Below are 72,089 nucleotides of genomic sequence, written 5' to 3' on the forward strand. Positions count from 1 at the left end.
GTAATGTATTGCTCATGAGGCCACGGTTGGTGTTGTTTCCATGTTATGTTGCATTTTTTGATTTTATATATGCTGTTAGGTTTGGTTTTTGGGGTTCTCTCACAGATGGATAGGCCCAGTTACAGGGGAAACTCTGGTAAAATTTGTGGAAATTTAGGGAGTTAATCTAAAATTTGGAATTACTGGTGTGTGAAATAGCAGTTGAGTCACATTGGATGCTAATGGTAAATTTTGACCCTCATTCGAGGACGAATGATCTTAAGCGGTGGAGGATGTTAGGCCCCATAAAATTTCACCTAAAACCCGGGTTTTCGTGGTGCCAAGGTAGACTTATATGACGATGATTGTAGAGATTCTTTGCGGCGAGCTTGCTCGCCGTGGTACAGACTTTTTGGGTTGAAGAGTGCATTGGGGAGTTGAAGAAAAATTTTGGCAAAGCATGGCATTTCTGCGGTCCATTATGCGGTCGCAGAATCACTCTGCGGGCCGCAGATCCGCCGCAGACTGAAGAAGAGAAATGGCCCATTTTTGGAGGTTGTTTAGCGGTCCATTATGCGGTCGCATAACCATTTTGTGGGCCGCACAATCCATCGCAGATCCAGCATGAAGATTTCTGGAGAAGAGTTCTGCGGCACATTATGCGACCGCAGAATTGATCGGCGGACCGCAGGCCTGCCGCAAACCTGACCCGAATAGCCCAGTTCTTGACATTACTTCTGCGGCCCATTTTGCGGACCGCATATCCATTCTGCGGTCCATTGTGAGACCGCAGAGCTGTGTTCGGAGGATCCATTTTTTGATTTTTATAACCCGACCCTATTTCAATATATAGACGTTAAGGGCCATTTGTAAAGTAAAAATCTGATATTTTGAGAGTGAGAAAGTGCTCTAGAGTGAGAGGGGATTCCTAAACTAATTGTTCATCAATTCTTGCTTAAGGCTTGGAGAATTAACAAGAAAAACTCACTAGGTCTCTATCCTAGAGGTAAGATTCTACCCCCTAGCCCTCAATTTCGAGATGTAACTGAAAATAGGTAATGAGAAAAGCAATTCTTGGGTGTGGGAGTTGTTCATTATGCATGCATGTACTATAAAGGGTTGTGGGAAGATTGTTGAGCTCAATTGGGTAGACTTTGGGTAGTGGGATGAAGGAATCCACCATAGGAGGACCTTGAAATCATAATGCTTATCTAGTGCTTGATAAAATTCTCAAATGAGCTGGAACCATGAACTTCATCCTAATTTATGTTCAATTTTATTATATTTCTAAATAGATCGAAGTGACAAAAATTCCCAAAACATTGTAGTAATTTAAGAAGCTCAAGGCGAGGTAAGTTGGTTAAACATTTATCTTAGAATTGAACCCAACGATGTCCTTGTAAGTCCCAATATTGTTCATTATAAATTGACTATTCTAAATAAGCCCTATGTCAAAAGATATATGTTCAATTTGTATTCCAAATTCTCTTGCTATGCTATGTTACCATTTGAGAATGTGTTCAAGTATGGGTCGTGTATCCAAATGTTATAACTTCAAGTCGTGTTTCAAATTAAAGCTATTATTCTAAATTGTGTAAGAAATCTCAATGTGCTTAAGACTCCTATTTGCTCACACGTGTACTTAAAGTCTTGAATAGAAATATTTTGTTGTCGATGATTTGTGATGATGTTTGGAAGTGAAAGAGGTGAGCATGAAATATGAAATACGGCCAACGTACCAAGAATGATATTACATTTGGGGAAACTAATGCCAACGAAATTAAGAGACGTGTAAAAGATATTGAAATGAGATGCAAATCCTTTAAATAATAAACACATTGGGAGTATCGTTAGTCACCGAGGAAGGGTAGGTTGAAATAACCTAACCTCAAAATTACACGTGTCAGTGTAGGAGTGAATTGTGATTATTCTCCTTATTTGGGATGAGATTGATGTGATGAGAATATTCCCCTTTATTAGGATGATATGATTGCTAGAAAAGGCAGATGTCGATCCGTACGGCATTGTGGTGAGACGGCCTAGCCAGTCGGGTCGTGATCGGATGCCATGTCGCACACAGGGTGGTGATTGTGATTGAGATAATGATTGAGGTTGTGATGGTGATTGTGATTGTGGTTGATGTCTTTGGGTAAGACGGCCTAGCCGATCGGGCCGTGATTGGACTCTGTGCTAAAATCACGGTGGTATATTTGTGCTAAAGGTCTCCCAACCTAAAATATGGAAATATACTTGAAAACTTGTCTCGTTCCTAACTTGATGTTTTGATATTATTTGAGGCTCCCATTGGTTTTATGATTGTTCTTCCTTGTGTTATTACTCGTTCTATTGAGAGGGTGTTTAGTCAAACATACTAGTACTATTCCATATGTACTAACATCCCTTTTGTCGGGGGCGCTGCATCTTTATTAGATGCAGGTGATTCCACAGTAGGCGGCTTTCATCATTAATAGCGGTACACCCTCTTCCCAGCTGACTTGGTAAGCTCACTTCATTTCAAGTCATGTATCTTTTGTTCCTTGTATATTAAGTTTTGAGGTATAGTCGGGGCCCTTTTGCCGGCACTATCATCATACTCTTTTGTATCTATTAGAGGCTCCGTAGACATAGTGTGGGTTGTATGTTGGTGTTGGGCAAGTCAAACTAGTAATGTTGTATTTGTGCCACACGTTCCACATCAAACTATGAAAGTGTATGTATTTTGAAACTTATAAGTGATGTAACTAATGATAATGAATTGGTGTTGTTCACATGATCCTCCTCATTGTCTAATTAATGAAATAGATCTTCTCTTTATTTATGAGTGAGTTCGGGTACAGGCTTGCTCAACTGAGTTACCCCGGTTGAGTGCCGGTCGCACTCCCCGAGGTTTAGCATGATACATGTATATTTCAAATTAGAGTATAGTTTTCTAGAAAGGTCTAGATTGGTACTCTCAAGTGGATAACTCGAGAGGGAAAGGCACGGAACCATTGACTGCACCGTTGATCGACTAGTCTACCGCAAATAAGCCTTTCCGGTTTACAAGGGTGATTTCAAAAAGCGCGGATACTCATCAAGCGCCGCTATGTTGATAATAAGCACGAGTGGAATATGTATGGAGCATACTTTATGTAGAAATAGTAACAAGTTCCCAAGTATTTGCATGATAAAAGTGCATGAAAACAGTAAATAATATGGTAAAGATGAACAGGAGGAGAAAAATAAGGGAAAAGAAAAGAAAGACAAAAAAGAGAGGTCAGTTTAACTCATGAAATGTGCGAGAACATAATGAAGCAAATAAGGAAATTGGACGGGAGATTCATGATATAGCAATCATAGACAAGATGAAAAAAACGGGGAGAGGACGTTCATGTCACAGCAATTTAAACATATAAAGGAAAATAAGGGAGGGGATGTGCATGTCATAGAAAATAAAGGAAAATAAGGGAAGGGGTGTGCATGTCATAGCAATTTAAAAAAATAAAGGAAAATAAGGGAAGGGGTGTACATATCATCAATAACCCACATAAATCAACTTCTTTATGTTAAGAGCCTAAATGTAATTCTCCAGCATAGTCGCCATGTTGTCGCGCACCGTTTTCTCGCGAAAGCGGGTTTCGACATGTGACAACTCTTTTAAAATGAGTATTAAAAGAGAAGAGTCGACATCTAATGATTTTAAGGTGCGTTAGAACACCTATTTGCAAATAACTCTATTTTAACTAGTCTGTGTCACCAAAGATCGGGTAAGGGCTCAAGTTACCTCAAAGAGAAGGTGTTAGGCACTCTTCGAGGTCCATAATTATGAGTCCCGACCGAAGTTTACAGCGGATTATATATTATAACTTTCCTATGTGATCATATAAGCGAGGGAAGACAAAGAATTTAAATGTTCTATTGTGAACAAGTGTGAGGAAAATCGGACAACAGTTAAACTATATAGATAATCAATACAAGTCTTTAGTGGTTATATAATACAACTTGATTAGTCTATATTTGATGACTAAGTGCGAACAGCAAACATATAAAGAAAAGGGGGGTCCTAAGTTTTTTAGCTTAAAGGATCACCCCGTGCAACATAAATAATACTTCACAACTCCCTTTAGGTTGGGGTTGCTCATATTTTTCTGTGAGCACAGACTATCATCTCCTGCAACCCGATTACTATGCTAAAGTTGTTTATCTAAAGGCGCTCTAATTCAATTCTAAGTCGTGTCCTATGCATGCATTACCCATCTCATGTCTATGGTCCAGGAGGCTTTGGACCTACTATTAGGTGGTTCTAGACTCCACTTAAGATGCTCAAAAATAATAAAACTATCACGCATTCAAAACATATATGACTATACATAAATGCAAGAAAAGGCTCAAGTTAACCTCCACACATAAATAGCAAATTGCACGCAGGCATATTCAGCAATAGACGGCTTTTAGAATTAAGACGCATTATTTTCGTAAAGTCCTATAGGCATAATTTCTAGGCAATTCTGATTTTCAACAGTGTACAAGCAGTGTTGCAACTTTAGGCTAACGGATTTGCAGATTAAAGGCACTACAAACCTATATGCATGATCTCTAATTGTTTGTGTAATGAGGTAGTAAAACGATCCCAGAATTCTGAATTACCAGTGCTAATTTTTATAGACATGCTCCTTAGGCAGATGACACTATCCTATAGGCAGGATTTCTAATAGTTGATAATTGAAATTGATTTTATAATACTTTATCCCTATAGGCATGTCGTCTAAGTGTGGCAATACAGCAAAGTAACAAAGTAGTTTATTAAAATCCTATAGTTATGATATCTAAAGGAGCAGCGTACTAAGAGCAATAGAAGCAGTTGATTGACTGATTAATTGAAGTCCTATAGGCATGGTATCTAGATTAACGAAGCATATGTTGTTATATCCTATAGGCATATTTTCTAAGTGTGCACAATAGTAAACATAGAAGCAAGTATGGAAAATACTTGGGCTAACATGCTTGAGTGGAGTACAAGTGAAATGTGCATGATCCCTATAGGCATGATTTCTATGAGTGTGTACAATAGGAGCATATCAAACGAATAGCAAGCAAAGCAGTTAAATCCTATAGGCAAGTTTTCTACCCGTTTATGCGAGCATTAGAATACCCCCAGCCCCACTCTTTTCACTAACTTCACCATTATTCAGTTTTACAAGTGACTACAGATCACATTGAATGATTACAGGCCCAAATACAAATAAAGAACAACCCAGTAACACATCTGGGCCTTCAAATATGCTTAGAATTTCATGCGGACAGCAGGCCCAAACTCCAGGTGCAGACAGTGTACTTCAGATTCCAAATACCTAAGGCAGGCCCAATATACTAGGCCCAAACGATCCCAGTAATTAGGCCAATGAATACTATATTAGCCATACAGGCAATAGAACTACGCATGGAGTAATTTAAACATTTAGTTTTCATCACTGAAAGAACTGCAGTTTCAGCCAATATACATGGGCCATGCTAAGTTGAAAGGTGTCAAAGACAAATACAAATAAGTAATTTCAAAAAAAACAAGATTAACTATGACAGGGTAGGATGTTCTAAGTTAGCAACTGCTACAAACAGCGTTTCAAAGTAGAATCAACCTAAAGAATTCCAGATGGTAGCATAGAAGAATCATAGACAAGAAAATGTGGGGTACAATCTTCATATGAGGATTTTGCACAACATACTAGTAGCACAGTTTGGCGAACATACTTAGTTGAATATGAAACTTAATTGTAGCACAAGATTTTAAGGAACTCATAGTAGGTAGAAGAACATATTAATTCTAGGTGGATAGGTCAAGCAAACATTAGAATGCAACAAGATAGGTGATTATCTTAATGCCAATTGATCATATGCAATAAGAGGCTAAACATTAGGATTCTCCCTAGAAAGTCTTGGGCAACACTTAGAAACACATAATTGAGCAGGTCAAAGAGCACATATTAGAGTTACAGAAATTATGTCATACTCGCCTTAGAGGTCCAGGCAGTGATAACATTCAGATATTACATGATCATTGAGGAAGTAAACGAGCTACACATGAATGACCTAGTAGAAGCAATGCATCTGAACACATTTAGGGCAACGAAGTGGCTTCTCACAAGAATCTCAAGTAAAGCATGGAAATAGGCCCAAACAAATAGTAGGCATAAGTACCCAGAAACACATAGAACAGTAAGCTAAACATGCTTAAGGAATCCAGGATCAGGGTTAACAAACTAGGTGAGTTCTAGTATTAGAAGAAGTTTAAAATCACAAAATAACTTCAAAGAAATAGGATTGTAAACAGAGGTAGCACGGTAACATATTAGATGACAAATGTTCGTGAACATAAACAAAAGATGAAACTGCGAAGGTCAAAGGACTTACCAGTTACTAATTGACAAACAAGCAAATAAGAAGAACAATTTTAGCAGTATCTCAATCATCAGTGGCAAAATGAGTAGTAGAACCTAAGAATCTCAGTGCTTTAGAGTTCCCAAGGGTTACAGATGAACCCCGAGCAATTCTCACACTGAGAAAGGTCCAATAAATAAGTTTCAATGGCATTGGCTTCCAACAGGCCAAGAAATTAAGTTTCAGAGTAATATAGGACAGGTGAGAGTGAGAAATAGCAGTAGTTGTTAAGATTGTTCAGACCTAGAGGGGAACGGGGAAAGGGGGTTTATATTAGCCAAAATCAAACATCCAAACAAGGAAACACAATAAATCAAATATAAATAAGGAAAGAAGAGCATGCAGAATCGATTAAGAACCAAATTAAGAGAAAAATCATGCAAACCCTAATTTTGCCTGGAATCACAGATTGGCCGAAGAATCTTGTCAAATCGGACCCGTATGATCTTACTACGGACGTATATAGACGAGAAACCGTCTGAATCTTGAGGAGTACGTCTAATTTCTCTTTATATGGAAGATTGATAGTTACCAAAAATGAGAAAGTACTATGTAACACCATAGTCTTGTAAGAAATAATGAGATAATCCATAAAAGGTAAGTAAATCACAGAGGGAATCCATGACTTAATCGGATTTGGAGAAGATTTGGGAAGGCAGCTAGGGTTTCTGAAAAAGGGAGAAAGAGAGACGAGAGAAAGCGGAAGCAGCTGGGCAGGGGATTTATCTCTAGAGTTTGGGTTAGGGAGATATAAGGAAAGGGGAAAGGCTATTGTGGACCGTTGATCATCTAAGATCAACGGCCATGATTAAAGGGGAAGCGGAGCGGATCATAAGGCGGGTCGCGATCGGGCTAGGTGAATGGGGTTGTTGGTTTGGGTTGAGACCTATTGAGCTAAAGTTTTAGGTCTGGGTTGGTGTATTAGGTCCGAAATTAACTCAAAAATTGGGCCAGTTTAAATACACGAAATTTATTAAAAAATAATTTATAAAAGTAATTTAATAAATAATAAAATATTATTTATATAGTAAAAATGTTTGAATATAATAGCTTAACATTATAAAAAATATAAAAAAGCTATTTTAGCATAAATAATGTAATAAATATAATTATATATAGAATATAGGCTATTATTACAAAAAATGTGTAAATAGCTCAAAAATATAAATGTAATTATATGAAATGAAGTAAAATATTATGAAACATATATGCGGGTGTAAATAATAATTTTGGATGATTATGTCATCACGAAATAATTTGAAAGGATAATTAACAAATATTTCAACAATTTAAATGCAAGAAAATTAATTTTAAAGTCTTAAAAATTATAAAAATTTACTAAAAGACCTTATATGACTCTTGTTAATTGGTGATTATGCAAAAATAATATTTTAAAAGTATATATGATATTTATAAAAGTATGAGGACAAAATTAGGTATCAACAGGCCTGAGTAAGTTTGGTTTGATGATTGACAAAGAAACACATGCATGAACCAGGTCCATACACAGTATACACAGGGCATGGGCAGATTCAAGCACAAAGCATACACGTGAAGGGGATAAGCACAACTGGTTATATTTAATATCTCCTGAACAAAAAGTTTGCATAATTGATAAGGAGAAGGACTCCTTACTTGAAGAGAACTCCATCCTAGATAAGGAAGGAGTTAGAAGTTGAAGATAACTAGAACTCTTCCACCATGGAAGAGTATAGCATTAGAACTCTAGTTGATCCTATTCTACTAACTCTATATTTTTCAGGATGTTCTCTTTTACAGACACGCACAAACGTTGAAGTTAAATAAGAGTTGAGAGTAAAATAGCAAGGCATTTTGCAAGCAATTCATGTGTGTTTCAAGTGTACGAACCTGAAGTTACATGAACCAGATAGAAGAACCAGTTCCAAGTGTCTGTCTTTTATTCTAGTTTCATTGTAGTAGGACTTTTGAGTTGTACTTTTCAATTTTCTCTAGAAGCATTTGTACTAGGTACCCTCAGTGTATTGTTCAAGTTAGAGTTAACTTGAAGTTATCGCAACAGCCTGAGGTTGGCTGCCATAGAGGGTTAGAGATAATCCTTAGGTTTATAAGAGTTTTGTAAATGCTGTCTTTGGCTCAGTGATTTAGTAGAGTGTTGGGAAAAATCCTACTGGGAAGTAGGCTGTGGGTTTTTCACCTTTTGAGCCAGGTATTTTTCACGTAAAAATTATTTGTGTTCTTCACTTTCTCCAGTTACTATTCCGCAATTGTAGTGTAAAATTGAACACCACACAAATCATCTCCTTTTCCCATCTTGTGTGGTATTGAAGTACAAAATATCAAGAGGAGTGGTAATCAATAGTGAAAAAATCCATGAAATAAGAGAAGATGGTATCTTTGATGACATCTTGATCATGAATCTAGTTCCTTACATCATCAACTAGAGCTAGATCTTATTTCTCCTTACCTATTGAGGGTTGAAGTGTGAAAGAACTTAGTACTAGCATTACTGTGGGTCAACGAGAGGATTTTAGATTTTAATTTCCAGAAAAGCTCTTCATTTTTTTGAAAAATAGAGTATTCTGATTGGAGTTTGCATGTCGCAATAAAAGCTTGATTCGAGGTGTCAGAAAAACATTGCCGTCTGTTCCAAAAACTAACTTTTAGCTCCAGTACATAAAACTTGAAAGCATAGCTAGGGGACATCTGGATACCAGCTAATCTAGCTAGGAGCTGCTTTTTCTTGTGAAAGATGTTTCCAAGACTTTTTTTACCAGATCATTTCTTGAGACTGAAAGTTCTTAGTTGCATGCAAAAGATTGCTAGAATACTTAAAGCAATAATGTACTAATGATGGAAAATCTTGGTGGCTGCACCACATAGTTTCAAACCTGAAGGGCTTGGTTTCATTATGAAATTGGTGCATATTCGGGTTGACAAGGAGTGGATAGCGGTCTGAGTGTGTTCTAAGGAGGTGAGTAACAGTAGTGTCATGGTATATGGAGATCCATGCATCATTGTCAATGTTGACACGCAATTTTGGCTCATAATATATAAAAATCACTTTCTGCAGGCTTTGTAGTCATTAACTGCAAAGTATAATCTTTTACACATTTTAATATTAATGAAATTTATTGAAAATTAACCATATTTTATAAAATATGAGAATTTTTATCATGTTATTGAAGTTATTCCAAATCACCATTGTTGCACATTTTCTAAATTTCAGAATAATTTATTGATAAGTTTTCTATTTTCAAAATATTAGGATTTTTCTATAAATTTATTTTTATTTAAAAATAAAAATAATAATTACTACAATATTATTTTAGTTATTGGTATATTTCAATAAATACTACAAGTCATATTTTTTAATTAAATATGGGAGCAAATAGAATTTATATTTTAAACGCGAATCAAATCTAGTCAAACCTATATCTTGTCAACTTTTTGTATAATATTTGACATGACTAGATGTTGACTTTATTTTGTGGTTAATTGTATTATATCTTTTTGATAATAGGAAGTTTAAACCATTGGATAGTAACTAAGGGATTATAGGATTATTTGGGGGACAAGTGGTTTAGCTCTAATATCCATTGGTCAAAAAGGGGGAGGGTTAAAATATATTATAAAAAGGTTGGGGTAAATTTTAAAAAGGGGGATTAAATTTTATTTTAAGGGGTTTTAACCCTAAGTTTCTCTCCCTCCCTCATTTTGGAGATTGGCTGTCGTTCACCTCACTCCCTTCCTGACTTCACTGCCGCTATCGGTATTAGTCACTGATCGAGTAGAAATCAACTCACGTTCCCCCTTCCCCCCACGGCTGCCGCCAGTGCTGCTCTCATCCCCCTCTCTTACTCTTCTGTCTCGTTAGGCAAGGGATTCGCTAGCGAAGAGAACCCATCTGGATCTAGTCGGAAAAAGAGTTGCGGCAACCCCCGTTTAGCTTTCTTGTCCACTTCTCATTCTTTGCTTCCTTTTACAGGTTAAAGACGGCCCAGATATGGCTGTATTTAATTAGATCTGGGCGGAAGAAAATCAAGCGACCCTTCTCTGCCTTTGTTCATCCGACATCGTTATTCCGGTGGACACCGCTATCGTAGCAGGGCTGCTATTGCGAATATATTTTGTTGTACTATGTATTGCTATTTTGCTACTTTGTAACATGAATTTGTGTATGACATTTCGGTAATATAAAAACAAATTATATCGCTAAAAGTATGGACGAAAATAATTATTCGGCGAGTTCTCTAATTTTAGAATTGTTATCTTGGTTTGTTCATTGCTGACCTTGTGATTCTAGAATGAAAAATCCCATTTTTGGTTCAGATTCACTAACTTTACAATGTTAATATTTTCTCTTTACTTTTATGCTCTTTTCACCGGTGACATATCGAGACTCGTAGATCCTTGGTTTCTTCGAGGATATCTCCGCTAGAAAATAATATTTTCATTACCTTGATCCATTCAGATTATATTGTCTCTGTTCGGAACATCGTTCCATCACTGTGGCTGCTTAATCGTTGGTCTTGATAGTGTAATCTTGTAGATTTACTGTAATTAGTGGCCAATAAAAATAATACAAATTATTGAGGCCACGACTCGATTTGTCCCTTCGAACCAGGCCCAAAAAATAAAGAGGCAATGACGATAACCATCGGAAAAGAAAAAAAGACGAGAAGTACGATGAACCGACACTTTGGACGGTAACACAGTTGGCTACCATTAATCGCAACCAAAGCGGTTCCTATTCTCATGTCTAGACAAAATAAAATATATAATTCGAGCCTCCCAAAAATATTTTCAAAGAGACTTTTTTCAACAACACTGCTTCCGTATTTGATCCACGTAACAAGTTTGAATATGTTAGCATTGCACTTGATGGACCTTTTAGGGAGAAAAAAGGGAAGAAAATAAATGATGAGGTGTATGCTTATATGAATTCTTTGTTTAAAGAGTATCGTAGACAACAGTCAGTTGTTTCACTTCAGTAAGAGGTAAGGCAGAAAAAGGGAAAAGGGAAAGGCACCTTGCCTTCTTTTCGTTTACGTGGCTACATACTTGTAGCGATCAAATGGCATATTTATTATTATTTATTATTTATTATTTATATAAGAAAAAGGTAATTGTATGGGCCTTTGCTTCGAGAACAATCGTATTAGCGCCTTCGCAGCATGCCTTTCCATTCTTCGAGTGCAGTTCCTTCTTGAGCCTTTTCTTTTTGACTCCTACCGAAGCAAGCCTCTCAAGTGCTGACCTTTCTTCCCACCTTTGAGCGAAGCAAGCCTCTCAAGTGCTGACCTTTCTTCCCACCTTTGAGCGAAGCAAGCCTCTCAAGTGCTGACTTTTCTTCCCCCCTTTGGTGAGCTGACCTAAAAAGTATTCAACAGGATCTTGTCCTCAATCTCCATCTAGATCTACTTCATCTGATAAGATATCTAATATATCTAGTGGGAGTATTATAACTGCATCATTAATAAGTATGAAGTTTCACTTGAAGAAACAAAAGAAAGACAATGGAAGTGGGGGTGCTAAATCGGACTTGGATAAATATATTAGTGAAGAACAAGAGCCTTTTAGTGAAAAATTTGATATCTTAAGTTGGTGGAAAATACATGCTCCTAGATTTCTTATTCTTCCAGAGTTGGCTCATGATGTGTTGGCCATTTCAATTTCTAATGTGGCGTTGGAATGTGCATTTAGCACCGGTGGCCGTATTCTTGATTCATTTAGGAGTTCATTGACTCCTAAATGCGTGCAAGCTCTTGTTTGTGTTCAAGATTAGCTTAGAGAAGAGAATAATTCTATTAGTGTTGAAGAAGAGTGAGAGTATCTTGAGGAACTCAAAATTGGTAAGCTTTTAATATTTTGTGTGTTTTAGTTCAAAATATATTGTAACACCCCGGAAAAAAATATTCGAAGAGTTTTAAGACCATTAAGGAGATTGGCGGGTGCTAATTATATTAATTCGGGTATGAACAAGACTGCTAATTTGAATGATATCAATTGATAATGATAATATATATATGAGGTGCATTAAGAATAGTTTATGGTCTAAAAAGAGCCCTAAGGCTAAGTCAAGTTGAAAATTATATGATGGGATAAAGTTTCAAGTGAGTTCGCACAAGACCTAACTTCAAACGAGCATAAATCTCAAGATATGTAGAGTTATATGGTGTATAACCTATCAAAAGAAAGGTCTATGTGTCTAATTTCTAATGATTCAAACCGTTTCTCATTTGAAGATTCCTACAAGAAGTTATGATGTTCTTACTAAAGGGTGGCAGAACAGCTACGCGAATCTTGCGTAGCCTATGCAACATTACAGCGTAACCTACGCAAAATTGCGTAGGCAAATCCAGTAGCATCAAGGGTCATTTTAAGAGCTGAAAACGTGGGTTTAGAGAGAGAATGGGTTAGTTCTTCATCTTGGAATGAATTTCTAGAGAGAAGGAGGAGCTCTTCCACCATGGATACACTTCAAGGTAAGTTATTTTGGTACAAGGATGATTATATAACATCATTTAGTGATAACATTAACATTATTATAGATCAAATTCATAGGAAATGGGTTGAATCTTCAAGAACATCAAAAAGCGAAAAAGTTAGATTCCTCCACCAGAGGTAATCCCTTCACTTGAGCTTCATATATATGTCATATTGGAGTATGGGTAGCATGTTTATGAGTTTTATTTGAAGTTCTAATGGGATATTGTATGAACTCTAAGGGAGGGTCTTAAAAATGATATTTTGGGCAAAGAAGAAGATGAATTGATATACAATGAATTGTTTTGAGTTTCTAATAATTCCAATAGACTTGATAACTTAATTGATGAACGAATTGAATAGGGAATTACCATTTTGACAAAATACAACACTACTTCTTGAAATGGGTGTTCTTAAACATAGGGTTTTGTTAGAGAAGACAATGAATAGTGACTTAATGATGTTGGGTAATTAACATAGTATTATTAATGACTCCAAATGAGTATTAAATAATAAGAATGGAATTGAATAGGCTAATAGATGAGCCTATTGGATAATTTGGGATGGTTGAAGGCTTGTTGCAAATTATGAAGCCAAAATGGATATTTATGAATCTTTTCGTATTTATTTTGATATAGTTGGGATATCTAATGGTAGATATTGAATTGTGGGTGATATTTGGACATTTTAATCAATTGGAGCATTGTAGTATTTTCGGAGTTTGAAGATTTGAGGGTCGAGTTGAGGTCGGATTTTGGTAAAATTGGTATGACTAGACTCGTGATTGAATGGGCTATCAGATTTTGTAACTTTTGTCGGGTTCCGAGACGTGACCCCCACGGGTAATTTTTGGGGTGTAATTTCGGATTTTGTGAAAAATATTAGTATTTTGATATGGAATTAATTCCTATAATTTTGTGGACTGAATCAAATTGATTGTGGCTAGATTCGAGCCGTTCGGAAGTTGATACGCGCAGAATGGAATTTTTGAAGCATTGTTTAGCTTGCTCGATATTGGATTTGTCTTGTTCGGGGTAAGTAACTCTTCTAATCTTGGAGTTGAGGGTATGAATCCTGAATATATGTATTATGTTAATTTTTGGGAGATGACGCACATGCTAGGTGACGGAAAACGCACATGCTAGGTGACAAACGTGTGGGCGTGCACTATAAAAATTGTGACGTAATTGTTTCCGTAAAATTTTGTAGTTAAATAATCTTGACATTTTTTATGTAGTTTTATGTGTTGAAATAATTGAGCTGAGAATCATATTAAAAATCATGTTGAGGCTATGTGGCAGTATTATTGGGATCCACAGAGGTCGTATTGTTGTGAATTATTTATTTTAAATTGAAAATTCATGCTCAGTCATATTCATGTCATTACATATCATATCTCAATCTCTGTTGTTATTCATTGATACATCATATCATCATTTTCAGGCTATTTTCATGACATTGTGAGCCTATGAGAAAGAGACTGGAGAGATTGATGACTGAGTGAGGTCGAGGGCCTGATTGTGAGGATAATTATGGGATCGGGCTGCATGCCGCAGCAGGCCATATTGGCTTTATATACTTTATTATTATGGGATCGGGTTGCACGCCGCAACAGGCCAGATTGGCTTATTATAGCACGTGAGTTGTCCGTGCGGATCCAGATATTGATACTATAGCACGTGAATTGTTTGTGCGAATCCAGATATTGATGTTATGGCACGTAAATTGTCCGTGCAACACGTGAGTTGATCGTGCGGATTATAGCGCTTGGGCTGTAGGAGCCCCTCCGGAGTCTGCACACCCCCAGTGAGCACAGTCGACTATAAATAGGGATCGGGCTACACACCGCAGCGGGTATTGTACAGCGCTGAGTGATTGTGTGTGCTGAGCATAGTGAGAGAGAATGTGAGACAGTGAGATTGAGTACTCTGAGAGTGTGAATACATGAATAAATCTCTGAGATACATTGTATTAATATGCACACATGACATACAGGCATAGAGATATATTTTTCTCATGTTGTACGGTATCACATCATTCATGATTTTTCACGCATTTTGACAAATGGACATAATGATGAATTTGTTTCACACTGGTTATCTGGAAAGAAAATGAAACATCTTATTTATTATTGAAAGGATTTTGGGAAAAATTATTATTTTCAAACTTATTCATATTTTTGACAACTCCATTAAACGATTTGGGTTTTCATTGATGTACTTGAAAGGCAAAACTAGTTTCAGAAATCATGTTTATGTAATATGACATATTTGGTCGCATTATCTTTAGATATAGAAAATAATGGAAGCACTACTAGCAATGTTGATGTATAGTTGTAACTTGAGTTGTAAGTTTAATACTTTATTTGTTTGGTGATATATTTTTGTAGTTTTGTTCTTTTATCATCAAAAAATTATATTCTAATTTTGATTTTATTTTCTTTCTTAAGTTCAAGTTCAATCATGTCCCGTGCTTCTAAAGTGCACTAAGTGCACTAACATATTTGAGAACACTTTGAGGTGATAGAAGATAATGGAAAAGTTCGCAAAGTAGAGTGCTTACACTGTGGTTGAGACTATAATGTTCATCCAAAGAGGGATGACACATATAATTTAAGGAAGCATATAGAGGTTGTCTTGAGCGTTTTTCAAAAATTCATATTTAAGTTAATTTGAGACAATTTGTGTTATTTTGATTTTGAATTTGTTAAGACTTATTTAAGTTTAATGGGTTAGATACTTAGACTTATGGGCCAGTGTTCTCATGTTGATGTTGCTGCTACTTGTTAGTTACACTTTAGCTTTATGTTTGGCAAAATGGAAATAGGTTATATAGCTTTATGTTTGGCAGAATAACAGTAGGTGTGCATAATGTTGCTGTTGTAAGCATGTGACACTTTAGTTGTCATTTGTACAAAATACATAAGTTACCACCTGAATTAAGTAACCAAATCCCTCTTACACATTTTTTGCGGAGGAAAATCACCTAAACACTCCTCTATCTTCTTCCTAACCTCAGTCAGTCATTTTCCATGGTAATTTCAAATGCATCTTCCTCCCAGCAACAATAAACACTGAAGAAATTAGGGTGGCACTTTGATTAAGAAAGAGAACCAGTTAAAGAATTTTATCATTTGTCATCTTAATAATCGGAATTGGTCGGAATTGAAGCCGAAAATACTTAACTTTAAGCCGTCGGTACTCCAGCCTATGTTGCCTCCTCCATAGACCAATATAATCCTTGACACCTTCCACAGGACAAACTCCAAATCAACCCCAAATTTAAAATTTAAAAAAAAAAAAGAATGAAGAAGAAGAAGAAAAAAAAACAAACTAGAAAATTCATTCTTCTATGGTGGAAGGTACCAGCGTGAAAGCAAGCAAGAAAGAGAGAATTAAATGGGTCACTTGTGTGGTAAAGGAGGATATGGATAAGATAAGGAGGGAGGGTAGTGGCAGGGACGAAGGGGGAGGGTAGCGGCAAGGACGAAATGGGAGGGAAGGGTTTAGATACTTTTTTCTTCTATTTATTTAAAAGAAAAATAAGGAAAAAAAATATTTGGACTAAATAATTATCTTTAACACGCTCAGTTACATGTGTAAGGTTATTTTCGTCCACCAAAAGTATATACCACGTATTTGAGGCATAATTTGGATGGTAATTTATGTATTTTGCCTTGTTACTAGTGTAAACTTAATTCTTTTTGGTAGGTTTATGCCCTCTCGATTTTTGTTGCATCTGTGTAAACTTGAATTCTGCTGCTGGCCTGCTGCTCGTTAGATTCTGACACTGGGCTACTGCACGTTACTACTAGTTGCTCATATTTCCCAGTTCCTTATCAAACTTTTGGCCTTCTTGCTTAGTGTATTGACCTTTGGGTTTAGGTGTGGCAAATATACTCTACGAGATTTTGCAGAACTTAATTTTGGATGAAGAATCCGATATTCATGGTGCATGTAAAGGTTCACTAAGAGCTCATAACATGACACCAATAGAAGTGTTAGTATGCAATAATACCAAGGAAAAGATTAAAGTCAGTCTCGCTTCATAGACTTCATTTGTTTTATTTAAGATACAACTAAATCTATATATACATCAGAATATTAAAATGTGTATTAAGATTAAGACATCTGAACTGAATAGACATAATATTAAGATAGATTTTATGATCTGAATACTAAATGATTAAGACTTTTTGTTTTTTAAATTTGAATATATAAAACTTATCTTTATTTAGAAATTAATATAAATTCAAATAAAATACTAATTATATATATATATATATATATATATATATATATATATATATATATATAGTAATTGGTGGTGGTGATGGCTAACAGATGTGCTTTTGACTACTGACTAGAGGCAGTGGTTGGTGGTGATTTTGATTGATGATAGTGGTTCTGGGTAGTAGATAGTGGTGATTGGTAGCGATAGCGATTATGGTTGAGGATGTTGGTGATTGGTAGTGATAGTTAATAATGGTGGATGATGGTGGTGGTTGTGATTGAGGAAGGTGATGGTGGATAGTGGTAGTTTATAAAGGTGGGCGTTGCAGGCTATAGCAGACTACTATAATTAGGATGGGGTGATAGTTAATAATGCAGACTACTATAATTATTTTGTAATAGCCCATCAATGCTTGTGATCCCCTTCCTAGTTCCTCGTCCTCCACCTCCCACCTGCTAGCTTAGCAGTGTTAGCACAACATGACTGTCCACTCTCCATTTATATCATCTATCCATGTTTGTAAATGATTTCCTTTTAAAAGGAACAATTCCGTTAATGTATCAAACGAAAATCGTATCAAATCAAAATAAGAAATATCGAACCATAACAAACCACTTTGGTACAATATTTGGTATACACAATTGATAAACCGAATATTAATATAACAAATCAAAGCTCTTAAATATCAAACCTAAATACCGAATGCCGGCCTCTAAAGGTGATATATAGATCAATGAAAAGTTTCAAACGCAAATTACTCATTAAAATCATGAGATTACTCATCTAATCATAAAATCAAAGAAAAACTTTGAGTCTAAGTAGTAGTAAAAAGTCAAAGATGATAAGCGATCAGAACCTGTCGAGATTTCACTGTTAACATCGCACAAATTAGTCAGTGGATTGACAGACTAATGAATTCTATCGTCAAATCGCTCTTTCTTTCCCATGAAAAGAGTAAAAAGGACCTCAAAAGCAACAAGAGGAAAATATAAAACTGGTTAAAAAGTGAAGACTTCAGAACTTCGTAGAGAGTTGTGTCTATGGTACACATTTCAAATTTCAAGTGAAGGCCTCAGAACTTCGCAGCATCCAAAAAGTAAATACTTAAGAAACATGAGAACTCATTGAATTAAAACCAAAACTAAAACAAAGCAATTTAAAGGAAATTTAATGGGGACTCGGTTTATGGGTGGTGATATATCAGGATGGTCGGCAAGGTGGATTTACACCATTACGACGAACGAGACCAATCTGAAAAGTAGTCGTCATTGTCCTCATAACACTTTTAAATCTCAAAATAATCAAAAGCAATTTATAACGAAAACAATTGGAGAGTCATCAGATAGGAGCGAAAGACTAAAGTAGTTTTATAATCACAAATAACTTCATGTGAACTATGCTACTAGTCATCATTTGACCCACTACTGCATACACAGAAGAAGCAATTATCAATTATTGAATTAAAAGTAGAGAAAAACTATATAAAATTTTGATAAAAGGGCAGCCTCAGAAGGAAGGCAGTAGTATAGTCGTAATCATGATTTTCTCATTATCGCAAAACAACTACATCATCATCGGCAAAAACTGAAACCAAAACTTAGAAAAAGATAAAAGAAACAAATAATTTTCTCTGAAAATCAAAGGGAAAGAATGTGAAGGATTTAAAGAGACATAAAACGGCCTCATAGAGAAGATTAGAGTATTCAACATGAGAAAAATTCAGACATATGCTTGTCTATTAAATAAATCTAATCATTGGCCAAACACCTAGCAAATACAACAGACGAAAAAACAGAAAAAAGAAAAGAAATAGAAGTTTGCGTCGAAGCTATATAGAAGAACGGGAAAAGCTTACTAATTGAAGATCGGAGGGAGGCCTATAAAAACAAAAGCAGTCAGAAAATTGAATCTGCGTAAAAACTACGGGAATGGAGCTTATATAAAGAGGAGAAATAAAGGCTAGGGTTTTATGAGCGCCCTTAGAGGAGAGCCCTCAGCCCAGCAGCCTCCTTTCAAATTTTAGCCCAATTTTGAATGGAAACCCCGGCCCATTAATAAAAGGAAAACTTTCATAACTACAACTTTAGTCTTTATATAAAGAAGGGATCTTTACACAAATAGCCGGCCATAATTATTATTTTATATTTTCTAGCCATATACATAGTTTATACATTAATTATACACATGTAATACATAAATTATGCATAGATTATATCTCCACGGGCTAGTTTTGGTTTAAGTGGTTGGGTGGGCGGCTATTTGGGTTAATTCTTCTATAAAGAACATCATGTTATAAATAAAGACTGTAAAGTAAAGACAAGTATAGAGAGAAACTGATATTTTATTCAAACTTCAAACTTATGTTCATAATGAACTGCAAAACTCATCTATTTATAAAAGAAAGAAAGCAGTTACGAGGCTTTTCAGGAAGCAGCTGCAAGGCTTTTCTTTAGCTGCTTGTAAGCTGTCTGCATGAGCTGCTTGCAACCTGCCTGTTTAATAAGAAGCTGTTGCAAATCATTTCATTGAGTTGCTTGCAACCTGCCTGTATCAGCTGCTTGTAAGTTGTCTGCATGAGCTGCTTGCAACCTGCCTGTTTAATAAGAAGCTGATGCAAATCATTTCATTGAGTTTCTTGCAACCTGTCTGCATCAGCTATTTGTAGATAAATTTCAACAGAGTACTAAATGAAAAATCTTCTTCAGGAAGATTATCTATAGTGGAGTAATGAATGGACATCCACAATATAATACTTTCATAACACTCCCTATTGGATGTTCATTAAAAGACAATGTGCCTCGTTAAAACCTTACTAGGAAAAACTCAGTGGGAAAAATCCTAGTAAAGGAAAAAGAGTACACATATTTAGTAATACGCATTTTTAGATGCCTCATTAAAAATCTTACAAGAAAAACCCTATGGGAAAAAGCTTAGTAAGGAAAAAAGAGTACATCGCGTATTTCACTACCCCTGATGAAAACCTTGTTTCAAATATTTGAGTCTTCGCATTCCAATCTTGTATACCATATTCTCAAAAGTTGAAGTTGGCAAAGATTTAGTGAACAAATCTGCTGGATTGTCACTTGAACGAATTTGTTACACATCGATGTCACCATTTTTCTGAAGATCATGTGTGTAGAATAATTTTGGTGAAATGTGCTCGTTCTATCTTCTTTTATATATTCTCCCTTTAATTGGGCTATGCATGCAGCATTGTCTTCGTATAAAATTGTGGATCTTTTATCACATTCCAAACCATATTTTTCTTGAATAAAATGAATCACTGATCTCAACCATACGCATTCCCTACTTGCTTCATCGCCCTTCTCCGGCGCATCAGAATCGTCACTATGAGTTGCCCAGGTGCCACCGGGTCTTTCCTGATGGTCACTTTGTCTGCCTGAAACTTTGCTTTTTTCTTCACCATGCCATCCGTATTTGGGTTCTCATGCACCCTTGCTTCCCGGCACAATCTAGTGACCAGAGAGGGGAAAAGGAACCCATACCTCTTCTGTGGTGAACGGACGAACGTCTCAGATGAATAATCTTGGCCACATCAAAATCGTGGCCATTCACGAAGCACCAGATCAAGGCAGCTCTCGGACCATTTACCTCTGTGGTGTTGTGGGACGGCAGCAAGCGACTGTTGATGATGTACAACCAGCACTTTCCTTCAAAAGTGAGTGAGGCAGAGTGTAGCTTCGATCCCGGCACAACCCATACTACCTCTTTGTCTGGTGCACATATAGTTCTGAAAAACCTGTTCCATGTGATGGGTTCTCGCTTGTAAGTATCATAGAAATCCTCCTCCCCATTGAATACAAGCAATCGATACACTCTGCTGATGGCTTCTATCGAAGCATCCACCCTCGTGTGTCGCACAGTGCATATTCTATCCTCATGTTCAGGGCAGTTGGCATAGAACTCCCGGACAAGCATCAAGTTACCCTCCTCTGGCTCTTTGAAAAAGTTATCCAACCTGTACCTGATCAACTCCCGATACATATTAAGGCACTCATCCTGGAGGGACGCCCTGTCAATACCCCTTTCTGGTACAGGTTTTTTAGTGGCCTTCAAACTGAAACGGTCTTGGACAGCTCTGGAGACAAACCTGGTACAATCAAACTGAGCTGTACTGATCGGTGTCCGTGCCCGGGATGAACCTCCATAACCACTTGATGAGGCTCCGATGATGCGTCTCTTCTTTGAAGGTGCCATGGTACATACACAACAAACACTACTATCAGTAATCGGCGGAATATGGGAACCAATGGCGGTTACTCAGACTTCACTCGCACAATTGGTCACAATTTACATTCAAACTCATTGTGGCAATTCAACAAACACTTAAGGTGCATATACCCCCCAAGTTACCCAAAGCCCTAATTGAACTTCCATTCCTCACAAACTCAACAATGTCTTCCCCCAATTCAACCAAATCTATTAGCCTCACATGCCACATATATACTACAATCCTAAACCAAGACAAGAGTACCCATGATTCTACTATCCTACACATACAATAGCAAAGGAAAAGAATGGGAAAAATAAAAAATTGAAAACAAAACAAATACTAAGAAAGAGGAATAGAATCATGTTACTTACTTGGAGATCTTGGGAGGAACGGAGATTGAGGATTGGTTGAATGGAGAAGAGGAGGAAGGAGAATAAGCTTTGTTGATGAGAGAAATTTTGAGGGAGAGGGAGAGGGGGCATGTGTTTTGTTTTAGGTGAAGGGGGAAAGGTTTTAGATTTTGTTAAGGGGGAGGGAAAGAAGAAGTGGGGGAGTGGGCGGTTAGGGGGGAGGGGTTAAGTAAAAGAAACTAATTAAAATAATAATAATAATAATAATAATAATAATAACAAATTCTGAACCTGGTACCGCCTCATCCGCGGTCGATCGCGTCCAATCCGCGGCCGCGGATGAAGAATAGTGAGGGGGGGAAAATCTGCGCCCCAATTCGTGGTCAAGTCCGCGGGCACAGACTTGCGGCAGTGAAGGCAGTAAAATCCGCAGTCGACTCCGCGGTCCAATCCGCGGGCGCGGATGGGGGGCAGTGGTCTGTGCAAAATCCGTGACCTACTCTGCGGTCCAATCCGCGGCCGCGGATATCGATCTCCACCAAATTTTTGTCTTTTTCGCACTTTTACCTATCTCCAGGTTAATTTCATCCCCCGAATCCTTCTGATGCGCATAATTTTATCCCTGCAAATTAGTAGCTCGGTTAATGTCATTCAAAATCAATTACAAAAACAAGAGTAAAGAAAAATAATGGGTTGCCTCCCAAAAAGCGCATGAGTTAACGTTGCAGCACGACGATTTACAACAAACCATGGGTTGCCTCCCAAGAAGCGCCTGATTTAATGTCGCGGCATGACGCAGGCTTTCATTATTACTCCGGGTTGTATAACAACACTAGATCTCCAGGTTTGAAGTTCCGATCTAGAATGTGCTTATCATGCATCATTTTCATCCTTTCTTTGTACAATCTTGCATTCTCAAATGCATGGAACTTGAATTCCTCGAGTTCATGTAACTCGGTGACTCTGCTGGTGCCTGCGGTCTCCATATCCAAATTCAACTGCCGCAGTTCCCAAAGGGCTTTATGTTCGAGCTCTACCAGAAGATGGCATACTTTTCCAAACACCAACTTGTATGGTGACATACCAATTGGAGTTTTGAATGATGTGCGGTACGCCCATAATGCATCATCCAGTTTCTTTGCCCAATCAGTCCTTGTCGCATTCACTGTCTTGGTCAGGACACTTTTGATTTCCCTGTTGGACACTTCAACTTGCCCGCTCGTCTGTGGGTGGTAAGGTGTGGCTACCTTATGGTGAACTCCATACTTTTCCAACAGTCGTGCGAATGCTCTATTGCAAAAATGGGTTCCGCCATCACTGATTATAGCTCCCGGGGTGCCAAAACGCGTGAAGATATTTTTCTTTAGGAAGCCTGTCACCCCTTTTACATCATTGGTTGGGAGAGCCACCGCTTCGACCCATTTGGAGACATAGTCAACTGCTACCAATATGTATTTATTACCATACGAGCTGACGAAAGGCCCCATAAAGTCAATCCCTCACATGTCAAAAACCTCCACCTCTTGAATTGTGGTCATCGGCATCTCGTGACGTCGAGATATGTTGCATGTCCTTTGACACTCATCACAACTTTTTACCCAAGCATGGGCATACTTGAACAGAGTTGGCCAATACAACCCCGATTTTAACACTTTTGCTGTTGTCCGGATTCCTCCAAAGCGTCCACCATATGGTGAAGCATGGCAAGCCTGCAAAACAGAAGGTTGATCTTTCTCGGGGATACACCTCCAGATCATGTTATCTACACATATTCTAAAAAGTAGAGGTTCATCCCAATAATAAGATCGACAATCGCGAAAGAACTTTTTCTTTTGAATTGAAGAGAGTTCATAAGGTACAATATCGCTTGCTAAATAGTTAGCAATATCAGCATACCATGGCGACTCCTCCATTGTCACAGCGATTAACTGTTCATCCGGGAATGTCTCTATTATATCTTCAACCTCCATCTTCTTTTCAGCTCCTTCCAACCTTGAGAGGTGGTCTGCCACTTAATTGTCCGTCCCTTTTCTGTCACGAATTTCCAGATCGAATTCTTGTAGCAAAAGAACCCAACGGATTAAGCGTGGCTTTGACTCCTTCTTTGCTATCAAGTACCTAATTGCTGCATGGTCAGTATAAACAATAACTTTTGAACCAATTAAGTACGGCCTGAATTTGTAGAAGGCAAACACTACAACCAATATTTCCTTTTCTGTTACGGTGTAATTGAGCTGTGCACCGCTGGGCGTCCTGCTTGCATAGTAAATTGGGTGCATCATCTTGTCTTTTCGCTGCCCCAAGACTGCTCCTATAGCATAACCACTGGCGTCGCACATGAGCTCGAACGGTTGCTCCCAGTTGGGTGCAACAATGATGGGTATAGTTATCAGTCTCTTCTTCAGCTCTTCAAATGCCAACCTACAATCATTAGAAAACACAAAGGGCTGATCCTTTTCAAGAAGTTTACATAAAGGGTTAGCAATCTTAGAAAAATCTTTTATGAATCGCCTGTAGAACCTGGCGTGCCCAAGGAAACTTCTCACTGCCTTGACCGCAATGGGCGGTGGCAATTTCTCAATCACATCAACCTTAGCATGGTCGATCTCAATTCCCTTACTGGACACTCGATGCCCCAAAACTATTCCTTCTTGTACCATAAAATGACACTTTTTCTAATTCAGCACCAAATTTGTCTCCACACATCTTTTGAGCACTCTTCTTAAATTGTGAAGACAATCTTCGAATGAATCCCCCACCACGGAGAAATCATCCATAAACACCTCCATAATGTCTTCAACCATATCAGTGAAAATGGCTAACATGCACCGCTGGAATGTAGCTGGCACATTGCAAAGTCCAAAAGGCATTCTCCGAAAGGCAAAGATGCCATACGGACAAGTGAAGGATGTTTTCTCTATGTCTTCAGGGGCTATTGAGATCTGGTTACACCCCGAATATCCATCCAAGAAACAGAAGTGAGACCGCCCAACTAACCTATCCAACATCTGGTCAATGAAAGGCAAGGGGAAATGGTCCTTCTGGGTGGCTGTGTTTAATTTCCGATAGTCCATGCAAATTCGCCACCCCGTGACTGTACGAGTCGAGATCAACTAATTATTCTCATTTTGTACGACCGTCATTCCTCCCCTTTTTGGCACACACTGAACAGGGCTGACCCAGTTGCTGTCAGAGATGGGGAAGATGATACCCACATCCAGCCACTTGATCACTTCCTTCTTCACCACTTCTTTCATATTCGGGTTCAGCCGTCGTTGATGCTCTTTGGAAGGTTTGTGCCCCTTTTCCAAGAGAATCTTGTGCATACAAAAGGCTGGGCTGATACCCTTTAAGTCTGCCATAGTCCAACCAATGACAGTCTTACATTCTTGTAACACCTGCAAGAGTTGCTCGACCTACACAACTAGCAAATCAGATGATGTAATAACAGGCAAAGTAGAACTAGGCCCTAAGAAAGCGTACCTGAGGTGAGTTGGAAGCGGTTTCAGGTCCAACTGTGGTGGCTCATCTATTGATGGTTTTGCAGGTGGTGTTGCTCTTTCTTCTAAGCGTAGGGGCTCGAACTGAGGTTCCCTTTTCCAGAACCCTTAACCCTCGATAGCCATGACCCACTCCGCCAGCCTTTCACCATCCATCTCTTCCAAATTCATCAAACATGTTTCTAGCGGATCCCTGACATTAAGGGTCTCATCCTCCTCTTACAGTATCACATCCACGGCCTCCACTAGCGAGCAATTTGGAAATTCGTTGGGTCTCCTCATGGATTGTTGAACGTTGAATATTATTTCTTCATTGTTCAACCTCATTTTCAACTCTCCAGTCTCACAATCAATCATTGCTCTCCCAGTGGCTAAGAACGGCCTTCCCATAATGATGGGTATCTCTTCATCCACTTGACAGTCAAGAATAACGAAGTCTGCAGGGAATACAAACTTCCCCACTTGAACAAGCACATCATCAAGAATTCATGTCGGTCTTTTGACTGTGCGATCAGCCAATTGCAATAACATTGAGGTCGATCTAGCTCTGCCAATGTCCAATGGCCCCCAAGTCACACAATGCTTCAGCAAAAGCATAACTCCCAATGGTGCATGGGATAGTGAAACTACCTGGATCAGACACTTTTTGAGCCATAGGTCTTGTCACTACCGCAATGCAGGTTTGCGTCAGAATTATAGTGGACAAGTCCTGGAAGTCAAATTTTTGCGACATCAGATCCTTCATCATTTTTGCATACCTTGGAATTTCCCTCAAATCATCCATCAGTGGAATAATCAATTGAATTTATCGAAGCATTTCCATGAATTTCCTGTATTGATCATCTTTCTTTTGCTTTGCCAATCTCTGAGGGAATGGTGCAGGAGTTTATCTCTACCCACTGCTTGGTGTCTTTTCTTTGTTGGAAGCTTTTTCTACCACCTGTTCTGAGAGTTGTTCACCTTCCTTCTCCTTACCCTTGTCAACCTGTGCTTGTTCAATTACAACCTCGGTGAGCTCTGCTGACTCATCTGTCTCTAATGTAACTGGAGTAGTTGGCGTAGTCTCTCTCCTAGATTGAGCAACTTCTTGCTCTCTGTCTAAATCTCTTCTATTCCTGAAACTCACTGCCATTAACTGATTTGGGTTCTGTTCCTTTGGGTTAATATTTGTATCTACAGGCAATGTTCCTTGTGGGCGATTGTTCAAGACCATAGACAGTTGTCCCAATTGAGTTTTAATTCCTTTGATTGCCGAATCATGTGCTGCTAACTTTTCTTGTATCTTACTATTTGTCCCAATGAGTTATTGTAGCAAGCCCCTAATTTCTGTCATGTTGCTGTCCTGCTGTTGATGAGGTGGTTGGTAGGCCAACTATTGTTGGTGCTGCTGATTATAGCCATGTTGCCTTTGATAAGGCACGACTTGGCCTTGTGGTCGTGCGCTTCTTGGATTGGGGTTGTGTTGTGGCTGGTTTGGTCTGTACTGTTGGTTTGGTGTTGGTCCCCATTGCTGCCCACCTTGCCTCTGACCTCCGAAATTGTTGACATAATTCATGTCCTCTCTGAAGCCCTGGTTGACGGGATTTGCAATTCTAAGAGAGCACGGTACAATCTTTCTCAAGAATATCATACGAATTTTTGCCTACTCCAGGTATGTTAAGGTTATCCCTTCTTTTTTTTTGGCATGACCCAAATGATGCAGAAAGAAACGAGCAAACGCACAGTTTCCATAAATGACTTTATTCATAGAAATATTAGGGGTGTCTATATTCTCGATTCCCACTGTGAATTATTATTATATTTTCTGTTCATGGGTCTCAGAAAAATACGTATTTGATAAAATTTATCCGACAGGCATATTATTTTTATGACATTCTGAGAAAATTATATTAACGTATTTCTTAAGGCATATTAATTTTATGTCATTCCGAGAAAATATTATTAACGTATTTCTTATGCATTTTCTGCTTTTATACATATACATTGACCCATGACCAGATGGTTTTATATACGCGTATATATGTATATTAATTGTATATGGGATATGGGAAAAGGTTATGGCGTTATATACGCACCACCACCTGATCAGCTGGTATACATTGATGAATTGCCCACAGTGGCCCAAATGATATGATGGGATGCCCTCAGAGGATTGATGACGTTATGAACACATATACCTATGCATGGTATGACATTTATACGCATATGCATGACATTATAAAGATGAAATAATTCAATTCTCTCCATTCCACGAGCACACATATGACTGGTTTATGCAAGGATTGCACAAGCCTCCATTTGTTGTATCAACAATGTGCACTTGCTTTGTACCCATCTCATCAATTTTCTTTGTCAGCAAGCTCATTTGGGTCATGAGAGTGGCTATGTTCTCTGCATTGGAATTGTTTGGGTCAAGAGCAACAGAATGCACTATTGGTGCAAGTGTCGTACCTCTAGTCATCCAGCCTGAATTTTGAGCCATCTTGTTGAGAAGAATCTTGCACTCTGTGAACGTTTTGCTCAAAAATGCACCCCCAGCTGAAGCATCTACATTGGCCTTCAAACTATCTACCAAAGCCATGTAGAATCTCTGTCCCAGCATCTGAGCTGGAATGCCATGGTGTGGACACTTCACTAGCATACCCTTAAACCTCTCTCAGGTTTCTTGCAAGGTCTCAGTCGGTTTCTGCCTGAACTGCAATATCTCATCAATTTGCCTTGTAGTCTTGTTGGAAGGATAAAACTTGTTTAAGAACTGCTTGACTAATTCTTCCCAAGTAGCAATGGAGTTTATTGGGAGCGAATTCAGTCAAGTTTGAGCCTCTCCAGTCACTGAGAATGGGAACAGTAATAGCTTAATTGCTTCAGGAGTCACGTTCGGCTGTCTTTGAGTCACACAAATTAATAGGAAGTTCTTCAGATGTTGTTGTGGGTCTTCGATGTATGACCCGGAGAACAGTCCCTTATTCTGTAACAGGTGCAGCATGTTGTTGGTAATCTGAAATGTCTCCGCTTGTAACTAAGGAACAGCAATGGCGGTGGCCAGGTTATCAGCAGTTGGTTGTGCCCAATCATAAAGAGTAGCTTCCGATACAAGAGGTGCCACCACTCCATTGTTTGGGTCAACACGATCATTCCGATTGTTTCCATTGATGTCGTCCACATTGTCCATTTCACTTTCGAGTTGGTCTTTTTGTTTTAACTGTTTGTTCTTCTTGTTGGCCCGATTCAATGCCCTGAATGCTTTCTCGGGGTCTGAGAGTCCTTCAAAAAGTTCACCAGTCCTCAAAGAGCTTCTAGGAATACACCTGAGTCACAGAAGAGTTTAAACGTGAGAATTTCAATGGAAATTTTTAACACCGTAGGAAATTGATCTAAACTAAGAATCCTAGCAATTTTTCTAAGTTGTAATAAATAACACCATTAGTTCCCCGGCAATGGTGCCAAAATTTGATCACGCCCAACTATGCCTTGTAAAAAGGACTAAGCGGTCGCTGCAAATATAATCCGGTTCAAGTCCGGAGTCGAATCCCACAGGGAACTAACCTATTTACTGCAACTTTTAACAATGCTAATGATAAGCTCAAACAATTTTCGGATGTAAGATTTTTAATAGAGCATAAGTGAAATTTATTTATCTAATGAAAAATGACAACAAAATTAGCAATAATCAAGAATAAGGTTGAACTCAAAGGTAAAAGGATCTAGGGCTATTGATTTTCCCAATTGCCGGACTAATTCCTGACACGTTAGCTATAATCTCGCCGCAATACTCTATGAGGATTATGAGTTCCGGGCTACCATAATTATCTCTCGATTAATTACGATAATTTACTAGAAGCATTCTCTCGAACTACTCTAGTTAACAATTAATGCAACTCAGAATTATCCCACCAAAGGTTCGTTATCTCTAACCCCGCTTTTAAATTCAAGTAATTAATCTCTTAACTTACCCGAAAGTGGAATTGTTCAACAACAATCTAACCAAGTATTCTTTCTCAAGCAACACAAGGTAACTAGACACGATTAATCAAGGGCCCTTTCAATTAATCACAACACAACACATAGTTGAACAATCATAGAATAAGAACGACTCAATTATATCTAAACATAGTCAAAGCTTCATCTAACAATTGGTTCCATCAACCCTAGATGATGGGTTTAGCTACTCATACTAATGGATAAAAATTCACTATAACAATCCATAATCAACAATGGAAGTAAGAAGAAGAAGATGAAAACTCTTAGGAAATTCTTCGTCTTCTCTCTCTTGTTCTTGCCTCCAAAAACTCCTAAAAATAGCTCCCCTTCTCTTCTGGGCGAATTAGGCTTCATATAGGTTTAGGTTAGTCGCCTTAGAAATTACATAATTGCTCCTGAGTTGTTGGCCTCCGTCCGCCCGTCCGCGGCCGCGAATTTCAGCCAGTGTTCTGCCTCCAGTGCGCGGTCCAATTCGCGGTCAACTCCGTGGCCGCACATCTGGAGGGGACCCCCCGCTTGCTTTTCTCGCTCTTTTCGATCGGGCTAACCTTCGATTGGCCTTCCACACTCCATATTGACTCCAAAACACTCTTTAGTTTTCTCCTAGCTCGGAGTGGCTCCTGCAAAGCATAAAATTCTTAATTAAAGCATTTTGTTATCTTTTAGCATTCAAATATCAATAAAGTGCAGCTAAATTAGAGTATAAATAATGTCTAAATTGCATAAATATAGCCTACTATCAATCAACTATTTTGATGTTTGCAATGGGGTGTAGTTTGTCTAGACATGCTTATCCAGCATGTTCACTCATTCTGTAATCTATAATGCATTTGGATCCCATAAAGTAAATTTGCACTAACTTTTGTCTCTGAGACACATATCCACCCCCAAACATCCCACCCTCAAAAGAAGAGAAAAATGAGCAAGGGAAAACTAAGCACCACACTCTTACTAAACATCTGCCACATTTAATTCAATGTGTCTTCAGGAGGAAAGACCAGTTATGCAGCATTATCTTCAAGGTCATAACCCTCGCCAGAACTGAACAGGATCACACTATTTCTGAAATGAATGTATTTGTCATCAGAAAAGCAAAGTGGGAAAAATATCGCCTTCTTCCTACAAGTGCAATACTTAATGGTGGCTTCCTAAAACCACTTTAGGTTTCCAATACAGTAAAGGTGACCCCAAAAAGTTAAGCCTACATCTAGACCAAAGGATATTTGAAGAGAGAACCATTCTTACCATCCGGTCATGAATTTTTTAGAAGCCCAGCTCCTAAAAACTTTATAGAACGCCTGCAGTAACCAAAAAAAGAACATAAAGTTTTTATCAGGAAAACATAAGAGAAGCAAGCATGAAATATCAATAAGAAATTGCATCAGAGTATTTCCAGTTGCCAGTTTAGTCACTACATAACCAAGCTTAAGGAAATCACAAGTTTTAAGCTCTGAAAGTTCTACTTGCAGATATCATTTCTGGACCTATGTGATGAAGGTGCATGTATTAGACAGAGAGGAAGAGGAAAGAAAACAGATGGGAGGTAGGAAGAAAGAGAAACAAAAATTTCTGAGAGCAAAGACCAGAAAAAGAGGACAGTACTCCTAATCAGCAAGAGAACTATGGTTGCAAAAGCTCAAGGTTCAGAACAAAATAAATTTTACATGATTTGCAGCACTGAAGAAAGAGTAGTTAGTCAACTAGTCAAATACGGTACACATGAAAATTGTTAGATGGGAAAAAAGATCTTTTACTTTAAGGTTCCATTTCGGTCTCTTCAGGGACATCCAATACAACAACAATAACTCTGTATAATCCCACAAGTGGTGTTTTAGGATGGTAGTGTGTATGCAGACCTTACCACTACCCTGTGGGATAGAGAAGTTGTTTCGATAGACCCTCGGCACAAGAAGATGAAAAAAGATAATAGAACAGTACCAACAACAGAGGCCAAAAAGATAGTACCAGCGATCTAAGAATAAAAAAAATAAATGAAAAAAGCAATATCAATAATTAGTAACAATGGCAAGGTACTAGGAAACCGGAACGGAAAAATAATCTGAACACAACACGTACCACTAGCATACGAAAACAAGACACTAACACACTAGCCTTACACCCTGTACGGAGTAGAAAAATGCTCAACTACTACTAATCTACAACCCTAATGCTCGACCTCCATACCTTCCTATCACTGGCCATGTCCTCAGTGAGCTAGAGTCGCGCCATGTCCTGCCTGATCACCTCTCCCTAATATTTCTTAGACCGTCCTCTACCTCTTCTCATACCCGCCAAGGCCAACCGCTCGCACCTCTAACAGGGGTATCTAAGCTTCTTCTCTGCACGTGCCCGAACCATCTAAGCCTCGCTTCCCGTATTTTGTCTTCCAAGGGAGCTATGTCCACCTTCGCCCCGATATTTTCATTCATGTGAAGGTGGGTCCCCATGCAAGGATGGCACACACAAAACAAGAAATGGTTTTTAAGAATCTCTGTTGGATGAGGTAAAGTTTTTTCCTCAGCTATTCAGTGTTTGGTTGGTCGTATATGTTGGCAGCATGTGACAACAGAAGGTGAGAGATGGGGCACAAATTCAGTGTTCTGCTGATGGTCTTGAATGGTAAAGGGCGAAAACAAGTAGTGCCTTAGATATAACTTATTTTTTACCCAATTTAAAGAACCGTATGTTTTATTTGATAAGATAAATTTATTGGGAACAATGTACAGCATGCCAAGCAGAGAGATCAATTTTGTAAGTTACTCATTCATACAGCATGGATAAGGACAAGATTATGATTACTAAAAATGAATAGCTGCAAGAAAAAGTCAGACTATGCAACTTTGACAAAATAATGCATTTTTTTTTCAAATAAGCTAATCTAACCAAAAATCATCTAGTTTAGAGAACCTTAGCTATCCCCTCTTCTCCTTGTCTTCTCCTTATCAGTATTATTATCTTATGCTACCTTTATCTTATTTTTCGATTTTATGACTCTTGTTGTTGTTTACTCTGGTTAGTTTTACTATTTTTTTGATTGTCAATATCTTTCTATCCGACAGTTTTTTATCATAGCTTTTCTACTCTTGTATTTTCCAAACCTGTCTTGAAAATGCTTTTCATGAGCCGAGGGTCTATTGAAAACAACCTCTCTACTCCACAAAGGTAGGGGTAAGATCTGTATACGTTTCACACTCCCCAAACCCCACTTTGTGGGATCATATTGGTATGTTGTTGGTGTAATCAATAGTAATAGACATAGGTAGTATGAAGGAAAAAGCCATTACTTTATAAAAACAATCGAAAAATACATGCTTTAACAAGTATTTAACACAGAATAGGATGAACGAAGAAAAAATTAACACACAATACATTTAACATGGCATATGTGGTGAACATGCTAAGATTTCAGAAATATACATGCATTCTAGATATAAGATTGACATCATTACACAACATCAAAATGCCATAAAGAATATGTGTTTTTATTATTTGATCAATATATATTTATTTTCTTTTTTAATATACTAATCCAACATAATCCTTGACTCAAAGGGAAGAGATAGGCTGGAACTGAAGAATCCTACAAAATGCATGACAATATATGATAATCAAAACTGACATGAAGAATTAAACATATATCTGCAGTCATGCCCACAAAAAGTCAAACTTTAATAGTATCTCCTATTAACGAATTAAGTTGTGTTACTGATAAAATGCTAAGAAATTTTCCTTTCACATCACAGGATAGAACCTCTCCAGGTAGTAAAATAGAAAGCAAACAAACGCTTCTTGAAGCACTTCTGATGCAAGAACAGGAAGATGCAGAATTAGCAACTGACGTGGCAAGTTAGTTAGGAACTGTTAGAGTTAGTTATAACTGTCAATAACTGTCATGGTGAAGGGATCGAGTGAGCCATTTGTGTGAGTTGTTTTAGTTTTATAAATACATTGTAATCAAGCTAATAACATTCATTCAGAAATAAGATCTCATTCTACTTCTCGTCTCTATTCTTCTTCCCAGCTAAAATCTCGGAAGTTCCCTGTTTAGCTGCCATTGTTCTTTGAGCTAAGCTCCTAGTTCAATCTTCTCATTCTCAGTTCTTCATTGCATCATATGGTATCAGAGCCGACGTTCCTCGGCATTAACATGAGTAGAGATAAGAATCAAGATAAACCTACAGAAAGTATGGAGGGCAAATTCTCAGAAATCCAAGACCAATTGCAGAAATTAATGGAGGGCTTAACTAGTATGAATGTCTGGAATGCACAAACAGATAAAGAATTGCTTGAGATTAAGGAGGCAATTGGGTGTCACGACCCAAAATCTAACCATGGTCGTGATGACGCCTATCGTGTTACAAGGCAAGCCTATTTCCCAAAATATTACTATTAAATCGATTATAAGAATTTAATAAAATATTTTCAACATTTGAATTTTTCCTAAACTAAATCAACTCTAAATATAATTATAAAAAATACGAAAACGAGCCCCAAACATCGAGGTGTCACTAAGTCATGAGCGTCTAAATCTATGAACTAAGAAATAAAACTATCTAACTGTCAATACAGTCCAAAAGAAGAAATGATAAAAGGAGTAACAAGGTCCTGCGGACGCTAGCAGCTACCTTACAGTCTCCAACGATAGCCGGCCTGAACTCAACGATCGTTGCGCTCTAACTCGCCTAGATCTGCACATAAAGTACAGGGTGTAGTATGAGTACAACCGACTCAGTAGTAACGGAAATAACTAAGGAACTGAGTAGTAGTGACGAGCTAAGTAGAACAATTCAATTATTTCTTTATCACAATTTAAAATAAACAGGAATAATCAGGTAAATTCCATCAACTTAATAAATGCTACAAAGAAATTAACGGGTAAAAATGCAGCAAAAGCAATAAATCCTCACAGCAATGTCATTCCATCACTCAGCACTCGGCTCTCGGCACTCGCACTTAGCACTCAATATTCAATAGGTACCTGCGCTCACTGGGAGTGTGTACAGACTCCGGAGGGGCTCCTAAAGCCCAAGCACTAAGCACGGACAACTCACGTGCCATAATATCAATCCCTGGATCCGCACGGTCAACTCACGTGCTACGCGGACAACTCACGCGCTATGGTATCAATACCTGAATCCGCACGGACGACTCATGTGCTGCACGGACAACTCACGTACCATAACATCAATCAAATACCTCATAACAGGCCCTCGGCCTCACTCAGTCATGTACCTCTCTCGCCTTACCATCATCAACAAATAAGGGAAACACAACTCACGTCAAGTATCACAGCATATTGGCAAAATAATAGGGACTGAGGTAAACATGTATAATAATATCTATGACTGAGTGCAAATAATGTGAGCATGAATAAAGCCTAAGCATGATCTCTAACATGAAGGCAAACAAGTTCAACAACAAATTAACACATAACCACAGATAATAGCTATTAGGCCTCATAGCCTCACGGGATGGACCAAGTCTCAATCCCTCACGGTGCACACCCATACGCCTATCACCTAGCATGGGTATCACTTCCAAACAATCACGTGATGTCAAATCTTCGGGTTTATACCCTCAAAGCCAGAGTTAAAACTATTACTTACCTTAACAGCGTAAAATCCTACTCCGGGATGCCCTCGTCTCTGGACTCGGTCTCCAAAAGCTCCGAATCTATCCATAATCAGAATAATACTATCAACATAGGCTAAAGAATCGAATTCCACAATAAGAACTACATAAATAGGCCAAAAATCTGAAATCGGCCAAAACCCGGCCCCTGGGCCCACGTCTCGAAACCAGTCAAAAATGGCAGAATAATAATCCTCGTCCTCTCCCGAGTCTAACCATTTAAAATTCATCAAAATCGAATTCCGTTTGGTCCCTCAAATCCTCACTTAAAACTCTCCAAAATTCAAACCCTAACTCCCTCAATTTCACCCTAAACCCCTACTAATTTCATGGCTAATCAGCGGGAAATCATTAAAAACATACGTAAATAAATCCAAGTAACTTACCTTAGTGATATCTCTTATTTCTCTCTTGGAAAACACAACCCTAAGCTCAAAAACCGTTCAACAATGGAGGAAAAAAGGCAAAAATTCGAGAAGTGTGATATATGTAGGTTCTGCCCAGGGGTTCCGCACGTGCGACTCCATATGCGCATCTGCGCTTCCGCATCTGCGATCCCAGGTGCGCACCTGCGCATTCCACTTAACCGACCAGGCTTCACACCTGCGGCAGATCCCTCGCACCTGCGGGCTCGCAGGTGCGATCCTCTTTTCGCATCTATGACTAAGATCTGTGCCTCCATTTTCCGCATCTGCGACATGCCATCCGCACTTATGATCATCGCACCTGCGACTCCCCATCCGCAGGCGCGGCCACACCAGTAGCCTTACACCAGCAGCTTCCAGCTGCATTTCTCAACTTCCAAACTTCTCGTTCCAAACTTCTTGTTAACCATCCGAAATCATCCTGAGCCCCTGAGGACCTCAACTAATAATTCTAACAAGTCATATATCACTACCCGAACTCAGTCGAACCTCCGGAACACCCAAAATAACACCAAAACACCAAATCAACCTCGAATTCAAGCCTAAGAACTTTTAAACTTCCAAAATTCACCAACGGCCCCGAAACCTATTAAACCACCTCTGAATGACCTCAAATTTTGCACACACGTCACAAATGACACGGCGAACCTACTCTAACGTGCGAAATTTCATTCCGACCCCGATACCTAATTTTTCACTGCCAACCAAAATCGCCAAATTTCTAACTTTCGCCAATTCAAGCCTAATTCTACCACGGACCTCCAAATTACATTCCAGACACACTCCTAAGTCAAAAATCACACAACAAATCTAACCGAATCATAAAATTCCACATCCGAATTCGTTTACTCATAAGTCAACTTCCGGTTGACTTTTCTAACTTAACTTTCTAACTAAGAGACTAAGTGTCTCATTTCACTCCAAAACTACTTCAAACCCAAACCTACCAACTCGATACAACTCAACACAGCTGAACAATACATAAATAAGCAAAAATGGGGAAAACGGGGCTACAACTCTCGGAACGACCGACCGGGTCGTTACATCCCCCCTCTTAAACAAACTTTAGTCCTCGAACGAGTCTAACAGAAGAACATACCTGAAATCACAGCATCTGAAGCAATAATGTCTGGCCTTGGATGGGAGGGAATAGAAACGGGCCTGACCACCCCCTGATCTGCCTCCCCCTCTCGGGAGACCCATAGCTGACTGGGCTCCGCCCCTAGCTGGCTGAACTCCACCCCTAGCTGGCTGGGCGGGTGGTGGAGGAACTGGTGCTGGTGCCGTAGGCCGAGTACTCCGCTGTGGAGTCCCACCCAACATCCTAGGGAAATATCTCGCAATGTGACCAAAATCCCCGCACTCGAAACAACCCCTCCTCTGACGAAACTGCTGCTCCTGATGCCTAAAAGAATTACCCGATGATACTTGAGCGGGCGGGGCATAATGAGAACCCTGCGCCGGCAATGCACTGAATAATGACTGACTCTGCTAAAACTGACCTCCCTGAGGAGCACCACTGAAATCACCCTGACCACGAGGCCTCTTAGCCTCCCTCTTAGCCCTCTCCTGACCTCGAACCATCTTAATCTGTCGAACAATGTCGACAACCTCATCAAAGGTAGCCCCAGATAATCTCTCCCTGGTCATAAACAATCGAAGCTAAAAACCGAGGCCATCTATAAACCTCATGATCCTCTCTCGGTCTGTGGGAACCAACCAGACCACATGACGAGATAACTCAGAGAACCGCATCTCATACTGTGTAACAGACATCTCACCCTGGCGAAGCTGCTCAAACTGCCTGCGCAGCTCCTCTCTGCAGGACTCAAGTACAAACTTCTCCAAAAAGAGAACGGAGAACTGCTGCCAAGTAAGGGGTGCTGCGCCAACAGGCCTATGCCTCTCGTAAGTCTCCCACCATCTGAGTGCAGCCCAAGAAAACTAAAAGGCAGTGAATGAGACCCCACAAGTCTCCAGAATACCAGCAGTACGAAGTATCCTCTGACACATGTCCAAGAAGTCCTGAGCATCCTCTCTCTCTGTGCCACTGAAGGGTGGTGGCTAAAGTCTCCCAAACCTCTCCAACCTACGCTGATCATTCTCAGGCATAGCAGGAACCACATAATCCTGTGCAGCTGCAACCGGCTGGGCTGGTGGTGCCTCCGGTGTCTGAAGTCCCTGAACAACCTGCTCGGGTGTGCGAGCGACGGGAGTCTGAGTGCCTTTCCCATCCTGAGAAGTGGCTGCGGCCGTCGACATAGAGACCGCCTGAGCAAGGCCAGTACATGCTGTCATAATCTGAGCTAGGGCCTCCTGAAGGCCTGGAATCACAATATGCACAGGTGGTGCCTGAGCTGGTCCCGCCGGAACCTCTACCTCCGGGACCTGGTCCTGAGCGGGGACAACTGGGGGATCCGTAGGTGCTGCCCCAGCTGCTGCGTTGGCGATGACTCCGCCCCTACCACAGCCTCTACCACGGCCTCCGCCTCTTGCGGCCCGAACTAGTGGCTGTCCCTCTTGACCGGTAGCACGAGTCCTCACCATCTGTGAGAGAATGAATAACAGATGTTTAGCTACTAGAATACACAAGACGCATGACAAGAATCCAATAATGTGAAATTTTCCTAAAGGTTCTGCAGCCTCTCGAAGATACGTACAAACGTCTCCGCACCGATCCGCAAGACTCTACTAAACCCGCTCATGACTCGTGAGACCTATGTAACCTAGGCTCTGATACCAACTTGTCACGATCCAAAATCTAATCATGGTCGTGATGGCACCTATCGTGTTACAAGGCAAGCCTATTTCCCAAAATATTACAACTAAATCGATTATAAGAATTTAATAAAACATTTCCAACATTTGAATTTTTTATAAACTAAATCAACTCTAAATATAATTATAGAAAATACAGAAATGAGCCCTAAACATAGGGGTGTCACTAAGTCATGAGCGTCTAAATCTATGAACCAAGAAATAAAACTGTTTAACTATCAATACAATCCAAAAGAAGAAATGATAAAAGGAGTAACAAGGTCATGCGGATGCTAGCAGCTACCTTGCAGTCTCCAACGATAGCCGACTTGAACTCAATGATCGCCACGCTCTAACTTGCCTAGATCTGCACATAAAGTGCAGGGTGTAGTGTGAGTACAATCGACTCAGTAGTAACAGAAATAACTAAGGAACTAAGTAGTAGTGATGAGCTAAGTAGAACAGTTCAATTATTTCTTTATCACAATTTAAAATAAACAGGAATAATCAGGTAAATTCCATCAACTTAATAAATTCTACAAAGAAATTAACGGGTAAAAATGCAACAACAGCAAAAGCAATGAATCCTCACAGCAATGTCACTCCATCACTCAGCACTTGGCTCTCGGCACTCGCACTCAACATTCAATAGGTACCTGCGCTCACTGGGAGTGTGTACAGACTCCAGAGGGGCTCCCAAAGCCCAAGCGCTAAGCACGGACAACTCACGTGCTGTACGGACAACTCACGTGCCATAATATCAATCCCTGGATCCGCACGGTCAACTCACGTACTACGCGGACAACTCACGCGCTATGGTATCAATACCTGGATCCGCACGGACAACTCACGTGCTGCACGGACAACTCACATGCCATAATATCAATCAAATACCTCACAACGGGCCCTCGGCCTCACTCAGTCATGTACTTCTCCCGCCTCACCATTATCAACAAATAAGGGAAACACAGCCCACATCAAGTATCACAGCATATCAGCAAAATAATAGGGACTGAGGTAAACATGTATAATAATATCTATGACTGAGTGCAAATAATGTGAGCATGAATAAAGCCTAAGCATGATCTCTAACATGAAGGCAAACAAGTTCAACAACAAATCAACACATAACCACAAATAATAGCCATTAGGCCTCACAGCCTCACGGGACGGGCCAAGTCTCAATCCCTCGCGGTGCACACCCATACTCCTGTCACCTAGCGTGGGTGTCACTTCCAAACAATCACGTGATGTCAAATCTTTGGGTTTATACCCTCAAAGCCAGAGTTAAAACTATTACTTACCTTAACAGCGTAAAATCCTACTCCGGGATGCCCTCGTCTCTGGACTCGGTCTCCAAAAGCTCCGAATCTATCCATAATCAGAATAATACTATCAACATAGGCTAAAGAATCGAATTCCACAATAAGAACTACATAAATAGGCCAAAAATCTGAAATCGGCCAAAACCCGGCCCCGGGCCCACGTCTCGAAACCAGTCAAAAATGGCAGAATAATAATCCTCGTCCTCTCCCGAGTCTAACCATTTAAAATTCATCAAAATCGAATTCCGTTTGGTCCCTAAAATCCTCACTTAAAACTCTCTAAAATTCAAACCCTAACTCCCTCAATTTTACCCTAAACCCCTACTAATTTCATGGCTAATCAGCGGGAAATCATAAAAAACATACGTAAATAAATCCAAGTAACTTACCTTAGTGATATCTCTTATTTCTTCCTTGGAAAACACTGCCCTAAGCTCAAAAACCGTTCAACAATGGAGGAAAAAGGGCAAAAATTTGTGAAGTGTGATATATGTAGGTTCTGCCCAGGGGTTCCGCACCTGCGACTCCATATGCGCATCTGCGCTTCCGCATCTACGGTCCCAGGTGCGCATATATGCATTCCACTTAACCGACCAGGCTTCGCACCTGCGGCAGATCCCTCGCACCTGCGGGCTCGCATGTGCGATCCTCTCTTCGCATTTGCGACTAAGCTCCAAGCCTCCATTTTCCGCATCTACGACATGCCATCCGCACCTGCGGCTCCCCATCCGCAGGTGCGGCCACACCAGTAGCTTCCAGCTGCATTTCTCAACTTCCAAACTTCTCGTTAACTATCCAAAATTATCCCGAGCCCCCCGGGACCTCAACCAATAATTTCAACAAGTCATATATCACTACCCGAACTTAGTCGAACCTCCAAAACACCCAAAACAACACCAAAATACCAAATCAACCTCGAATTCAAGCCTAAGAACTTCTAAATTTCCAAAATTTACCAACGACGCCGAAACCTATCAAACCACGTCCGAATGACCTCAAATTTTGCACACACATCACAAATGATACTGCGAACCTACTCCAACTTCGAAAATTTCATTCCGACCCCGATACCTAATTTTCCACTGCCGACCAAAATCGCAAAATTTCTAACTTTCACCAATTCAAGCCTAATTCTACCACGGACCTCCAAATTATATTCCAGACACACTCCTAAGTCAAATATCACATAACGAAGCTAACCGAATCATAAAAATCCACATCCGAATTTGTTTGCTCATAAGTCATAAAAATTCACATCCGAATTCGTTTACTATGGAAAAAAGCCTCTTCCTCCTTGAAGGCATAAGAAAGAGCCTATTCACATACAGTTGATTCTCGAACGAAGCGAAGAATGACAGCGACTCTCTCTTCCCAGTATATAAGGTGGATCATGTTTTTTCTATGGATGAAATTGCTTTTGAAGAAAGGGTGAAGGTTGCTTGTATTCATTTTGATTGGGATGCCATTGTATGGCATAAGTCATATATGAAATCCAGGAATAGTGATACATTTCCCACTTGGACTGAATATGTTTTAGCTTTACATGATAACTTTGGGGAAGGGTTTGAAGATCATATGGAAGCTATTAAAAATCTGAAGCAGACCGGTTCTGTGAAGGATTATCAAACTGAATTTAATAAGCTGTTTAATGAAGTAAATTTGTCGACTGAGAACGCCATTAGTTGTTTCTTAGGAGGACTGAACTCAGAACTTAATAAGGCTGTTAAGATTCAAGCACCTAGAACACTTATGCAAACCTACAAAATTGCTAGACTGCAAGAAGGTGTTTTTGATGCACAAGCTCAGTCACGGGGCCTTAAATTTGTTAGCAGATTACATAATTCCCTCATACATAACCCCAGCATGTTAAACCCCACAATTCCCAAAAGATTCCTTTACAAAACTCAACATACAAGAAACCCCTTGAACCTAATTCCAATATACCCGGTAGATCTTCTGGTAACAATTATGGTAGAAGACTATCTGCTGCTGAGATGGATGAAAAAAGAGCTCAAGGACTGTGTTTTTTCTATGATGAAAAATACGTGCAAGGGCATAACTGCAGAGCAAGGAAGCAATTGTTTCTAGTGGATATAGTGGAGGAGGATACAAAAGGTGATGAGCAGTCTATGGAGTTAGTACAGGAGATCACAAATGCGAGTGATGAGTTTATGACTATCTCCTTACAAGCGTTTACTGGGGTCAGTGACTATCAAACTATTAGAGTGACTGGCTATCATGAGAAGAGTCCTCTACAGGTATTGATTGACACTGGTAGTACTCATAATTTCATTGACCAAGCAGTAGCCAGGAAGTTGGGATGCAAAGCTGACTCTATAGTTGAACAATCCATTAGTGTGGCTGATGGCAGGAAGGTACAAACAACTGTATGTAGGAACTTACAGTGGTTACTACAAGGTACTACCTTCTCCTCAAATTTCCTTCTATTACCTTTGGCCAATGTTGATATAGTTCTGGGAGTATAATGGTTAAGCACATTGGGCAGAATTTTATTTGATTTTGGCAATAGAACTATTGAATTTATGTATCAAGGAAAGAAGCATGTGTTAAGAGGGGCTAGTAACTAACTAAAATCAGCTAAGGCAAGAGCAATGATTAAGAAAGGAGGGGAAGAACAACAACAACAATAATAATCCAGTATAATCCCACTAGTGGGGTCTGGGGAGGGTAGTGTGTACGCAGACCTTACCCCTACCCTAGGGTAGAGAGGCTGTTTCCGATAGACCCTCAGCTCCCTCCCTCCAAGAACTCCCCACCTTGCTCTTGGGGTGACTCGAACTCACAATCTCTTGATTGGAAGTGAATGATATTTACCACTAGAGCAACCCACTAGTGAGGGGAAGAAAACCTATTTTTCATGATGACAGTACTTACTAGTGAGGCAGAAGACAGTCAGTGTCATAGTATACAGGTTGCACCCAACAAGGAACTGTCTCCATCATTATCTGCATTGATGACTGAGTATTCTAGCATATTTGACATACCTACTACATTACCTCCTCATAGAGGGTCTTTTGATTACAAGATACCTCTAATAGAGTCTGCACCTCCAGTAAGTAAAAGACCTTACAGATACCCTGGGGTTAAGAAGGATATCATTGAAAAGTTGGTACAAGAAATGTTAGAACAAGGGGTGATACAACAGAGTACTAGTCCTTATGCCTCCCCAGTAGTGTTGGTAGGTAAAAAGGATGGGAACTGGAGACTTTGTGTTGATTATAGGGAGCTTAATCAGTTAACAATCAAGGATAAGTTTCCCACACCTATAATAGAAGATCTTCTTGATGAATTGGGAGGAGCAGTAGTCTTTTCCAAGATAGATCTCAGAGCTGGATATCACCAGTTGAGAATGGCAGAAGGTGATGTCCATAAAACAGCCTTTAAGACTCATGAAGACCACTATGAATTCTTAGTTATGCCTTTTGGCCTAACTAATACACCATCTTCTTTTCAAAGTCTCACGAACTATGTTTTTAAACCATTACTAAGGAAATCAGTTTTGGTATTTTTTTTATAATATACTGATATACAGTAGGAGCATGACTGATCATTTGGCTCATGTGAAGGCAATTTTTGACATAATGAAGAAGCACCAGCTATATGCTAAAATGTCAAAGTGTGCATTTGGGGTGCCTAAGGTGGAATATCTTGGTCATTTTATCAGTGCTGAAGGAGTAGCTACAAACCCAAAAAAGATTGTTGTTGTACAACAATGGCTTGTCCCTAGTAATATCAAGCAGCTAAGAGGGTTCTTAGGTCTTACAGGATATTACAGAAGATTTATTAAGGGGTTTGGATCAATATGTAAGCCATTACATGAACTACTTAAGAAGGATGGGTTCATATGGACAACAGAGTCTACAACAGCCTTTGAAAAGCTTAAACAAGTTTTAATATCTGCACCTGTCTTAGCAATGCCCGATTATTCTAAGCCATTTGTGGTAGAGACGGATACTAGTAGATCAGGTATTGGAGTTGTCTTGATGCAACAAGGGCATCCAATATCATATATCAGCAGATCATTAGCCCCTAGACATCAATCTATGTATGTCTATGACAGGGAGCTTTTAGCACTCATTTTTGCTGTCACTAAATGGTCACACTACTTATTGGGAAGTCAGTTCATTGTCAGAACAGATCAAAAGGCCTTTAAGCATTTACTAGACCAGCATATACATACTGATTTCCAGGAGGCTCGTATCTCCAAACTTATGGTTTTTGACTTCTCTATTGAATACAAGAAAGGGGTGGAAAACAAAGTTGCTGATACTTTGTCTATGCAGCCTAATGCTGAATTGCTGGCCATCTTCTTATTAACACCAAACGACTCTTTATTTGAGCAAATTAAACAAACTTGGTGTACTGATGCAACTCTCAAGGAGATCATTGATAAGTTACAAGTACAACCATTCAAATCCTTTACTTGGAGTAATAACCAGTTGCGATGGAAGGGTCGATTGGTAGTAGGTGATGATCCACAGCTACAGAAGACAATTATTACATTGTGGCATGCTTCAACTCACGGAGGTCACTCTGATATGGATGCAACTATTAAGAGATTTCAGTCTTTATTCTATTGGAAGACTCTTATTCAAGATACTAGGGACTTCATCAACAAATGTGATATTTGTCAAAGACATAAATATGATGTAGTTGCTTATCCTGGTTTATTACAGCCATTACTAATACCAGATGGGGTTTGGACTGATATTTGCTTAGATTTCATTGAAGGTTTACTAGCATCTAAGGGAGAGGATGTGATATTAGTAGTGGTGGACAGACTGAGAAAGTATAGTCACTTCATGAGTTTGTCCCATCCTTATACTGCTCAGTCTATGGCTCAGAGTTTCATAGATAATGTTTTCAAGCTCCATGGTATGCCAGTATCCATAACTAGTGATAGACATCCAATCTTTCTCAGTACCTTTTGGCAGGAGTTGTTCACATTACAAGGGGTTCAGTTACAAAGGTCCACAGCCTACCATCCACAAACAGATGGCCAGAGTGAGGTCTTAAACAGAACTTTGGAGATTTATTTGAGATGTTTTTGTTCAGATAAGCCTAAGGAATGGTCTTCCTACTTACCTCTTCTTGAGTCGTGGTATAATACCACTTATTACTCTACCATTAAGTGCACCCCATATGAGGTCTTGTATGGTCAAAAACCACCAATACATCTTCCTTACCTGGAAGGTGAAGCTGTTAATGAGATGGTGGATAGAACTTTAGTTGCTCGAGAAACTATCATTCAGCTTCTAAAGTTTCACATCTCAAGAGCGCAGCAAAGAATGAGAGACCTAGCTAACGAACATAGGTCTGACTGAAGTTTTGCAGTAGGAGATTGGGCGTATTTGAAGTTACAACCTTATAGGCAAGTATCTGTAGCCACCAGACCATTCAACAAACTAGCAGCCAAGTACTTTGGTCCTTATCCTATTGCTTCTAAGGTTGGTGCAGTTGCCTACACCTTATTGCTACCTGCAAATGTCTTAATTCATCCCACATTCCATGTTTCTCAACTTAAAACGATGTTTGGAAGTTCCAGATGCCATTAACCACCCCCATGTCTTCCACTTATCTAGCCCTTATTGTCCTATGCCTGAAGCTATATTGAGCAGGAGATTAGTTAAACGGGGCAACAAAGTTGTATGTCAGGTTCTTGTGAAATGGACAGGAATTGATGATTCTCAGGCCACTTGGGAGTATTATTCTGATTTGCAACATAGATTTCCTTCATTCCACCCTTGAGGTCAAGGGTGTTCTTTAGCGATGGGTATTGATGCAAGACCAGGAAGATGCAGAATTAGCGACTGACGTGACAAGTTAGTTAGAGTTAGTTATAACTGTCATGGTGAAGGGATCGAGTGAGCTGTTTGTGTGAGTTGTTTTAGTTTTATAAATACATTGTAATCAAACTAATAACATTCATTCAAAAATAAGATCTCATTCTACTTCTCTTCTCTGTTCTTCTTCTCAGCTAAAATCTCGGAATTTCCCTGTTTAGCTTCCATTATTCTTCGAGCTAAGCTCCTAGTTCAATTTTCTCATTTTCAGTTTTTCATTGCATCAACTTCAATCGCACTCTATGATCATTTAGAAACACCAAACAAAGAACCAATTTCCTCTTAAGGCCGCAAGTGCTTGACTAAAGAAACAGAAAAAATAGAAATTAATAGAAAACAATAATAGCTTGTACCATAATTCCCCTTTCCATAACCTTGGTCTCTTATAAGTAAAGAGCATAGAAACAGTATAATAAATTAAACTTGCAAATTTGCAATTAAGATTCAAATTTTTCTTTCCTGAAACATAGCTCTAACTCCTCTACCCACAACAAATTAAAAAAACAAATTAATGCCAGAAGTTGACATAACCCTAATATATTCCAGCAGAACAGCTGATCAAAACAAAACACATCCTAATCCTCTCTCTATGTGCTCTTCTTTTTTAAATTTAATTTTCTGTATTTTTAAATAAAATATTGTTAAGTCTTTAACTTTCTATTAGTCTAAAGGACTAAAATCACACGGTTATATTAATTAAAGGTTTAATGTGCTTAGTCAAATAACACATGGACCAAAACCAAAATATTGCAATAATTTAGGGACTAAAAATATTATTTCCCCTATTTCAAACAACACTCCTCTTTTCCACTCACCCTCACCTATACGTATGTATATCTACTAATTTTATTAATTAAAAAATTATATATATATATATATATATATATATATATATATATATATATATATATATAAGCACAATGTCGGTTTACAAAAATAATCTTATAATATTAAGTATAATAAAAGGATATAACCGAAATTCTAGATATTAGCCATATAATCCTATTAGTTTTAAGACATAATACTACACGTTAGGAATCCTACATGATTACCTTTCGAAATCCTATTAATATAATTACTTTCGGGCTGTCTAATTCATATAAAATTGAACAAGTAAATATCTTTAGTCATATAATTCTATTTACTTTTAGGATATACTTCTTAAAAATTTCTATTACTAATTTAATTTAAAAACGTATTATAATATCCTATTACTAATTTAATTTGAGAATATATTATATTGTCCAAATCCATTTAAAAAAATGAGAGCCTATATTATTATAAAAATATAAATACAATATTAATATACCAAAATAGTCCTAAAATATTAAGCGAAAGAACTCATAGGGAAAAGACATAACTGCCACAACCTATTTTTTGGACTACAATACCTTCTATGCCATTTTTAATATTTAAAATTTTAAAATTAATAAAATTTGGTCTATTAAATTCTTATTAAAAATATGTAGGAAAATTTAATAAAATTAATTTCATAAGAATCCTCCGTATTGGCAATACATTACCACTCCATAATATCCAATACCAAGAAAAAATAAAAGTAATATTAAATAGACTGCATAAAGAGTTAAAATTGAGAGAAAAAATACCCTCACGATAATATATTTTTATATTATATTTGAATTATTTTCTTACTCAAATAATATATTTTTAATCAATTTCTTGTGTAATATTGGAAAATACTCAATTATTAAACAACAACTAAGAAAATATTTAAGAATATAAATGTGTGAGAAAGAGAAAAAAAATGGTTCATAATAGTCAATACCACTAATGATTTTACAAACATAACAATCTAAAAATGAAATATCATATCAATCTTTTACTCTTTGAAAATAAAATGTATGGTGGATAAAATTATAATTAAGATTAAATATTTAAAACAAGAGATGAACTAATATTAAGATCTGAATCAACATAGAATAAATTATTTTTTATGTTAAAATTAAATAATTAAATCTTTTAATTAATTATTTAGCAAGAGAATCCAATTCAATTATTTTTAAATTCATCATATGAGTAAAATTCTTACTCAAGTTAAACGAATTCTTATGGTTTAAAAATTTATTCCATAAAAAGAGCGTTAGAACACAAAGTAAAAATGTTGGTCTATTATTAAGAATCAAAATACTAAACAAGTGTCTGAGGAAGCACAATCAAAACTAAATCCTAATCAAGAACAAACTTTCAAGACTATATTATAAAGAGTCAACTCTGGTATAACGGGATTATTCTTTGTAGATGCCTCCGGCGGAATCAACATAATATTTCTTTGTCATGCATTACTTGCAAATATCATATCAAGAGGCATGCCACTGTTAGCAATAATAGCAAGTGGTGTACCAATAACAATTTTATTGTGAGGTCACCCACTTTAGATTTGATATACCTCTTCAAACAACTTAAATAACCATCACAAATATATCAATGCAGAGCAATGTTGCTAAATTTATAAAGAAAACAAAATTGATAATATGGGACGAAGCACTTATGGCTAAGTGACAAACGATCAAAATAATTGCCCGGAGTTCTAGAGATATATTGGATATTAATGAATCGTTTGGTAAAATATTAATGGTTTGGGAGGTGATTTCTATCAAGTACTACCCATAGTTCCAAAATCGACAAAAGCAGAGACGATAAAAGCTAGCTTGCCAAAGTTATACTTCTAGCCTCAAATGAAAAATATTCAACTAACAAGAAATATATATAAAGTAATAACAGATCAAGTATTCAGTGTCTTCTTGCTTCGTGTCGGAAACGAAGAAGAGCATCCAATAAAAGATGATTTGGTTCTTCGTGAACACTTGGTTATCAATCCCAATGGTAATGGTAGTGCATTTAATAAGAGAAATATTTCTATCATTAGATTAAAACGCAACTTGTGCAAATCACATGATATAATTAAAAAGATATCTTAGCTAGCAAAAATAAATATGTTGATCAACTAAATAAAAGGTTGATTGCAAAATTTTATAGTAAAAATAAAATATTTTTCAGTTTTTGACTCAGCAGAAAATGATACCAATAATTACTACCTAAAATAATACTTACATACTTTAATACCAAATGGCCTTCTACCCTACATATTTGTTGTCAACTTTATTATTTCTTACGTATGTTAGTGTCACTGTATATATAATAGACTAAGTTAAAATTGATCTTCCATTGTATATAGATTAATTTTGAAGAAAAATATGCATGTGATGCTACTGAAAAACTTAGATACGCCGAATAGCTTATGTAATAGCACACATATGATATATAGAAGTTTTGACAATAACTTCATACATGCAAAAATTATTATACTGGTCAATGTGCTTCTAAGTATATTCTTATTCCTAAATTCGACTTTCGTCTTCTGAAACTAAGGAATATCCTTTTAAATTTGTGTGAAAATAATTTTTAGTATGTTTATGTTTTGCAGATATAATAAATAAAGCACAAGGACAAACATCCTAAATATTAGACTATATTTACCGCAATATATTTTCTTGCACGAACAATTGTATGTTGCACTTTCAAGAGGAATATCAAGATCGACAACAAGAGTTATGGTTAAGGCAGAACAACCAAAGCATTAGGAGAAAATATACAAAAAAATATTGTCCACAAAGAAATGTTCGTTAAGATACCATCACATTAAATACTTTTAAACTATAATACATATTTATCTAACTAACATGACAAAATTGATCATTTGTGTAAGTTTTGATGATGTCCTTTTATTTTAAATTCATGTATTATGCTAATGTAATAATATTTTTCGATATTTAGATGATTGTTGTATTATTATACATAAAATCTCTTTCATTAATTAAATTTTATTGTTCGTTCATATAAATAAATATTTAAATTATCACATGTCATTATTAACGTGCAACGCACGTTCATAGATACTAGTATATATATACGAGCGAATTACTGTGACAATGACATCTTTTATGTTATTAATTATTTTTATTCTACTCTGCGTATATTTGGCCATAATCGTACTTGCTCCATAATGATCCATTGGGAGGGAAAGAGCTGTAACTATAATAAATAGATATGTTTTATTATTTTAATGTATATCTTTTTGAGTTGAGCAACTTGAACTGGGAGTTTTGGTTGGGTGTAGCCACTAGCCAGTTTGGAATTGTTGTTATAATGCGGATTTGTCTCCCATCATTTTATGCCAACTCCACTACTTGGTTAACAGTCTGATGAATTGGTAATATTCGCTTTGGACAGTTCATCCTAATTACTTTAAAATTTAGCATGATCCACCACATTAATTGGAATTATCGAGTAAATTAACATATTAGTCGGGGGCTACTATGTTGAAGTAAGATTTGATATCTCATATACGAACCTTTGTATTTATCAGGTGGTGCAACTGAGTACTGCTTGCCTTATCTTGCTATTAATGTGATACGACTACAATTAATAATATCATATTATTTGCTTACAACATACAAGAAATAGTACGCGACAAAATTGTATCTTTAAAGCCTTTGTTTTTTCTTCTAAAAGTCTTGCGATGCTATCCTTCTTATTTACCAAAAAGTTAATAAGGCTTGTAAACTTCATGGAGTGCGTCTCTTCACGAGGATAATTTAAGTACAATAAAATACCTTAAAGTTGAATATTATTCGGGAAGCGTCTAGCCTATCGATAATCTTCCTCTTTTGGATTATCGCTCGTAAAGCATCCCAAGTAGTTCTCCAAGCACCGGTTAGCTATCCCCCTTACAATTTGCATGAGCCGGAAATGTGTGTTTGTGGGCGATGAATATTGCAGACCAATGGATCATGTGGTTGATAATCATGGAGATTGGGGAATGGGTTGAATAAACTACTTTAGGGCCAGAAAAATAACAAATGAAGCTTTACGGAGATCTCTAGAACGTAAGACAATATCACCTTCGCGACATTGGACTATATTTTCATTATTTTTAGAAAGTGCACGATAATCACCATTTCTCCCTATATATTCATTAGATAAGAGATTGTTGATTTGTTTTTAGTGAGGACAACAGGATTGGGACAATCAAGTCGGTTGAGGGCAGCACCACACCTACAGGTTTCCTTCGAGCTGGGTTTGACCCTTTAAAAAACTAGTTCTAAAAGTATTTTTGTCTAGACCTAGACTAATATTCATTTTGATGATGTCAAATCACCATCAGTTTGTATAAAATTACTCGATCACATTTCAACCTCGATATATTGAATCATCATGTGCCATGTGTATTAAGATTGTTTGGAAGACACGATCCAACACCGATAAACTTCATGTTACTAGGTGGGTTGCGGGAAGCACTATAAGTTAGTTGACTTCTCGACCAAATGTAGCATAGCTCAATCATCAAGCAATTTCACCAGGTCCATGTTAGAGAAATCAAGACAATTATTACATTATTCGTGCAGGTCGTTATGATTCGCAGGTCGTTATGATAATAGGGGTTTAGGATAGGAAGGGTCCCCTCTACAATCTTTTGCCCAAAAATCTAGGGAGGTCGGCTCGAAAAGAAATAAAAGAGTTTACTCTTTGAGGTCAATAATAATAATAATTTTATGTTTTATAGGCTTATCATATTTAGTCGGATGAGTTTAGGTAATGCTTACAAATATTTTTTTATGAGAGAATCTATGCTATTCAGGAAGAATCACAACTTTCCCCTATCTCTCAGCAACAAGGTGAAAACGTATAGCAACTAACAAGGAATAACTATATATCTACTAGTTAGGTACGAGAGAAAGGCCTTAGCTCTTGGAAAGATTCTGATAGTCCATGCGTGTGAACTCATCATTCATCTCATCAAAGGCATGACAGATTCAATAAACACTCATGAATAAATAGTTGCAACAATTAAGTTTCATTTCTTTTTACAGTATTAAATTGTGGTGCTTTGCAATCAAGGAAGAGAATGTTTTGTGCTCTTTATCCTTTTTCCCAATAAACTACTTTTTTAACATTCGTGTTTGCTTATTTCTTTTTTCTCGCGACCTACCATAGATTGCGTTTGAGAGTAGTGTGATTGGTGACTATCAAGCACGGTTAGGAGAGGACTTTTAGTATGTAAATTGCATTCAAAATGAACTTCACCCCCTCTAATATTGATATTCAATTTTGCCCTCATATTCTTATAAATATCCTATATACTTTCAAAATATCATTTTTGAATTATTACCTAATTTACAAGGGTCGTATAAGTAGTTTCTATAATTTTTCATAATTTTTAAAGCTTTAAAATTATTTTGCTTGCATTTAAATTGTTCAAATATTTATTAATTACCCTTTTAAATTACTTTGTAATGACTTAATCATTAAAATCCATTATTTACATCTACATATATGTTTTATAATATTTTACTTCATGTCAAATAATTATCTTTATACTTTTGAGCTATTTACATAATTTTGCAATAATAGCCTATATTCTATGCATAATTACATTTATTACATTATTTATACCAAAATAGCATTTTATATTTTTATAATGTTAAGCTATTATTTGCAATCATTTTACTGCATAAGTAATGTTTTATTATTTATAAATTATTTTAAATAATTTTTGTGTATCTAATTTTATAGCCCAATATAGGGATAAGTTTCGGACCAGACTAGGCCCAAACGCTTAGCCCATTTCATTTTCACTCTTCAGTAGCCCAAACCAAATAATCCAATTGACTTAACCAGGTCGGAACCCATCTCCTTGACCCGCCCCAAATTCTTTTAGTCTTGTCTGCTGAACTATTAATATCAACGACCCACAATAAACCAATCCTTTTCCTTATATCCCCACAACCAAACTCTACAGACTATTCTCCCAAACCGGCCGCCTTTTCATTCTCTCATATCTCCACTCCCATACTAAACCCTAGCCGCCTCCTCCAAAATCCCTTCAAAACCCGGCTAAATCTTAAAATTCTTTCGCGATCTACTTACCTTATTTGCACTATCCCGTTATCATTCATACACTCGTGGTATTACTTAGTACTTGCCCAATTTTGGCAAGTATTACCTCTCTGAATCGAGTGCAATCGTACTCAATCTACAAGATTGAGACGAAAATCCATCTGTATACACTCTCAACAAGGTTGTATGGGTCCGATTCACCAGATTCTTGGCTAATTTTTTATAACTTGTCAAACTAGGGTTTGTCCGATTTTTACCTATTCTGATTCTGAATAGGCTGTGCATGTGATTTTCCTTTTCCTTGCTTGAACCTGATTGATTTTCTTTCCTTGTTTGTCTGCTTAATCGACTACTATATAAACTCCTCCCCTAATTCCCTTTAAACAGACCTTAACAATCACTATTATTTTCTCACTCTTACTCATTATATTCTTAAACTTGAGACCTTGGCCGACTGAAATCCAAGGCCATTAAAATTCGACTGTGTTCTCTTCTTAATGCGAGAACTTCCCGGGGTTCACTCGTAACCCTTGGGAACTCTGACGCGCTGGGAGTTTGGGGATTCCGCTGCTCTTTGCTACTGTTAATTGAATTACTGCTGGAAATTGCTCTTCTCATTTGCTTGTTCATTAATTTGTAACTGTAAGTACCTTTGACTCTCGCAATTCATTTTCTTGTGCTTGTATTCATGCTCTGTATATCTATGTCGCTTAAGCTTCGATGAACCAATATGCTACTATATTGTCTCTGTTTGTGGTCCTCTTTGCTTTGAAGTTATCCTGTAGCCTTGTGTAGCATCAAAACTTGCCTAAACTCTAAATTTTGATGTATGCTCATGACCTCTGACTGTTTTAAGCCGTCTTAGCCTAGTGTGTTTGTGTATAGCTGAATGCTATTCTACTGCTTGTCAGGAGTTCATCTCCCTGCTTGTTTCAGATTCTTGTGATAGATTAATTCACGCCCAGAATTTGTTCTAGTGTATTATTTCCTATTGTGTCCTTCTTGTACAACTTGTTAACTTCTTTTTGGTTGATCTATGCTCATGCAATTTCTAAATGCCAGTATTGCCTGAACTTCTGAACCAACATGGCATGTTTTCTTGCTATTTGTAAAGTATAATGTATACTCTTGACTTGTTCAAGTCTGTGTTCCTCAAATATTTCCTAAGACTTCAGTACATAGCCTTTTCTTCTATATATGCTTAACTGGTATAAGTCCTGAGGCCTACCTATCCAATTAATCTTGGTAATATTTTTGAACTTTGGTATTATGACTGATGCTCAGCATGTTAGGTTTTTCCATGCTCAACTAGGTGATTTCTTGTCAACCATTGTAGACTATGCCCACTAGCATATTTGTTATGCTCGTACCATCACTAGGATCCCATGTTAGGACTTTTATGTGAAGATTGCTATTTCACTTGTTCCTGTCTTTGATTATGCTAGACCTTCATGTCAAAACTCTTATGTCTAAAGTCCTTTAGTCTAATTCTGGATCATGCTTTACTTTGCAACTCTCTTTAGAATGGTTTACTATCCTATGGTGGTCAATCTTGTCTCTCTTAAACTTACTTTCTCGAATTACAAGCTTCAACTTGCCTCATATGTGTCTTGTGTGCCATTTTAATTTAGCCTGACCCTGTCTATATGTTTTGGCTAGAGTTGCTGATAGCTATAGCTTTAATAATTAAGTGTTTATGTTGTTTAGTTAAATTCTATAAGTATTTTGTCACCTATATGGCTGAATTTGGCATTTATTTGGGTAAGTAAGTTATTCGTTTGGGTCTGGTATGTTGGACATGTTTTGATATCGGAAGTCTGAAATGCACTATCCGCATCTAGAGTTTGGGCCTGCAGTCCATATGAACTTCTAAGCCTATTTGAAGGCCCATATGTGTTACTGGGTTATTCTATATTCGTATTTGGCCTGTAATCATTCAATATGGTCTGTAATAACTTGTAAAACTGAATAGTGGGGAAATTAATAAAAAACGGGGGCTGGGGTATTCTAATGCTTGCATAAAAGGGTAGAAAACATGCCTATAGGTTCTATGTGCTATTATGTTCAGCATACCTTACTTGTTATTTCGTTTAGTGTGTTGAACACTAATAGGATTCATGCCTGTAGGAATCATGCACACACTTCACTTAACCTGTCAAAATATGTTGGCTCAAGTAATTTCTACACTTGTTTCCGTGTTTACTGCTCAACGCTTTAGATAGCATGCCTATGGGATACGATAATACATGCCTTCACTAATCTAGATATCATGACTATAAGGTTTTAATAATTGATCAACTGCTTTCTGTTACTTTTATACTGTCCCACTTAGATGACATGCCTATAGAGATAAAGTGTTATAAAACCAAGTCTAATTGTCATCCTGCCTATAGGATATTATCATTCATATAAGAAACTGTTACTCGACGCTGTTAATCCTGTGTTTTCAAGCGACTTCACTGCTTTATTATGCAACTATTAGAAATCCTGCCTATAGGACACAGTCATCTGCTTAAGAAGCATGTCCATAAAATTAGCACTGGTAATTGGTTGTTCTGGGATCGTTTCACTACGTTATTACGCAAATAATTAGAAATTATGCCTATAGGACTTGTAATGCTTTAATCTGCCTATACGTTAGTCCAGAGCTGCAATCTGTTTGTGTGCCTTTGTTGTTATGTGTGGAGGCTAACATGAGTCACTTGTTGCTATTATGTGCAATCCTATTTGTTTTGAATGTGCGATTAGTTTTACCATTTTGAGCAACCTAAGTAAAGTCTAGAACCACCTAATAGTTGGTCCAAAGCCTCCTGGACCACATGCATGGGACGACTAGTGCACGCATAGGATACAATTTAGAATTGAATTAGAGCGCCTTTAAGTAACAACTTCGACATAGTAATTGGGTAGCAGGAGATGACAGTCTGTGCTCGCTGAATAATATGAGCAACCCCTACCTCCAGAGAGTTGCGAAGTATTATTTATGTTGTACGGGGTGATTCTTTAGGCTAAAAAACTTAGGACCCCCTTTCTGTAAATGCTTGTTGTTCGCATTTAGTCATTAGTCATAGATCAATGTAATTGTACTCTTTGTGATTTTTTAAAGACTTGTATCAATTAGTCATATAATTCATTCTTATGTTATAATAGAGCTTTCAACCTCTACATCTTTCTTTGCTTATTTGACCCCCTAGTTTAATTATCTAATCCACATAGTTTTAACTTCAACCGGGAACCACAACTGTGGACCTCGAAGAGTGTCTAACACCTTCTCTTTGAGGTAATTTGAGCCCTTACCCGCTCTTTGGTGGTGTTGATTAGTCAAACACAGTTATTTGCAAATAGGTGCCCTAACGCACCTTAAAAATCGTTAGGTGGCAACTCTTCTCTTTTAATACCTATTTAAAAGAGTTGTCACACGTCGAAACCCGCTTTCGTGAGAAAGTAGGGCGCGACAGCATGGCGACTCTGTTAGGGATTTACACTTAGGATCTTACCATAACGAAATTGACTTATGTGGATTATTTACCTTATTTTTCTATATTTGTCTAAATTGCTATGACATGCACATCTCTTCCCTTATTTTCCTTATTTGACTAAATTCCTATGACATGAACATCCCTTCCCTTATTTTGCTTTATTTGTCTAAATTGCTATGACATGAATATCCCCTCCCTGCTTCCCTTTATTGTTATGCATATACGTCATCTCCCCGTTTCTTTTATCTTATCTAAGATTGCTATATCTTGACTCTCTCGTCCCTATTTCCCTACTTGCTTCATTACATTCTAGCACGTTTTCATGAGTTAAACTGACTTCTCTTTTTGTCTTTCTTTTCTTTTCTCTTTTGCTCCTACTCTTTTTCATCTTTATCATACTATTTACTGTTTTTATGCACTTTTATCATGCAAATACTTGGTAATGTGTCACTATTTCTGCATAAAGCATGCTCTACATCAAACTCCACTCGTGCTTATTATCAATATAATGGTACTTGATGAGTGTCTGCGCTTTCCTGAAATCACCCTTTTAAATTAGAAAGGCTTATTTGCGGTAGATTAGTCGATCAATGGTGCAGTCGACAGTCCCGTGCCTTTCCTTTTCAAGTTGTCCACTTAAGAGTATCAGTCTAGATCTTTCTAGAAACCTCACTCTAATTTGAAATGTACATGCATCATGCTAAACTTAGTATGGATTGAGATGTCATTGATGTATCAACCCGCTTAAGATCAACCTTGTCCAAAGTCCGACGGGATTTCCATAACCCCAAAAGGACAACATCATATTATGTGCGTTACTTTGAGAAAATGTGCCAACATGTTGATCATTATTGCGTAAGTAGTTGAATCTGGAGGGGGAAAGGGCTAACCTTTATTTGTTTGGAGAAAATGAAGCACGAAATCCCCAGGTTCGGTATGGTCCAAAATATCACGCCTTTGCTAATTGGCTGGTGGAAAGACCTTGCACCTTGTGATAGAAATCATGTGAGGAGAGTACTTGGTGACTTGCCATCTTTACTGAACATTCGACCAAATAGGGAACTGATTGAGGCCGCTACCATGTTCTAGGATGAGAAAAGAGTTGTTTTTCGATTTGGCAATATAGAAATGACTCCTCTCTTCTCCTGGAAGAAATAGGGGGTTTCGCCAAGTTACTATGGGATGGTCCAGGATTACTGGTACCAGAAAATTGTACTCCACGCGGTTTTCTGAAAATGTCGGGTTTTAAGAAGAATGATGAACTGCTTTGTCTGAAGAAATCATACATCCCTTTTGAGTTTCTCTACGAGCATTATGGGCATAGCTTCTTAGGATTGTTGATCTTTCCAATGCAAGGAGGAAGGATTCATACTCACTTAGCCATGGTCGCTAGGACCTTAATGGATGGCATCGAAGGACAAACTTATACTATCATCCCAATGATCTTAGCTGAGATGTACTGTGCTCTGGATCGGTGCAAGCATGGGTTCGGACACTTTGAGTTTGTAATCTATTCCTACAAGTTTGTCTACTAGAGCACTTTCAAAGGGGAGAGTATCGCCAACAGCTTCTGTGAAGGCCGCTGAATGACTACCTAGCCAATAATCACCCAAAGAAAATGACGTTTATTCTAGATAGGTTTGCAAAGCTTGAAAATGCTGTAGGCTGGGTGCGTTTCTTTAGCATCTGACAGACGAGCAAGTGCATTAGATGTTTGAATAGTTTTTAGTAGTGAGTTCATCATCAGGTCAAAAGGAACTACTCACTTGGTACTGATCGGGCTGCGAGGCATCTATCCTTACTCTCCTATAAGGGTAATGAGGCAAGCTGAAAGGAAAAAAAGTCATACCTCAGGATTGTCAAGGCATGGACGACGATGAAGGGGGGAAGCTGGCAAAGGTTTATTTGCTATTGGACATGCACGATCTGGGTAATATGATTGATGGGGTCCAGAGAGCCAAGCATGGAGAAGGTCCTTCAGGGACCAAGTAGATTAGAAGATGATATTCTTTTCTGCTTTCTAGTTTAGATTAGATTTCGATGTAATAAGGCTTAATGCCATTAGTGATTTTATTATTACTATTGTCGATTTGGTAAAAGATTGTTTTGGCTTATTTTCGCACTAATGAAATGAAGCAAACATTGGCATCAATTTTCTCCAAGTCTATGTGTTGCTTAGGCCTACCTCAAGCACAATGAGGTCCCCAAATTAGGATGCGAATTATTGCATGACTTTTGTGATACATGTTTAAATATTGCAAGAACTCTTTTACTTCGCCTTACTGACTTGGTTACCTTTTGTTTTTATTCTTTTATTTATTCTCATTCCCAAAGGTTGGTTCGTGCATACTGGCATCATCAGCATACCACACTTGATCCAGAGGTCCTCCACCCCCTCCTCCACCTAGCGACCCGAAAAGCAAAGGCAAAGGGAAGATGGATGATTTTAGTGGTATCCAGAAAGATAATGCTACTGCGGCAGAAAATATTGAAACTTCAGATGGTAGAAGCACTCCAGGACAAAATGAGTTGGTCTTAGGTTTGGAGCAGAAAATCCTGGAGCTACAGGGTGAGCTTGAACAAGTCCGAAGTCTGGTAAACCTTTCCATTACTCTCAATGTTCCGACATCAACCAGCAAAACCCAACCACTCCAAACCCAACACCACCACAAAACACACAAAACTAGAATCCACCACCCATAGCTCTGAATCCTCCCGCACCGCACCAGTATCGTAATCCCGCACAACCCCAAAACCTTAACCCACTACTCCTCAACAACACCACCAGCACCCAACTCAATACCCACAAACAACTACCTATCACACTCCCCAAAATGCACCACAACCTACTCCTAATCCCCAAAACTCAACCAACGATCACCCATATACCCAAGTTTCAGGAACTCATTAAAGCAATCTGATATACGTGGAAACCTTATCCCATACCCCACAACAAACCCTATACATACATGATACGACTGAGAAGGACCTACTCATTCGAAACATGACAGCGAAACTCAAGAAACTGACAGGAAGAGTCCAGAGTGTTGATGGTGGGAAAGGCGTTGAAGGTTTAAACTATGAAGATTTATGTATTCAGCCAGATGTAGAACTGCCGGAAGGTTACAAACCTCCCAAATTCGAGATGTTCGATGGCACTGGTGATTTGAAGGCGAATCTGAGAACCTACTACGACAAGCTCGTAGGAGTGGATAAGAATGAATAAATCCGCATGAAACTGTTCATGCAAAGCTTTACATGAGATGCTTTGCCTTGGTATATCAGTCAAAACCCGAAATAGTGGGAAAATTAGGTAAGTATGGCGTTAGATTTCATGGATAGATTTAGGCTCATTATAGAGAACACACCAGACATTTTCTATATTCAAAACCTCAAAAAGAAGCAGATAGAAACCTTCCGCAAGTATGCTACTCGTTGGAGATCAGAGGCCGCAAAGGTAAGGCCAGCACTTGAGGAAGAACAAATGAACAAGTTCTTTGTTAGAGCTCAAGATCCATAATATTATGAAAGGTTGATGGTCATCGAGAATCACAAGTTCTCAAACATCATCAAGTTAGGTGAAAGAATAGAAGAAGGAATCAAGAGTGGGATGGTGACTAATTTCGAGGTGCTGCAAGCAACAAATAAAGCCTTGCAATCGTGAGGTATCTCAAAGAAGAAAGAAGTGGGTTCTGTAATGGTAGCGCAGGGCCCTAAGTCTCCCATCATATACCAAATACCTCAATCCACATACCAACCCTCACCCCCAAAATACCAATACCCAGCCACCACCTACCATACCTATAATACTCAACCTGCATATTATAATTCAAAGCCACGCCCAAATTTCGACCACAGAACTCCCAAATAATACACCCCAATTGGTGAACCCATAGCCCAATTGTATGAGAGACTGAAGGCCGATGGTTACGTCACCCCTATTCTTGTTGTTGCTGTCGAGAACTCTTCCCAGTGAATTAACCCTAACAAAACTTATGCCTATCACTCAGGCATGAAGGGTCATACCATTGAGGAGTGCCTCATGTTAAAAGACAAGATTCAGACACTGATCGACACTAAGGTTATACAAGCAAAGGAAGCCGCACCGAATGTCCATAATAACCCTCTCCCGAATCATAGGGGTGAGGGAGTGAACGTGATGGAAACTGACGAGGAATAGGATCAGGAAGGATCCATCAGAGTGAGTGGGGTTGGGGACTTTTGGAATCAGAGTGATAGCAGTACAATTTATGGCCTTGTTCATTTTTCCTGTTTGAAAGAATGCTAGTACATCAGCAAGCACATCACCTTGTACCTCCTCCCTATGTTGTGTGAAGAATTCAATTGGAAATCCATCAATACCTGGTGCTTTGTCAGTTGGCATGCTTTTAACAGCAACAAATACTTCCTCTATTGTGACTTACTTGATCAACTCAAGTTGTTGTATTCTTGTCAAGTAGAACCCTTTCTTAATCACCTCAGAATTGGGGCAAGTGAGAATGTGTGATGACTCTCCCATCAGCTTCTTGAAGAAAGTGAGGAATTGTTCTTCTACCTGCTTTGGTTCTGTGATCTTAATTCCTGCATCATTATGTATAGAGTTAATTGTATTAGCACTAGTGCGCATCTTCCACTAAGCATGGAAGTATCTTGTATTAGCATCTTCATACTGTATCCATGTGGCTCGAGATTTCTGCCTTAGAACATGTTCCTCCACATTGCTCCACCTTTCCACTTCTATTAATGTTGTTTTCTCCTATTCTATAAAGATCTGGCATAATGATTATAGGGAGATATTGGATTGAGCTAATTCCAATTTTTGCTTGGCTTAATTTAGCTTTTGTTGATAGGAGGCCATGTAAATGTTTAGATCCCTCGGTGCCTCCTTTAACCTCTTAAGTTTCTGCCATATTCTGGGCATCCCTGCATCTCTGTAATCCTGTGCCCACACTTTTTTCACAATCCCTGCAAATTCTGGGTGGTGTAATACTGTTTGATATAGCTTGAAGGGTCTAGGATTCAAATTCTGTTGTTGTACTACAAAGTTGCATTTTAGCAAGATTGGTGAATGATCTGAAACTCCAGAATTCAAATACTCTGCTTCACTATAGCCATAGTTCATCAGCCAATTGTAATTTCTAAAGGCCCAGTCAATCTTGATGTATACTCTTGCATTGTCATCTCTTTTGTTACACCATGTGTAATACCATCCTGTGCTCTTTAAGGGAGTAAATTGTAGTCGATCCAATAGTTCCTTGAAGCCCTAGGTCTCTGCTTGTGTTACAGGGACCCCAATCCTATTCTCTGTGTGAAGCACATTGTTGAAATAACCACATACCAGCCATTCAGTTGTAATGTGAGATCCTATAGAAGCAAGCTTATCCCGTAATTGTTGTCTCTGCATCAAGTCATTACTTACATAAATCACAGTGAGAAGCAACCTTGTTTGACAAGTGGAGTCCACCACTTCACAATGGATGAACTGAGCATTTACCTATAATATTTGAAGTTGTATATAAGGTTTAAACAGTAACCGAACACAACCATTATACGCATGATCATAGTTGTATTTGGCTTGCCAGTCCTTAGCTATCTTTTGTTTGATCCCCCTAGCTTTATTTACTTTTACTCTTGTCTCAACTATCCCCATAACTTCTATTTTGTACTTCTTCAGACAGAGAGTCATCTTCTTCTGTTTAAAGGGCCTATTAAGCCCTCTACTATTCCAAGTACTTATAATCATGGAGGTTTGAGGTGGTATGTACCACCCCCTCTACATCATGTGAAGTATGTCCTTGAGTCAGTACCTCAAATCTATTGGTAGTTCCCAACTGTCTAGTGGAACAGATAGCTATAGTTTGTTGTGGCTGATCATTCATTCCACCATCAACAATTCTTTTACCTTGACTTTTTGACCCTTTTTTCCTCACAAGTGCTACTAACACTGGGAATTCCTCCTCTTTCAATGTAGCATTAGTCTCATGTGGTTCAGCGGCAGTTTCCTGTGTTTTAGAAGTAGTTGGATCAGTGGTAGTGCTAATCTGGTCTTTTGCCACCCATTCAGTCACCACCTTCCTCCTCTTCCTACCTCTTCTATTCTTCTTTGTTTCCTCAACAAAACCATCATTTTCCTCTTAGGTCTTCCTCTGTCTGCATTCCTCAGTAGTGTGACCAACTTTAGCACAATCAGTACAATACTTTGGCTTCCAATCGTACTCTATACACTCGTGGATAACCTCTGCTGTAGTATGGAGTTCAAGAGCATTTAGCAGGGGGGTGAGATATATCTGTCTCTACTAGTACTCTAGCATATGATATACGATCCATCTCTACTGCAAACAGGTCATTGTACATAGGTTTACCCACCACACTAGCCAACTTACTCAAAGCTTCTGTAGACTATTAGCCAACAGGTAAACTAGGAAATCTCATCCATAAAAGAATTACAATTAGACATTCAGGATCAAACACAAAATCAATCGACCAATTCTTCAAGATGAAAGGCTTGTTATGGAATGTATAAGGACCAGATTGCATGACTCGATCCCTATCACTCGCAGAATCAAACCTGAATATGTAATAGCTGTCGTCATGATATAGGATTTTGGGTTTGATAACAAAATTCCACACATTCTCCAAATAATTCTCCATGGATTTGAAAAATGGAGTATCACCCAGAACACACCCTATAAGAGAAGTACCCCAATACTCATGTTGTTCCTTAATGTCCTCAACTACAAATGTTTCACCACGCAAATCTGGAGGAATGTAGGTAAGGGCCTTACCCACTTATGAGCTTCGATTCCTCTGGTAGGGTTTCTCATCCATTGGTGGAGATTTATGTTCCTCCATCGCAGGGCCTTTTGCAGCATTAGGAATTGGTACTATGGACTTAGCTAGGTCAGAAAATTGAAGTCGGCGGGGAACCTCTAACCCCGCTCTTCTCACAACAGTCTTCTAGTTCCTTACGTATGGGTTGCAATTGTAGCGGTAGGTGTGAACAACTAATTTTTGACCACACCTAAATTCTATACTATTTTATTGTAAATATCTCTTTTAGGTCTAATCTTAATATTTTAAACTTTTGTCTTACTCTTAATAGGCTTTATTTAAATAAATAAAAAAAAAACTACAAAAATAGTCACATTCTTAGAGTATAAATTTTATTGCTTAAAAAAAAATTAATTAAAAATAAAAATAAAATATATATATATATATATATATATATATATATATATATATATATATATATATATATGGTTTCTTTTAATTAAAATTTTAATAAGTTATGATATTTTTCTTAGTATCATTTAAAGAACATGTAAATATTTAGTTTTCCTATATTGTAAGAAATGTTGGTTAATCTTCTTATCTATATATTTAATTTATTTTCTAAAATAATAATAATAATAATAATTAAAAAAAAATAAAGTGAAGTTAATCAGATTTTTAATTTAGCCAACTACCCCAATTTTGCAAAACTCCCACTTTTCCTTAGCACTCCTCACGTCCTCTTCCCTCTATTACCCCATGATCCCCTCCACTGCTCCTTATCCCTAAAACCACTAACTCTAACCTTCATATCCTATTCTCACGTACATAATCAAGCCAACGATCCAACTAACTTTGTTATAAAAGATCATTTTTCTCACAGTAAAAAAAGAGGAGGAGGGAAAAACTTGACTGGGATCTAAAAGAAAAAAAAAGAACGAGAGAGAGAGGGACAGGAGGAAAAGATTTCATTGAGTGGAGAGTTTGAAAAATATTTGGCTCCTTTATTTCTTTAAAGAAACTTTAGAAAGAAAAATGGAGTTTGAATAGAAGCAAAGATTCGAGTGGACGTTTGGTTACTGTTTTGGTTCCGATTTTGAGTTTTTGTCTCCTTTGGCTGCTGTCTTTCTCATTTGAAAATTTTGAAACTGAAGTTTGTACGTACCAGTTTTTACTATTATTGGTAAAGAAGCTTCACATTACAGGTTTTCTTCTAATCTTTTGTTTAATCTATTTTAATGTGTTTGTTGGAAGATAAACTGTAAATAGATATTTTATAAGAATTAAGCTCTATTATAAAGTTATTGTGTTGCTATAGTTTATATATCATTTATTATCTGAGTAGTATTTGAGTTTTTAGTTTTCTCTTAATCCCTGTTGTGTATTTAAAATATTATTTCTTGAATATTGAGTGTGTAAGTATTTTCTATTTACTATTCTGGCTAAAATATTTTCTTAAATTTTTTGTGTTAAAATAATATCATTGGTAAATGGGTAAGAATAGTTCAATCAATAAAGTTATATCTGATGCCATAAAATTTATTAATAAGAAGTACTGAAGCTAAAAATCAAGTCCATCATGAGTTTTTATGTTAAGTCTATTAATTTGCGGTAATACCACTTCTAAAAAAAAAAAATAGTTTTACTTCTCTTCAAGAGTTCATGTAAACTCCATATAGTCTGTTTTGGGTTTGGAGTTTATTTGAATTTTTCCTTTTATGTGTTATTTTGAATTTTTCTTTTCTTTTTTTTTTTTTTTCTAAAAATTTTGCAAAAGACTCACGTTACAAGTTTCAATGGAAGGTTGTGATATTTTTATTGATTAGTTTTCTTAGTTTTACGTTGATCTCTCTTCCAATGTGACTAATAGTGAATATCTTATTTGGTTCAATTTGTAATGTGATTTTCTTTTCTTTTTAATATTCTTTTATTTTATCATGCTTGGATTCTGGTTTGGAATTGTGGGACATTTATTCTTTTATTTTTGTGTAATGATGTACCGAAACAAATGGGTTTATGGGAGAGTACAGCTCATTGAGCCATTTCAAGGATTGTATATATATAAAAATTAATTGTGAGGGAGCGAGATGAGTTAGGAACTAATTCAAGACTCGTGGTAAATATAAAATATAAGTATAAATAAATGTTTTGGATCTTAAAAAAAAAAAACAAATAGCCATGAACTAATTAAAGACTCGTTTCAATAAGTAATAAAGTAATAATAATAAAATATGCAAATAAACAGAATACTTTGAATACTTTAGTATGCTTTAGGTGCGTGTTAACCAGTCAATTATTGTAATTATGTATACGTTCGCGTGACATAATTATGATTTTCCAAATTAAAGGCAAAGGATGCGTTCGCGCGACTTTGACAAAACAATCCTTAAAAATAATAAAGTGTTATTGATTGTGTACACGTACGCGTGACATGATTCATGTCACACCAAACAAAACGAATACACGTACGCGTGATTCGATTCAAAAATAATTCCATAATTTCAAATAATAAAGCAATTAAAAGCGGTAAAAAGGTAAATGTACATAGGTTCTAAAATGAGTAATTAAACTATTTAATTAAGCCAGGTATGATTAAAGCGACCGTGCTAAAACTACGGAATTCGAGAGTGCCTCACACCTTCTCTCGAGTTAACAGAATTCCTTACCCGATTTTCTGTGTTCGCGGACCGTAAAACAGAGTCAAATTTCCTCGATTTGGGATTTAAAATAAATCGGTGACTTGGGACACCAGAAATTATCCCAAGTGGCGACTCTGAATCTAATAAAACATCCCATTTCGATTAATGTCACATAAATTAGAAAAACTCCTTTGATTCCATTCCCCCGGGTAAAAGGAGGTGTGACAGCTCTGGCGACTCTGCTGGGGAGAAGAACCCAGAACTTCTGGTTCGGGGTTCAGAATTCGAGCTTATAAGATGATTTATACTTGGCTTTATTGATTTGATGTTATTAATGTATTTTTGGTTCTAATGTGCTAATTGTCGTTTATTTACCGCTTTGATATTATTTGAACTGTATTAAATTATCTTCTTACGCCTCCCTTCTGAGTCTTCTGAATTTATGGTGCACACGTGCGCGTGGCCCACTTTTCTGTTAGAAGTCATACCAATTAGAACGAGGCTGGGTCAGTAACTAGGCCGGGTAGACTTTCGTGCTCCCGGTACGTTACCCCCACCTCGGCTCGAGCTGTCCGCTTGGGTAAGCCAGGTCTAAAACACTCCCCTTAGGATTTAAACCTAGAATAATATAGCCTCATGCCGGATCCCTAGTAGGAATGTTTGTTTTCATCATATGCATTTGACTTTGGGGGCTCAACAAAGGGGTTGGGTCCGTCTAGGACAGGTGTACCTGAAATTACAAGACCATCCTGATGCATCTTATGTGCTACTTGTGCATTATGTTTGATTTGGTTTGTGCATGTTGACCGGTTTCTAAAATAAAATAAAAATATAAAAATATTGAGGAAAAACCAGAAAGAAGAAAATATGAGGGAGAAAATTTACCCGATTTTCGAAAATCTCAGTATTTATCCAAAAAACCCCCCCCAAAAAAAAAACCTGAATTTTTAACAAAAATAATGTCATCCTATTCCTGAAATATTTACGAACTACGCGGGTCTGATTCTCACCGGATGTGAGATACGTAGGCAACCTTCATAGGGTTCGGCCCCATTTTTATAAAATAACTAAAAAAAAAAAGAAAAAAGAAATGTGTCTAGCGTTTTTTTTGTTAATCAAAAAACAAATAAGCAGACTCAACTTCGGTTAATCCCAAATCGTTCCTGTCGGAATAGCGAACATCTTCAAAATTGTTGAAGGGATGTTCTCGCAAGAACGGACGTGTCTGTCAATTGGGAATCACTTTTACCATAATGCCCTTCCCCCGGCCCTAAAGCTATCCTTGAAAGTAAGAAGGGGCCATAGTTGCAAAAATAGCCACCCTTTCTTCGGTCACAATTGCAAAAATAGCCCCCCTTTTTCGTTGATTTTTCTAAAATTGAGTTATTTACAAAAGATTGTTTGCAAAAGGAGTGCATTGGTTCTGTCTCTTGAGACTAGTGTCAACCCTAACCTTAACCACCCACAGGTACAAAATGAGCACTGTCCAGAACACACCGTTCACAGTTGTAGACGAGGCTCCACTTCAGCTTCAGATTTGGTGGTATGATTTAGGAGAAGATGGTCAGAAATGGGTCACCAAGTACCTGGGAGCCCTCACAGATATTATGAAAATTAAACCACGGGACGATTTGATTGAGGCACTAGTGACTTTTTGGGACCCTGTTCACAATGTTTTTCGCTTCTCCGATTTTGAGCTAACTCCCACTTTAGAAGAGATAGCTGGATATTCCGATTTTGGCAGGGATTTGAGAAAACAGGAGCTCATATTCCCGAGGGATCTTTCTGTACACCGATTCTTCGATCTTCTGAACATCAGTAAGCAAATTAGAAAGACCAACGTAGTCGAAGGGTGTTGTTCTTTCTACTTCCTGTACTCTAGGTTCGGGCAGCCAAATGGGTTTGAAATGCATGAAAGGGGCCTTAACAACAAGCAAAACAAAGACACATGGCAGATTCATCGTCGCTTCGCCTTCATAATGGCATTTCTGGGAATTATAGTCTTCCCAAACAAGGAGCGGACAATTGATACCCGCATAGCCAGGGTTGTACAGGTCCTCACTACCAAAGAACATCACACTCTTGCCCCGATCATTCTATCAGACATTTATCGGGCGTTGACTTTGTGCAAGTCCGGGGCAAAATTCTTCGAAGGGTGCAATATTTTGTTACAAATGTGGTTGATTGAGCATCTCCGACATCACCCCAAGTTCATGAGCTATGGTCCGAACAAGGACAATTTCATTGAGAGTTACGAAGAAAGAGTAAAAGATTACAACTCTCCAGAAGGGGCGGAAGCCTGGATATCCCACCTAAGATCTTTAAATGCAAGTCAAATTGAGTGGACTTTGGGATGGCTCCCGCTAAGAGAGGTGATACACATGTCGGCCATAAAAAGTTATTTGCTGTTATTGGGTTTGAGAAGTGTCCAGCCGTATGCGCCACACAGAGTTCTAAGACAGCTAGGAAGGTACCAAGTAATACCTAAGGATGAAGATTTGAGTGTGCAAGTTATTGAGCTACACCCCGAAGCCCCACTCCCCGAAGCTTTAATCCAGCAAATTTGATCCAGCAAATTTGGAATGGTTGTCGCTACTTGAAATATGATACTCAGGTGCTAGATCCTGCGAGAGGTGAGGTAGATCCGGGTTATGCTATATGGTTTGGAAAGAGGTCTCACGTGGATGATGTGCCAGAGCCCAAAAGGCCCACAAAAAGGCCGCATGTTCAAGCCTTTGATGATAAAATCCAAGAACGGTTGGCTTGGGGTGAACGGGAAAAGGGATACAAAACAACTATTCATGTCTTAGAAGAAAGGCTAAGAAACCTCAATTTTGAGAAAGACTTGCAAGAACAAGAAGCCGAAGGGGAAAAGAAGAGTCTGATCTGCAAAAATGAAGCCCTTCGTGCTCAACTTCAACAGATGAAGAAAGCCTCTGAAGTGCCAGTGAGAAGTTGGAAAGACCAGAGAACCATTGCCAATCTGATGGAGAAAGTGCAAGATTATGATTCCCTCTTGGCAAAGACTGAAAAGTCGTTGGACAAAGCCAATGAAAAGATCGTACAACTAAATGAGAAGGCCGAATCAAGTAAGGATCGCCAAGTAACACAATTTGAAGAAAAGAGGGCTCAATTCGAGAGAGAGAAGGCCCATTGGGTACGTTCAGAAGCTCAGCTCCATGCACAATTGGAAGAAATGAGAAGGTACAATAGAGAATACCAGCATGCAAATTTTGATAGGGAGATGGCTCAGGCGAGACTCGAGCAGGCTAGACTTCGGGCTCAGTTGGAGTCAGCCTTAGATCGTGAGGGCCACATAAGGGAGATAGCCACCACTCGCCAGCAGCAGTTACAAGATCGAGACCAAAATTTCCAGTACTTCAAAGAGCAAGTTCATAATTTGGCTGTTTACACCGCTCAAAGTTATGTGAACTGCCAAGGGATGGATTATGAGAAGTTTTTGGAGCATGCACCTACTTTTGCCCGTCATCTTGCAGCAGAGTTAGAAAGGATGTACCGTACATTAGGGGGTCAACCAGGGCAAGCCCCACCATGAGCAGATGTTCCAGTGTTTGAAAGCCAGAAGATTGTGGAGTTGAATTATAGTCGTAGTTGTTAGAACTTTTTATGTAGTAGTTATGTTTTAGTTTGAGTCATTGTTGAATCTTTAAAATTGCTGTCTTTTAGTCTTGTCAGAGTCTGGTAAGTCATTTTCAATATAATGTCCTTTCTGTTATTGTATTATTTCGTTTTGTTAAAAAAAAATTAAAAAAAAAACTATTATTGTTTTCCCCTGAACTACGTAATGGTCTGATTCATGCGGCGTCATGATACGTAGGCAATCCTCATCGGATGCGATCATAACCATAATTAATCTAAAAAAAATGATAAAAAAAAACCCCCGTTAAATTCAAGATGAAAATAAACCAATAAATCAATAAGCCGGGATGAAACATAAAGCCTTCCAAGATCATTTTAGAAATGAAAATGGCATTAGGTGCATAACATATAATGTGTGATTAATGTCTGCAAAATGCCTAACTCTAACACGTTTGTTGTTTGTCATTTTCAAAGATAAAGTAAAACTGAGGTGGTTGGTTTGTGGTTTAAACTGGCAACTCACCCTTACAACACGAGATCAAAAGGAAAAAGTAGAATGGCAAACAACAGTGAGAATGAGTCAGATAATGATGATGTCCATGGACAATTGGTTGAACAAGGTTCAGGACTGGTTGGAGAAGTAAGAGTGTTGAAGCAACAATTGGCAGAGATGTACCAAGCCTGGGTGAATGGACAAGCACCGCCCTCATTACCCATAGGGCCTTCGGACAATCTTCATAATGTGTCAGTTGCCACTCAAGTGCCTATATCCATAACAAGTAACCCATTGTACCAACCTGGATTTAGTCCGAGCTTTAACCTTCCCACTATCCCCAGTACCTCCATTCCACGTCCTCCAATCGCACCCCTCAGAAATGACCCACCTACTATACCCATTGTCCATACTTTCACTGTCCCTCAACCGGCTCTTACTCAAAAGTCCAATAATGATCCACAGCTGGATGCTCATGATGCCCAACATTACTCTCCAGAACTGACTTTAAAGGTTCCAGATTCATACAAGCACACTCCTCATAACGTGTTCCCAATTGAGATCGAAAAGCCCGAAAAGAATATGGAACAAGAGGAAATGACCAGAAAAATGAAGAGCTTGGAACAAACCATGAGAAACATACAGGGTTTGGGGGGCCACAAGAGTGTTTCGTTTAACGATCTATGCATGTTTCCCCATGTTCATTTGCCACCCGGCTTCAAGACCCCCAAGTTTGACAAGTATGATGGGCATGGTGATCCCGTTGCCCATTTGAAGAGGTATTGTAACCAACTAAGGGGAGCGGGAGGCAAAGAAGAATTGCTCATGGCTTATTTTGGGGAAAGTTTGACAGGAATTGCTTCAGAGTGGTTCATAGATCAAGACATCTCTCACTGGCACGTTTGGAATGACATGGCTCAAGATTTTGTCCAACAGTTTCAGTACAATATTGATATAGTGCCAGACCGCTCCTCTCTCGTCAACATAAAGAAGAAACCAACAGAAAGCTTTAGAGAATATGCAATCAAGTGGAGAGAGCAGGCTGCTAGGGTCAAACCACCAATGAAAGAGGCAGAAATGATTGACTATTTTCTCCAAGCTCAGGATTCAGATTACCTCTATTACATGTTGGCCGCCATCGGTAAACCTTTTGCTGAGGCGATTAAGATTGGTGAAATAGTTGAGAATGGCATGAAGTCAGGCAAAATTGTGAGTCAGGCAGCCCTTAAGGCAACCACACAAGCAATACAAAGCGGGTCAGGCAATTTCGGAAATCGGAAAAAGAAGGAGGAAGGATCCATGATGGCATCTGGGTTCAGGGGAGTTCAAAGAGGAATATCTCCTTCTTACATGCAATTCCAACAAGGACTATCCAATTCTCTTCAACATTATTATCCGCCTCAAGGTCCCCGATACTCAGTTCCCCTGCAATAATACACAGTGTTTAATGCTCAGGCTTATGCTAGGCCTCCCAATCACCAACAATGGCGGGCACCGATTCCACAAGGCTCCCGTCAACTCCGACCGAATTTTCAGGCACCATATAATCCTCGTCCCCGACAAGAATATGTGAGAGAACAGGAGCCAAAGAAAGAGTTCACCCCAATTGGAGAATCGTATACATGCCTATTTCGAAAGTTGATGCAGTTGAAGTTGATTGAACCTATTATGCCGCGTTATGTGAATCCAAATTCAAAAGGTTTTGACTCAAATGCAAGATGTGAGTATCACTCTAACACCCAAGGGCATAGTACTGAAAACTGTTGGACATTAAAGAAAGCCATTGAAAATTTGATTGAAGCAAAGGCAATTGTGGTAACAAACAATGAGGATACTCCTAATATCACAAACAATCCGCTCCCAACTCATGATAATACACATTTTATTGGGATGATTTGTGATGATCGGGATTATAAGCAGTCTGGCAAGACAGAGGTGGTTTTTAGAACCATAGGGCCAGAACCAAAAGTGATAGTGAGCCCGCCGCAATTGGCACCATTGATGGTAAAAGGTGTGAATTCTAGTTTGAACTTGGCATGTTCTGAAAAAATGATTCTCTATGTTCCTGGAAGCACAAAAAAGGTTGAGGTTCAATTGGGTGGGCCAAAACTTTACATCCCCGGAGGCATTCAAAAGATCATTCCGAATAATGGTTTGAGAAATATAACAGAGCCAGTCGTGATTCGACCTGTTGCCCAACTCCTAGTGACAAACACAAAAGCTATTCCCTGGAATTATAACAAGACTGTCATGACATATAAAGGAAAAGAGATAGTTGAAGAAACAGGTGAAATAGGGGGCTTGACCCGCTCTGGAAGATGTTATTCACCAGAGGAATTGAGAAAAGCTAAGCAAGCCAGGGAAAGTCACTTGCCAGTGAAAGAACCCGTTCCAGAAAAAGAAGCGGAGGAATTCTTTAAGAAGATGAAATTGCAAGACTACTCAATCATTGACCAACTAAGGAAAACTCCTGCTCAGATATCTTTGTTATCTCTACTTTTGCATTCAGAAGAGCATCGTCGTGTGTTGATCAAAACTCTGAACGAGGCATATGTCTCAGAAAAGACAACGGTGAATCAGCTAGAAAAAATGGCTGAAAGATTCTTTGAAGTAAATAGAATTACTTTCAGCGATGATGATTTGCCTGAGGAAGGGTGTGGCCACAATAGAGCTTTGCATCTTATGGTCAAATGTGAAGGGCACTACGTAAAAGGAGTCATGATTGACGGAGGCTCAAGTGTAGATGTGTGTCCTCTTTCTACTCTACAACAACTGAACATCGACAATAACAGAATTCGAACCAGTAATGTCAGCATCAGAGCTTTTGATGGTTCAAAAAGAGACACTATTGGGGAAATCGAACTCACCATGACAATCGGCCCGGTTGATTTTAACATTGTCTTTCAAGTGTTAGATATGGAAACTTCCTATAATTTTCTTTTGGGAAGGCCGTGGATCCATATGGCCAGAGCTGTACCATCCACCCTACATCAAATGGTCAAATTTGAGTGTGACGGGCAAGAAATTA

At 38.2% G+C, this 72,089-nt stretch overlaps 1 protein-coding gene, 2 long non-coding RNA genes and 4 other non-coding genes across 7 annotated transcripts; 1 reads left to right on the forward strand and 6 right to left on the reverse strand.

Annotated features, from left to right (window-relative positions):
* Positions 1-17,246: 17,246 nt before the first annotated feature.
* LOC138900839 (uncharacterized) lies at positions 17,247-19,008 on the reverse strand. The gene is made up of 2 exons (XR_011412151.1): positions 18,950-19,008; positions 17,247-17,625 (listed from the first exon to the last, which is right to left on the reverse strand). It is a non-coding gene; the product is annotated as an uncharacterized lncRNA (long non-coding RNA).
* LOC117281282 (small nucleolar RNA snoR14) lies at positions 17,940-18,027 on the reverse strand. The gene has a single exon (XR_004511884.1). It is a non-coding gene; the product is annotated as a small nucleolar RNA snoR14 (small nucleolar RNA).
* On the reverse strand, positions 18,269-18,368 carry LOC117281280 (small nucleolar RNA Z43). The gene has a single exon (XR_004511882.1). It is a non-coding gene; the product is annotated as a small nucleolar RNA Z43 (small nucleolar RNA).
* Positions 18,425-18,516, reverse strand: LOC117281279 (small nucleolar RNA snR60/Z15/Z230/Z193/J17). The gene has a single exon (XR_004511881.1). It is a non-coding gene; the product is annotated as a small nucleolar RNA snR60/Z15/Z230/Z193/J17 (small nucleolar RNA).
* On the reverse strand, positions 18,597-18,674 carry LOC117281281 (small nucleolar RNA U83). The gene has a single exon (XR_004511883.1). It is a non-coding gene; the product is annotated as a small nucleolar RNA U83 (small nucleolar RNA).
* A 10,246-nt stretch (positions 19,009-29,254) lies between the features above and the next one.
* Positions 29,255-31,327, reverse strand: LOC138900935 (uncharacterized). Its single transcript, XR_011412296.1, has 2 exons — positions 30,405-31,327; positions 29,255-29,779 (listed from the first exon to the last, which is right to left on the reverse strand). It is a non-coding gene; the product is annotated as an uncharacterized lncRNA (long non-coding RNA).
* Positions 31,328-40,698: 9,371 nt separating this feature from the next.
* Positions 40,699-41,783, forward strand: LOC138901384 (uncharacterized). Its single transcript, XM_070189142.1, has 2 exons — positions 40,699-41,121; positions 41,214-41,783. The coding sequence occupies exons 1-2, from the start codon at positions 40,699-40,701 to the stop codon at positions 41,781-41,783; spliced, it is 993 nt and encodes a 330-aa protein (XP_070045243.1).
* The last annotated feature ends 30,306 nt before the right edge of the window (positions 41,784-72,089 follow it).

This window comes from Nicotiana tomentosiformis, chromosome 11, assembly GCF_000390325.3.
Source record: "Nicotiana tomentosiformis chromosome 11, ASM39032v3, whole genome shotgun sequence".
NCBI lineage: Eukaryota > Viridiplantae > Streptophyta > Magnoliopsida > Solanales > Solanaceae > Nicotiana > Nicotiana tomentosiformis.

Coding starts and splice junctions, on each gene's coding strand:
- LOC138901384 (XM_070189142.1), top strand. CDS start 40,699: ATGGATGAAATTGCTTTTGAAGAAAGGGTGAAGGTTGCTTGTATTCAT. Junction 41,122..41,213: donor AGTCACGGGGCCTTAAATTT/GTTAGCAGATTA, acceptor TCAACATACAAG/AAACCCCTTGAACCTAATTC.